Source organism: Alligator mississippiensis, chromosome 3, assembly GCF_030867095.1.
Source record: "Alligator mississippiensis isolate rAllMis1 chromosome 3, rAllMis1, whole genome shotgun sequence".
Classification (NCBI taxonomy): Eukaryota; Metazoa; Chordata; order Crocodylia; family Alligatoridae; genus Alligator; species Alligator mississippiensis.
In genome coordinates this window covers 199,678,629-199,747,770 of record NC_081826.1, presented here as the reverse complement: position 1 = coordinate 199,747,770, position 69,142 = coordinate 199,678,629, and the positions used below count along the sequence as shown (strand labels likewise).

Genomic DNA, 69,142 nt, shown 5'->3' with positions numbered 1-69,142 from the left:
GCTCTGAGCAGGATCATCTCGGACTAAACCAGGGGTCAGCAATGTTTTTTGGGCAGTGCCAAAAAGCCCCACAACTTCCACTTGTGAGATGTTGGCATTTCAGGGGTGGACGGCTGGAGTGCTGCAAGGGACCTGACCCTTGTTGCCACAGCGCAGCCCTGGTCCCTTCCCTGCCGTCCGCCCCGTGGGTGACTAGTGCCATCTTAGTGAGGGGGGGGCATATGCCCCCCCAGTGACGAGTCAGCAACAGGGGGAGGGGGTCCCCCCACAGCCAATCATGCCGACAAAGTGGCCGTGGCACTCCCGGAAGTGGCCGCAGCGCTACATCCAGTGCTCCCACTGCCTGGCTGGCGCTCGCAGGGGCTCCGCCTGCCCATCACCTAAGTAGGGATCATGACCGGTCAGGGGGTGCACCCCTGTGCACCTCCTATGCATCGCCACTGGTCCGCCCTAAAGCATGTGCGCCAAGCAAAATGCCTTTACCTGCCATGCTCTGACCCCATGCCTTTACCTGCCATGCTCTGACACCTGTGCTGGGGGTTTCCTACCTCCGGACTACACCACCCCAGCTTTCTATCACTGCTCTTGAAAACTTCCAAGAAAGAAACGTGTTCCTACTTTCAAAATCAGAAAATTCCTCCTGACACTGAACCCAAATTTCTCCTGCTGCAGTTTAAGGCCATTGCTCCTTGTCCTGTCCTCTACCGTCACAGAAAAAAATCTCATCTCCAGCCTCTTTATAATCACCCTTCAGGTATTTGAAAACTGTTACCAAGTCTCCCCTGTTTTCTCTTCTCCAGATGATACTACTTCCAAAAATCAGGGAGAGAGAACAATTTCACAGATGAAGCTAAATGTGCAGTATGGACCAAAGCAAGTCTGTCTGGCTCACAAACGCTGGCCCACGTAGGTATGTTCCACTTTCAGGAGCAGTTAGACATCCCACAGACACCCTGAGGTTTTGTGCCTAGATTTTTTGAGTATAAGGTGGTGCTCAACCTTTTTCCCCAGGGGACCAGATGGACAGTGCCCAGTCAGCCCACATGCTGGATCCAGACAGTCACCCCAGTCTGGTGCCCAAGGCAGGAGCAGCAGGTGCCATCCAGCCATGTGGAGGAGGGTGCGGGGGCAGCACAACCCTACAGGGGAAAGGGGCTTGACCCACAGAAGGGGGAAAGGCTGTGGCCTGGTCCTGCTGGAGAAGGGGTCACAACGTGACCTAGCTCTGACCAGCTGTGTGGGGCCTGGGGTTTGGGACATTCGCAGCAGGGGGAGGGTGGCTGTATAATGGCCATTGCTCCTTTGCCACCAAATTTCCCAACCCATGAGGAGCCCTGACAGCCAGATGTGAGGTCTCCGCTGGCCGCATTTGGCCCATGGGCCAGAGGTTTAGCACCCCCAGTATAAGCCATAACATGACAGGCTGGGTAACCCAATCCTATCAGTACAGAGCAGAGATGAGCTAGATCACGGGTGCCTACAGGCACCAGGACTGCACAACACCCGGTGGGCTCTTCTGTGTGATTGAACGATAGCTGTGTTGTTTGCATTGTCCATAAAGGTGTAAGGATTTCACTGAGGGTTGTTCTTGGAATGGAATTATGCTTTATATCTTGCCATTGGATATTTGGTAGTTTCCCCCCACCCTCGCCTCCCAGGTAATAAAATAAAGAATTGGCCCAAGGGGTTTAAGCAGATCTTCCAATACAGTGCAAGAGCTCTTTACAGTTGGAAAACTGGATGTCCTAACACATAGGCCCCAATAAATTAAGCACACCACAAAATGTGTCATTATCTCTGCAAAGAGGGTGTCTGTGTGAAAAGCTTTTACAGTATGGTAGAGGCAAGAATTGTATGCATTTCCTAGACCATCGTGCCTACTCCATTACTTAAGCAATACCTTCGCTACCTTTTTTTAGACCTCTCCTTTTAGCATGTCCCAAAGCAAATTACATATGCCAGGTTTCTTTTAATAATGATGAATAGCTCTGGAAGCCCAGTTCTACAAGTAACTAATTGGTTATACAGTATCTTCTTATACTACACATGAAATTCTCCCTTGCTAGGAAAAAAGGTACCTAACTAGAATAGACTGGAGAGCAGTCTGAGCTCGTTGCAGTGTTGTTACCAAATTTGCCCATTACTTTGGGGTGTGCTCATTTATTAGGGATAGTTTCTAGGGTCTTGGTGATTCTGTCAATGTGCTGCTTGTGTTACTATATGGAGCTGTATTTCTCCCTTCTGCAAGCCCTCACCCCCAGTGGAGCTATCTTGCAGGACTCAATCTCAATGGGACTGGGTTCCTCCAGTCACCAAATCAGTCATACACACACACAAATTAACGTGACACGCCTGATCTGGCCAGGCTGATCAGCATGGACAGGCTGACACCCTCATATGCCAAGAATCAGTTCATAAGAGCAACAATAAAATGCAGTCAGACACAAGCACACAGGTAAACAGAATCCCTCTGAATCCGGCTGGGTGTCCAGCTGACACCCTCATGGGCCAGCATTCAGTTCATAAGGGCACGTCTGAGTCAAACTGGGTCAATCAGCCTGTACAAGCTGATCCCCTTATGTGTTTCAAACTCAGCACGTCCCAATCTTTGGCATCTTGATGAGCAGACCCCACAATAATTTAGGCTTCACAGGGATCTTTAGCATAGGTAAAAGAAGCGTTGCTGCAGAGCATAGGAGGAAAAAGAAGCAGAGAAGGAAAAATATATCCAATTACTACCAGTTTGACTATAAAAGTTATTTATTGCTAAGCATATGAAATATATAATAGTACTAGTAGTAATAGACATGCAAAAGAAAAACAAACACAAACAATGACAATACTACCCTAGTTTCACTAAGTATTTGGGGAAACTTAGCTCAAGCTTAACTGATACAGTTCAGGTTCAGAAGTTTATGCCTAGAAAGAAGAGAGAACGCTGGGGTCTCACCTAGTCCACGGTACTCAGGCTGCAAAGCTGACAGGCACAGTCCATAGCACAGTCCTTGAAGGGAGATGATCTGTTCTTCCAGCATCCCAAGAATGACAGGGGATGGTGTCAGCACAGGAGTTTTCTTCTTCTTTCCTTTTCTCCCTCTTTCCTCCTGCTTCTTCTTTTTCTTTCTTTCTCTTTTAAGCACACACACTTACAGATTTTTATACCCTCAGTTCAGCTGCTTTGAAGCACCCTCAGTAGTGTAAATCATTGTCTTTTCTATTGACAAGGGGTTATCTGGTTTGGACCATCTCAGGAAACTGATTGATAATCAGGAAACACTTAAGATTAGGGAGTAACCCAAATACTTGGGAGCCAGTTTGAGATTCCTATGGATGGCAGATATACTGATGGGATATCTCATGGTTTCTTCAGGAACAATAGATAGCTTGCAGCATTAGGATTTTGGATTTTTACTTGTTGTGCACAAGCCTCAGTTTAGCATGACTTTTCCAGATCTAAAGCAATTATTGGGGTGCTCATAACCTTTTGTGGAGAGGACTTCCACCAGTCGTCTCGGGAAAGATACGACAACACCTGGGATTAGGGCTCCAGCAGGCTGGATGCTGTGATGAACACTTAACCATTGTTCAAATGTTGCCCACACCCCCTTGGACTCGGTCTCTTGCCTCAGCATTCCCTAACCCGGCAACCGAGTTTTAGTCAATCAAGTTTAAATAGGCCTCCCATAGTGGGACCGGGGAACGTACAGCCCAAGATGCGCATTAAACTTAGAGCTGTGTGTGTATGACGGGGGGGGAGTCCTTAGCAAATCCAGATTAGAACTGGTCTGATAAATGCTGAGCTGGGTGTGTGTGAATATAGGTTAATTAACATTGGAAGCACAGATTCCTCATCATGCAGCACTCTCCTGCTTCTCTGGTCCCAGAATTCACTGCAGTCTCTGCTTCAGGCTTTCTGTTTTCCATCTCTCATGTAAATGAATGGTCATCTGGTTCCATCTCAGATGCAAATGAGACCGAGGGCAGTTGTTCACTCTTATCACCCTTATCTGGAGAGTTTTAGGTGCATCTCTCACTGCATCTTAATCAGTTTCGTTTATGTAGAGGAGGGGAGGGAAGGGGGGGTGAGTCCTTTGTGAGTCAGACAGACTGCATCCTGTGCCAGGGTTGCCCAAGAATACAGAGCTGAGGCGTAACAGTGTTTAAGGTATTTATACACCTCTGAGAGTTGGTTCTCATTTTATAGATGGGAAATGGAGGCAAGAAGAGTGTAAGGCTCAGATCCATAAAAAAAAGACTTGGCAACTGATGTGGGAAAAGGCAGAATATAGGTGCCTAAATCCCAGAATGCAATCCTCAGAACCCCTGCATATCTTCTTCAGCAGCTTTTTCCCTAGTAAGAGTCCAAAACAAGGCAAAGCTCTGCCTAAATCCTTTCAGGAACTGTTGCCCCAGAATTCCTTTTACCAGAGACCCCCCAAGGATTGACACGGCCCCTCATCCAATTTGGTATCAAGTGAACTTTATTAGTAACCCCTAGGCTTATTACAAGATAATTGTCCTTGCAATATGACCTGACAAGCGGTTCCTTAGACATTACAACAGCAACCTTCAGTGGCACCAGCCTCAGATCCTCTGCTGAGTGTGTGGGATGCTAGTTTCTGGATTCCTTGTTACTCAAAGCAAGAATGTCAAGGCTGCTTCTGTGGCAACACAAACACACAGGGTCTCTTTGTTTGTCCACTACGTTTGTAACTTTCTCATCTCAACTGCCCAGTCCTCAAGTTTCTTACCTCCTCATTTTAGATAAGGTACTCCAATCCTATTCCATTTTTGGTTTTCTTTCCTTTTAGGAAAACTACTATACCTGGTTAGCCCACCATACCAATCACAGCACTCATTTTTCCCAGTACTTATAAGGCACTCTGTCCAATTTAATTGCTTAGTTCTGGGAAGGCCTAAAGTTATGCTGAGAGCCTGAGCATAACTCAGCTTGCCTGCTACAGGAACCAAATCCAATAGGCCAAGTGCTAAATATGCCTGCCACAGACTGACAGCACAGAGTTCAGCATAAAGCTCAAAAGACACAGCCACCTTCATTCAAAGCTGGTGCTGTCAGGCCCATCTTTAGCCTCATGGTTACAATACTCACTCGCCCATGAACTGAAATGAGTTCAAATAGTTTCAACACTCTCCTTGGCCTCAGGCAATTCACACTCACATCTCCCACTTCCCTGTAAAGTGCCTTAAGCACCAGGCTATGGTTTGAGACACTTGTGTCTCCTTTGCAGTTCCTATCAGCTAACTTGCATCTCACTCAGTATGTAGGCTTGTTACATGACATCCAGAAGTAACTCTCCACATGTCTTGTGTTGGGATCTTGGATGCCTGACTCATGGCTGCAGGCTCCCTACTGGGAGTCAGGTGCCTAAAAGTTATATGCTACAGTACTGAGCACCACAATGCTCAAATCCCTGTGTAAAAGTAGTGCTCACTGACTTGCCTAAGGCAGTCTAACAGAGCTGGAAAACAAGTAACTGAACACAGATCTTACAGGTCCTAAACTAATGCCCTAACCATAAGATCAACCCTACACCTCAAGTATTTTACTGTAAGTCTATTTAATATTTGGAGTTGCTGTAATTTACACTGGTATAATATTTACCTTAAATGATAGAAGTGATTTATTTCACACATCCTTAAATGATGGAAATTATATACCAATACACAACAGACCTCCAAAAATTTAAAGGATTTTGGCACAGTCAGTAATCAATTTTGATAAATGGGCCCGTGAACAGGATTGATAAAACATGGTCTCACTGGTCTCTTTATATGTAGTTTCACAGCGTGCAGTTACTGCACATCTAACTATGTCAACTTAACCCACTGGGGCTGACATTCTTGTAGCCCAGTGATTCCCAAAGGGTGTGCCACAAAAAATGGATGGGATTGGGTCCCAGCTGCACTGGTCCTGCGTACTGGGATGGCCTACAGACCAGATTCAGCCTGCAGAATGGTGCCATTTTTAATCCAGAAAAAAAAAAAGTGTGCTCCCCAGGTATCAAGTTTGGGAAACACTGTTTAGCCAACTGCACTATGTCTCAGTTTTTCTGCACACAAAACACTGGTAACAACAATCATTATACATATTTTGAATAAATATCATCAACATTTTTGCAAAATCAACAAATTACTGACAGTATAAAAAAGTTGGTATAAAATATTTTAGTTCAGGTAACTACTATGAAAACTATCAACCAGTTGTACTTCTAAGTTCATCCAAAGCAGAAGCTATCTATGCAGGGATCTGATGATAGGAGATGCCATACAGAATCAGACCTGTGGTTCATATAATCCAGTATCTGCCCCTCCCCCAACACTGGTCAGCCGATTGGAGGATGGAGCTCACTGTCTTGGTCCGTTATTATAGGACTGGACGTGGAGTGGTGCAATTATTCCAACTGGTCTAAGATAAGGTTGCACATGCAGCTCACAGGCATGAAGATCTAGAAAACAAAGCCAAACGCTTGACCTGGCTAATTCATATACCATATAATCACTCCAGAGGAAGGAAGTGCTAGGAATCTACTGGAACTGATCTACTGGGAGAAGGCGTCAATGCAACTACTGGGGTTAAAAATAGTAGCTCCAGTGAGACAAAGGGTAGCCCTGACTGTTTAGCTAATTCTTTTGATTTTGTGGCTTGGCAGGGAGTGGATGAAACCTTTAAATATACTTACTTATCGTAGATAAGAAAGTCACTTATTTTGTATTAGGGGGGGTGTACTCTGTCAGGTAAATAAAGACTCAGAATGAGAAGCCCGTCATCACTTGCTGATTTCCACCTAGTCCAGATCTATCCCATTTTAAAATGCTTAGTACCTGGAGCTAAAAATTTATTGTTGCATTTTATGACATTAGCACTATCAATATCTCTATGATAGTGTAAAACACTGAACTTACATACAGCTTGTGTACGCAGGACTGTTTGATCTAATGGCTCCTAAATTTTATCTAATTGACAGCTGAGCCTGAACTTCCACGTGTACTTGCATTAACACCTAACTGACAGATTTGGGTTTGTAAGGACCAGGTACCAAGTCCTGTGGAGGTTCAACCACTCTGAGAATAACTTCAGTTCTCTAAACATGACTTTTCTATTTAGGTTGTATCCTAAAATCTCTCTAATGATTTTTTGTCAGGTTAGTGTGAATTTGGAAGGAACGTTTTTTAATTGACTATTGCTGAAAAGTAATCAGCCCATGTAAGACAGCAGAATGTGTACAGAGTCTCTGGCAGGTCATGATAATGGACAAACTGACGTCACTATTGAAAGATAAATACTGCTCATGAGCTAGAAACCTGTCAGCTATTTCATAAGACCATTAGGAAAGAACTGAAATTAGGACCAACAAACCAATGGGTCTGGCAAATGTTACTGGGCGTGTCTACGAGTGCATTAACGTGCTTTTTCTAATGCACATTAAATTTAGTGCCTCCAATGTGAGGTACTAAATAAATGTGCATTAGGCTGCCCTATCATACAGTACCTAAAGCACACATTTTTTAAGTAACACTTAAGGCACAGTAACCTATTTTACTGTGCATTAGCATAATTGCAGGGGGGGGGTTACGTGATGCTTTAACGCACAGTAAAATAAGCTACTGTGCATTAAAACGCCCATGTAGACACACCCACTGAGACTTGAAGTAAGGCTTAGGGAATTCATTTCAAAAGCTTTCCTGGTCAGAGACTTTATTTTTTCCATAACTCTGTTAGTATTTACAATTATAAAATATATAAAAGAATTTCAAAGAAGCTCAAATGAAGGGGACAAAAAAGCCCAAGAGATGAATACTTATGTCAATAGTTCAGTACCCTGTAGCAAAAAGTAAGAGTATTGATTTCAGGCACTTGGTATAACAAACATGAAAAACTCAAACAAACATGTCAAACATTAGACTATTTCAAACTCTTGATGATTTGTTATACTTACATCCAAATTGTATAATGAATTCATATATTTGTTCATCGTTTTTATATAACCACAAAATAAGGGGAAAAAATCTTTGTTCACTTGAAATTAAGGTTTCTAAACATATTCCTTAAGCACAGTTACCAAAAATCCTGTAAGTCTTGATGCTTGGTCCTCCTATAAATCACATATAATACTTAGACCTCTTTATACTCATATCTTCATGAATGCCTTTTCAGTTACATCATGCTACTTCCCACAGTGCATACAGCAAGATTATATTTTTTTACTGACAGAACTTTTAAAATTTCACTAGGCATCATTAACAAATAAAGATCAAAGCATATTTGCACATGTAAGAACTGAGTATTATATGCAAAATACATGATTGTGTAGGATATCATAAGGATTTATGCCATCAGGCAATAAATGTAGAGATGTCTGTGGTGTTTCAACAAATAGCGTGGGTGACATTGGTCTGCTCTGATTTTTATAAAACTGGACACAGAGTTTTAAAATACTAGTCTGATAGATGCATCATTTATCAACTTCTGGAAGTTGATCATCATTCTACAGAGTTATAAGACACTTTATGGTACTGTTCTTTAGACACAATCAGAGCTAATTTATATTCTTTGTTTTAAATTTTAATAAAATTTTAAATTTTGAACTTGAGTGATATTTTTTTCCAATGGAATTTTCATTACCACATACACATACTTCCCATTCAGCCTACAGATAATATATGCATCCACTCAGACTGTGAAAATGATACAATACTTTTCTGTTTAATAATATCCTCTGTCTCTTCTTTCTTGATCTGGGCTTATTTCTAATTTAGAAGATGGTTTAAACATGTTAGGTTTTATACCATTTCCATTTTTAAAAAGGTATTAGACATATTTTCTAAAAGTTGGATACTACGTCTTATTTGTGTTATCTTTAGAAATTTAACTGGAATAGCAACACCACAAAGGATATAACTTACCCATTTAATTCATCAGGGCTTGTCAACCTTTTCTACAGGTTAAATAAACAGAAACACATGGTGACTGACAGTAAGCTTGATCGCCACTAAAACATGGCACTTCTGCAGGGGTCAAACTTAGCACTTTAATACAATTTTTTTAAACCTATGTTACTGCTGTAAGGGGACACAGATGGTGCTGGGAGAGGCAGGCAGCACATCAAGCAGCTGTTTTTGACACTTTACATGCCCCTGAATGCTTCTTTCCTGCACATATTATGCCATGGCCATAGTTTTGACAATAGGCAGAACTTGTATTAAACAGTGCAACAGAAATGTGAAAGAGGAAGGTTAGCAGAACCGGTAAACAATGCAATGTAAAAAAAATAATCCTATGAAGCTACACAAGTGAAACTCATCATTCCATGAATGCAAGCATGCCATAGCTGCAGCATGCACACAAAGTTTCTCCCACTGCTGGATGATTGTAAAGGTCATAGGGGCATGACTGGGGGGGTGCTTGCTCCTGCTATGGGGGACCCCGATGGGATGGTGGGGCCACTGGAAGTTCCCATTTGTGCATTAAATCGTGCAGGGACACAGCGTGTGCCAAGCATGTCCCCTCTGTCTGAAGAGTCAAGGTAGAGCTGTGCGTTTTTGAACATGGTTGTGTCAGAGTCCTTATCATTCTCCTGGGTGGTGCAGGCTGCTGTATCCACTGTATTTTCAGGCACAACTGTTGTTGACTGTGAAGATTTGGCAAAGTTCCTTGTAGTGGATGCATGAGACCCTATGTACACCCAACACAGTTGCCTCACAAACTGCTGCCTCAGTACCTTGTACTTGGACTGGCATTAGACCGAGTCAAGGTCATGTCCTTGAATCACCATGTCCTTCACAATCTATTCAGACTGCCTGTAGAGAACCTGCATGTTATTGATTCACTACCTTTGCCCTGGTCCAGTTGCTCCCAGATCCAGTACATTCTCCCTGGTCCAGTTTCTTCTACAAGTGTTCATGATGCTGACTCAGGCTGATTGGTTATAGTGGAGGAAGGATGGATGGTGTGTAGGGGTATGGAGATCCAAACTTGCCTTGGTGGGTGATGCATAGGTCCACTGACCTCCCAACAGCCAGATGGTCAGGTGGATGGAGGTCCCCAGTGGTTGGTGGTGTTTGAGGTGAATGCAGGTTCCAGTGCTGATCATGAGTGGGTGGCGAGCATGAAATGGCTGGCAAGTTGTTGTGAAGGGCAATTAATAGGCCAGGGCAGGCACATGGGGCCTGTCACCTCTGATCAGTAAAGTTCTGCCATTAGGACTACAATAGCCAGAGGTCAAGAGGGGATGAGATTGGGACTGAAGTGGTGCATTGTGGGATGCCTGGATATCACATATGATCAGACTTTCTATGAGATAGCAGAGGACAAGCTTAGCATCTCTTATTGCACAACCCTTTTGTGGGGCTTTGTCCTATGACAAGCAACAAGGATGTCTGAATAGACTTGTGATTTGTCCCAAGAGAAAACATTTTCTCTTTGGACAAGGGTGACATCTGTTAATAGCCTAAAATGCCATCCCACCCTAGACTTAATGACAGTCTATTTAACTCAAACTAAAAACTCAAATGAAAACAATAAACAAAAACTTTACATATTTTAAACTAAGTTTAAATAGAAAGAACTTACCACCCCTTTCCACAAAATATAAACCTTAAAGAGGTCAAGTTTACAACAGTTTTTATCTATTTGGTTTTCATGAGGATCTTTGATACAGACCTACAAATATTTTAAAAAGATATATTGAATTACAGGCTAGGACATTTATGCCATGAGGGTATAGATATGCAAAATAATTCTAGTATCCTGCAGTGAGATTTTAAGGTGCCTTTAAAGGAATTAAAATTTCCTACTCTCTCACATCTAAAGGACACCCTCAAAGAGCTAGTTTTTCAACACTCGGTACCTGTTAATTTTAGAATCCAGAGCCCTGTTGAAGGCACTCAATTTTACTGTGAAGCAATAGATAATGAGCAATTATTTTTTTGCTGCAACAAAACCAAACAACAGGAGAAAATGCCCTTAACAGATTTATGAGATAAAGTATAAGACAGACATGAAACTAGAACCTAGGCCAGTTTATCCCATTTACTTACGTTAATTTAGTAAAGTCTCAAATCATATGGAAGAATGCTAAAAGAAATTAAAATTTCAAACTGGATAGCAAAAATTTCAATTTTGATTAAGAATAAATATAATCACATGGATGACTTACCGAAGTTGTGTAACTGCTTAGCTACACAACGGTCCTGCAATCCAGAATTAAAATGCTCTCTGACTTTGGTATCAGTCTTGTGCTACCTTGCTCAACAGAACAAAATGTTATTCTAGAGTTTTGAAAGTATGTCTATCTCATTAAACACACAAGTATTCCATCAGTAGACACTATACCAATTTTCTCTTATTCTGGAAAACCACTAGGGATTCATTGAAGACTGAGATAAAGAGCAGAATTCACTGTAATATGACCATAAATTCTAGATTAAACCATTAAAATGCACAAAAGATTGGTAGCAATCTTAAATAGTTTGGGAAACTGAAACTAGTGATAAAGACAGCCACCAAATTTGGTAAATAGGACATCCTAGAAAGAATGAATGAACGTATCTGAACATATGCACACATCTCTCTGGCCTTCTGGGTAATTTTAAGATGCTGGGGGTTCAGTGTTCTACTGCTAGGCTGTGACCACTTCTCTTGTCTTGATACACAGCTGTACTGGAATTGCCTATTCTAAATCTCCACTCATCTAATACAGGAGCCCTCTCTAGCTCATTTTAGTTTGATTGTCAGGGCGCACAGAAGCCATATACCTGTGCTTATTTTTTTCCTTAAAGTAATAATACATCTAACCAGGAGACATCTTGGGCCAAATACAGATTATGTATTTGATTTTAGTGTGTGTTACGCACCATAAATTCCTTTGTGCACCTGAGCCCTTGTACCAAGTTTATCACCTGATGTTTTTGTCTCCAGCAGACCTGGTTAGGAATTTATCAAAGAAATACTTTTTTTTTTTTTGTTAAACCCTCCTACCAAACTGGTGCAACTCAAACTGCTTGTAGAAAAATATTGGTTTTGACCAAATTTCCTGTTTTCAAAAACTGAAAAAAAATGAATACCAGAATGTTTCATTTACTCATTTTAGACAGATTTTTTTTTTTTTTCAGATTGGAACAAAATTTTGTTTCCAAATTTAAGTTCCAGAAACATAAAAAGTTAAATATTAAAATCAAACTAAAATGTATGAATTGATCTCTTTGTTTGTTTATTTTAGTACCCAATACATTTTTGTGAACCAAATGTTTCATCTTATCCAAGTTATGGAATGGCTAGATGGCCTCTGAGAGATCCTTTCTAATATTCAGAGGCCTAAACTTAAAATCTCATGACACACAAAATACTTTAATATTTTCAAATTTTATTTAAAAAATATGTACATATTGTTTCCATTTAAAAGATTATTTTGGTTTCCTTTTCCCATGAAGCTATCAAGGATATTAGAATGAAAGGATTAAAAGACAAAACCTAAAGGGAAAGAGAAAGTAGACTCCTTTCCAGTCCATCCAGCATGTGTGGTAATTTTAAAGTCCAAACAATAAATATGTAAAGGTATTTGTTTTTTTATGTTCTGTGGGTTGAAGTGTAGGACAAGATCTTGAATTAACAGTTTTGTTTGAGCACACACAATAATAAGACAAGATGAAGCTCAACCTGAAGGGAAAGCTAGTAATGAAAGGTTAACAACAAAAAGCATACAAGTAAAAAACAAAGGGGTAAACATACTGTATGTTTATCACGAGCTGAAAAATGAGAACATTCTCACAACTAAGCATCGGGTCCTAGAATATACACAATGGGTTTCTTTTTGTGAAAAACTAAGGCTCTTTCCTTACGTTCAGAGACATTACATACTCTTTGAAACCAACTTAACACAATCTCATGACCTGTCGTGAAAGAATGGCTTCCACGATCATCCAATATTACAGGTAGAAAAGCATTTTTAATTAAATGCAGTTTCCCATATAAGAGGGGAAAACAAGTTTGCTGGAAACAAATTACAAGTTTTTGTTGTTCCTTTAAAAATCAAAGAAACTTCTGCCAGACTTTACAATTGCTAAATACTTCCCCACAAAATAGGTAGAAAGCTTCCTCCTGCTGCATAATCTATAGTGTCCCAATGATATTCTAGGAGAACCTTTAGAGCAATGATGTAATTCTATTTTTCTAAGTATTTCTATTATTCTTGGATATACTATATCTCTCAGCTCAGGCTCTATGCCCATTCTGTCACTCACCTCACTGATAAAATTTCCAACCACAGTAAAAAGTAGATGGCCATGAGGTTTTCTAGTCGACACCTGTCCACCAGGAATGGAAACAAAACCATCAATTCATTTAACAAAACCAATCTGACGATTACTTCACTAGCTGGTCTCAAATCAGCAAACCAGAACTGATCCCAATTCTATCCCCTTAAGTTCTTATTGGAAAACAACTCAAATTGGCTTTGTTCTATATAACTATCTTAGAAGTTAAAAATTCAGTGGGGAATGCTAATATTTGAAGACAGAAATCAACTTTAAACAAAAACAGAATAATTTACAATAGGCTCAGTAAAAATAGATTTGCTCTGGTGCATGGAAACCAGCAAAAACTCCTTGAAACTTTACATTTAACCAGAGAGTATATGGCTCATCTGTATTACAACAGATTAAAATAAATTACTTAATGCATTATTGTCAGAGGAAAGATATACAAAACTACTGTTGTATCTATAAACAATGTATTAAAAATATTGAATAGCAAGGGGATTCGCCTTGATTTTCATGCAATATTCCCAATAACGTTAGGAGTTCAACTATCCCTCTGAGGGAGAATATACCATACAGTATTAGGCACAAGTGTATGTGTACACTACAATAGTTTCAAATGTGATCAAATGACAAGGCAAATCATAACTATTAATCTATTTCATTTTATTTTGCAAAAAACTTCATTAACAAAATCTGTACTGATAGTATATCAACAGCCCACATATCACCTAAGCTTTGTAAGATCATACTAAATACCAAAGGGTATCCTTTTAATGATTTATCATCATTTTTTTTGGCCAACACAAAAACCTCTGTGTCAAAAACTTGTGTTCATGAAACAGGAATGCTAAACAGCATGTGGAAAAGTTCTATACAATTTCAAACCATACATTCTTGCCAAAAAATCCATGTAGTCTAGGTGTCAGGAATATAAATATCTTTTTAAATTCCTTCTCTCTCTCTCTAAGGAAAACATTTTGAGCTTTCCCTTTACACCCATTTCAAATGCTTGCCACAGAATGGATACTTTCTTGTATTTCTGAATCAGATCCTATAGTGTCATTTTTTGAATGATCTGTTTTGGGTACATGTTGATCTCCTCTGGCTTCAGCAGTTGCAATTTCTATTTCCTTTGTTCTATGAGGATATTTTTTTGAGGATCGGCTTCTACTTTTTTCACTAGAAAGAGCACTGGATTTTTTGCTACCCTTACTCTTCAGATTAAGACTAGATTCAGAGACTGAATGCTGACTAGTAATTGACTGCATCTTTGAGAAATACCCTTTTGTCTGTTTACTTTGTCTGACATCCTTGTCTGAAGATGTTAGCCTGCTGCTTTTGGATGTTTCTTCTTTCTTTTGCTGCTTATCTGTTTGAATTTCCCCTTCTTCACATGAGCCTTGCTGTTGTGGAACAGAAACCTGAAGTCCTTCCATTTCTCTGGAAACAGTAAAGGCATTATTCACAAGCCCATGGGCCTGGATGAGGCCAGAAAAAGAAACTATATCTCCATCAGCATTCTGAAAGAAAAGATGCATATTGAAATAATGAAGCAACCAACTTACTAATATAGCCAAAAAACGTAATTATGAGTATTCTAAGAACTATACATTTTGTTGTCTTGTTTTACATAGTTATGTATATAGTTAATAAATTATATAATAAACTGGGTAATGGCATATTTAGAATGTTCCTTAGTTTTTCCTAAAAGTTTAGCTTGAAAGGGTAGTGATAGTTGTGGAAACCATTATAGAGGAAGTAAGCATTCTAGCACTGTTTTACATAGCCCCTTTAATCTTCAAAGTTGCCCGTACTACAAAACTGAACTTGTTTTATTATGTAAGTTAAACACACAAAAGATTCAGCAAAACCAGGTTAGTCATGCTGAAGTATTTAAGAACCATTACAAGTCTTCTTGGTGTCCAAATAAGCATTGTTCTAAACTAGTTCAACTGCAATGCCATACTGATACCCATTTTTCAAATTTCCAACCATTATTAACGTGGCCTGCTAAGAGATTTTGCAAAACTAGAGCATTGTGGGACAGTAGCAGAACTAGATTAAACTTTTACTTAATTTGCTTTCACAACGGCAACAATATGCTTCAGAAATTCAGTGTTTAGCCTCAAAAACAGGACTGCACTATACTGAATTAAGTTTCAAGAAAAACCGAAACCAATTCTTAAGAGATGGACAACATCACAACACATTAATATTCCAACTGATTTTAAAGATAATTCCACCTAACTGATTTCATCACTGCCCCTGATACTTCTACAGGGTTTTTGCATTGATAGCATGTTTTTAAATAATCTGGAGCACTTTTAACATGGACATGGAACACACAATCTGACAGCCCTCAGATCTGTGCATCTTAGAGAGGTTTTGGATCCAGTATACACTTCCCTTTACACAAAATTTACTTTTGCAGCCTGCTGCAAAGCCTAATCTTATCAGTATTACAGGATATTTCAGTATTTCAATTTATATTAGCCAGATATTCAGGATACACAACATTCTGTCTGACCTGTATTATTTGAGAGGCTTAAATGGACAATTAATATGGACTTGGACAAAAACATATGTCCTTTCCCTGCCAGTCTATTTTAGGACAGTGACACTAACATTTTCATGGATCCATCACTAATACATCACTGTCACCTAGAACAGGATAGGAGCCAAGACACATTAACTGTATGAAGGGCAGTAATCGCAATCTTTTTTTTAAGCTCCCCCCCCCCAACACTTACTTTGTTATTCACTGTGTGTTCTTGTCTTTCTTCTTCAAATGACTTCTCCTTTGCTGCATTAGCAGGTTTACGAAGAGTAGAATTCATTTGAGGGTGACCCAACAAACCAAAATCAGATTGGTCTATCCCAGCTATTGTAGCAAATTGACCAAGTCTAGAAAGAAAAATAAATATTAGCTAAGATAAAGGTAAGAAAAACCTACTCTGAGAGCAGTATATTCATAATTCTGAATAGCTGCAAGAAGCCCCACAGTCTGGATCCAGAGGTGGGTCATTTGGCCTGTGAGATGTCCAGGATCTGACCCAGAGGAAGTCCTGCAGTCTGGATCCAGCTCAACAACTTATTTGAATTTGACAGACCTGATTTAAGTGAAACTCATGTCCCTGACAGGCATTAACTTACAATGCAACTGAGGTGATAATCATGCTATAAATAGTAACCTTGCCATTAATTCCCTGATTGTATGGCATAAGAAAATGAGAAACCAGGCACAAAAATGTTCCCCATGTTTTATGCAACATTTTTATGGCTGGTTTCCATCATGCCATAAACTGAACATGCAGCTGGGTAGCCCTGCCTTGCAGGCAGCATCAGACAGCATGGTGGGGCCTGGCTGATAGGCAAGCAGTGGAGCCCTGAATGGGGCAGCACTGCATGGTTTTCAGGTTGCTAAGAAATAGGGAGTCCAACAGCTGGGCCAGGTAGAAAGTCATGGCAAGCCACAGGACTCACTGAAATGCAGCACATTGCTTGCCTTGCTCCAGAGGTCCCTCAGGAGCTGCAGAGAAAGCTGGGTTCAGGTACTGGGTTACAGTGAGCCCCATGCAACCCAGTACCTCAACCACTTCCCCACATGGTGCTTGCCTTACCCTTCAGCACCTGAGGGAGCTGTAGTGCCAAGTAACCAACCAGCTGTGCGGATGGGGCAGCTATGGTGGGGGATGAGGGAGTGGGCAGGGGGGCCTGGCAGGGGTCCCCCCATGGTCCTCTCCCCGTTCTTCCAGTCCCCTACTTACCAGCACGCAGTCCGGCTCCGGCTCCCTGCTGTAGCGGGTGGGGACTGCCCGAATCATCAAAGCTCTCCAAATCTTGTCCGAAGATTTAGAGAGCTTCAAATCAATTTGGACCTTTTAATTGGTCCCCTGATTCAATTCAGATTTGGAGATTCAGCCAGAGAATCAGGCCAAATCTCCTCCAAACTGAATCAGCACCCGAAGCTTTGCACAGCCCTACAAGATACCCTAACTTTTGTGCCACCAACCTCCACAGGAGTCAAACTAAGCCTCCATAATTTTCCATAAGTTAATGTTTACACCACAATCTGAAGGAGGTTCTCTGACCAAAGGACATATGGGCATCAGGTATGAGAAACTCTGATAACCCTGATAGGAAAAGACAGAGCATACCTGCATGGAAGGCAATATGGGGAATATGGTCACCGAATGCATCTTGATCAAAATAAAATCTGGAATGTTTCAAACCTAACAGTAAGTAATCTAGCATTTTAGTTATCAAAGACATTTCAGGCAGTAGGACCTTGTTGGGCCATATGAAAATTTTTTTCCATTTTGAAGACCAGTTTTTTTTCCATGGTTGGCTTCCTGTTCTGTACGGAAATATGATGAGCAGTCTTCATTCAATGTATTAATCTAGCCAGTATCCATCTGTTAACTGTAATGATATTGAATCTGAATGAAGCACCAAACCCTGGTTCTGTGATAAAAGATCTAGAAGCATGACTGGACGCTGCGGAGACAGGACAGCAAGCAGAAATGTCCTACCTAATATAGAAGTATGAAAATCAATTTATTCTCATCTAGCTCTGGTAGTTACCCTGGAGCTTACAGGGAACAGTGAAAAGGTATACAGTAGCCTCTGGCTCAACTAAAGAAAGGCATTTGTAAGGAATCCTGGATTTACATCTTCTCTCAAACAGAGCCTAATATTTGTGCTTTCTAGGAACAAGCAGGTCTACAACGAGATCTCTCCAATGGTAGAGTGTAAACTTTGTGATAGCTTTCTGCAATTACCACTCATGATTGGTATTTATCTGCCTGCTCAGGAAATTCACCAAGTTTCTGCTGGTTCTCTTCAGGTGAGAAAGAAAAAAAGTAAAATCTAGGGGATTGGAGTTGGGGAAGGAACAGAAAGAAAACTGATGGAAGTTCACAGAGGGAGCTGTTTCTGTAATTTATGGACATTCCTTCCTGATTAAGAGACCATCTATCTGAAACTATATCTAACCATGATGACACTAATTTTTAGTCTTTCTCCAAGACCAATAGAGAGTTACTGTCTGGAGGAGAAACTACTTTAAGGGCCACCTCTATCACTGTTAAATGGAACGGAGCTATAAACAAAGTTTATGCAACTAAAAATCATAGGTACAACACAATTTGCTGTGGGTTGAGAGAAGACAGGGAGGCCCTGAACAGAGGAAGTTTATCTTCCCTTTGACCTTTGTCACTGGACTCATAGACACTTTGGAGAAAAGGCACATATTATCAAGAAAAAAAAAACCCAGGGAAGAGGTTGTGGTAAAAGAAATAAAATACTCAGATATAAAGGCAACTTACCCAGCATCTTTAAGAAGATCTAAAAAAGCATGAAACTTTTTAAAAGAATTCTCAATGCTTCCAAGAACACCTTCATCTTCCAAAATCATATTAGTTACTGATTGTGCATGAAGTACTTCTGACAGAGAGAAGTTCAGGTTCCTTAATCTGGCATTTTCAACTTCTAGCTATTAAAAACCGAAGGAAAATATCACTTACTGTTATCACTGGAGGACTATACGTTGTTTTTTCAAAACTTATTAGCATGTCTACACTGATCATTGCAATGCAGCATAAAGATATGCCGGATGGCTCTAAACCAAACCAATTAGTTCAGGTATCAGAAACAATCTATCTAGAACAGCTTAAAGCTCCATGTGGACTAATTTACCCTGTTGAGAATTTAGCTTGTATACAGCTCCATACTCCTGTGGCCAGACATTTTACAGTAGTGGTGCCCAACCTTTTTACCTCATGGGCCAGATAAGCAGTGCCCAGTCCAGGTGTGAACAAGATCTGGCTGGTGGGCTTGATCAAGCCGGCATGTGGAGCAGCAAGGGGGGCCCCATTTAATCGAGGGGGTGGGAGAGGAGGGTGCACAGTAAGGCTGTGCAAAGCTTCAGTCGCCAATTTGATTCGGAGGAGATTCGGCCCAATTCGGCAGCCAAATCTCTGAATCAAATCGAGAGACCCATTAAAAGGTCCAAATCGAATCGGAAGCCTGACTGTGCCTGCCTCTCCCCAGACAGGGGGAACCGTGGGAGAAGCCCCCCATGGCTGCCCTGCCCAGCCCCAGCCCCAGCCTCTCAGCACTTAAAAAAAGACTCACACTTACCAGATGTAGCAGCAGCAATCAGGACCTCTGGGGGCTTGTGGCACAGCCCCCCTGCACAGCGTGGGGCAGTGGGGAGCAACAGGGATACCCCCTGCCCCCACCTATGCAGCAGATGCCCTATGGCATGGGTGCAGCGCAGCTCGACAGGGGGCCACGCACTGTCTGGGAGCTGGGGCTGCTGGGGATGAGCGGCGCCAGGCTCCAAGTGATTGCTGGAGCCACCCCAGCTCCCACACAGCGTGCAGCACCCTGCCAAGCCCCACTGCACCCACGCTATGCGACAGCTGCCCCACGGGTGCCAAGTGAAGGGGAGCAATCCCTGCTGCCCCCCCACTGCTCCGCACTGCACAGGGGGCTCTACCACAAGCTCCCAGAGACCCTGATCACCGCTGCTACAGTCGGTAAGTGCCAGGAGGCTGGGGCTGGGCAGGGCAGCTATGACGGCTTCTCACAGCTTCCCCGCCCTGGGGAGAGGCAGGCACAGCCAGAGGAGCTGTGGGAGAACCTGCAGTCGCCTGGCTGTGCCTGCCTTTCCCTGGTCAATCCAAATCTCCGAATCAGCGCTGAAACAGATTCGACAAAATCGAAACGGAGCAGTGATCCGAAGCGCTGAAACAAATCACTGCCCCTCCAAAACGGCTGAATCCGAAACTGAAACAAAACATAGCTGTTTTGCATAGCCCTAGTGCACAGCCCCTCATCTGTCTGCCAGGGGGGCAAGGAGCAGCCTGGTCCTGATCCAGACAGGGGCAGATCGACCCTCATCCTGACTTAGGAGAAGGGGAAAACAGCCCAGCCTCAAACCAGATACACCAGGGGAGTGGTGGGAGCAGCATGACCCTGATCCAGATGCACTGGGGTAGGAGAAGGCAATGCAGAGCATTCCCAATATGAACATGCCATGGGGTAAGAAGTGGAAAGAAGGGAGGGGACGACCCAAATCCTTTAATATACATATCCTGATCCTTGATGCTGAATTTTGTTGCAGAGATTCCTACTTCTTGGTTAAACTCAACCCAAAAGAATTTTCCACTATCTTTCAATAATTAGTTAATTCTTTACCCACTGTAAATCACACTGAAAAGATTAACCACTCAACAGAAAACAAACAAAATGGCTTGGAGGTGGGATGCCGTAAGCAGACTTATACAGTAGCTATAGTTCAAGGTTCTGTCATAGCATCAACATTAGGGGAACTAAAGGGCAAACACACATTACTAAATTTAGGTTTCGTCATTGCCCAAAGGTTGGTAAATGACATGTATTACTTTGAGCCAAGAATCTGGATGCAGCTAAAATCCTAAGAAAAAAACTGAAACAGTCTCTTCACCTATTTTGATGCAACTGGTTCACAACATATTAATACATATATAACTGTTCTTAATAGTCACTCCCAGCTAAACCGTTATATACCTCTCCAAGCAAATTCTGATATAATAAAACTAATCACTACCTCCATTATCCGTTCATCTGCTTTTACTCTTGCTCTTCTTTCTTCCTTTAATCTTAGCAGGCATTCATCCAACTCCATCTGTTAGAAAGCAACACATTCATTTCTAAAACGTAAGACTGTAGCAGGGACTTGGCGGTCCCGCACTTACCAGGGCGACAATCATGGCATGCTTCGCAGGCAACTGACTCATGGTCAGCCCTGAGGAAAAGCAGCAAGCCCACAGGCTGATAGCATGCTCTACCACGCTCCGACTCCTGGCATAGGATGGGCAGCTGACGAGCAGAGCACTGTCCATGGGCCCATCCCCCAGAGCCGAGTGAGAGCCAGAAGCCAGGCTCCACATGGGCCTAGGGCCCAGCCTGAGAAGAAGGCAAGTGGCCGGCACAGCCAGCACCGCCTAAGGCCCGGAAGCTGCAAGTGCCAGAGCTCATGAGCGCTTCTGGGGCTTTCCATACCTGGTGGCAGCCACCAGACACATGGGGGCAGGCAGGGATCTGACCTCCCAATATCCTTTATAGCAGGGGCGGGCAATTATTTCGGGAAGAGGGCTGCTTACTGAGTTTTGGCAAAACATCAAGGGCCACATGACAGGCAGCTAGGGGCAAATAACTATTAATTTTCTAAATTTCTTAGGGGCCCCGTGGGCCGGATAGAATGGCTTGGCGGGCTGCATGCAGCCCATGGGCCACATTTTGCCCACCCCTGCTTTATAGTTACACCAAGTTATGGTGGAAAAGATACAAAAATAGGAGAATAAGACACACATTGAGCGTGCAGCACCCAGGCTCCACCCGTGTGGCCATTCAGCCTGGATGCTTCTACAAAGACCATAGTAAAATGCAACATTAACTGGCTAATTATTTAACATTGGCTTTTGTTCCTAAATTGATGAACACCTTTAGCACATAAAATTATACCTAATATACCTAGCCTACAAGAATCCAATATACTGGTTTACTAATGTGCAACTTTGGAATGGTGAGATTTGGCAGTAAAGGAATGAAAGGGAAGTACTTTCTAAAAAATTGATTTGTCACTTTAACCAGACTAAAATACAATAAAGTATTTTTTAATTTAAACATTATTGCCAACAATTTACAATAAAGGTTCTTTTTTGTGCCTCCAACATTAAATGGAAAAATCATTTCCATATTTTTTTATATTTGCTTTGTATAGAAGATAAAACATGCTTAGCTGATCAGGATCTCAGACTGGGGTTAGGCAAAGTAAAATATATGTATGCTTTGGTATATATTTCTTATCCATGACCATGAAGTAATAGGAATTCAATATCTTGAAGTTTCAGGGGTTCCCCTCAGATAACAGAACTCCCCCCATTCCCAATAACAATCTGCTTGAATTAGAAGGTTCTATTTTATTGAATTTTGCTCACTAAATTTTTTAGGATTACAAGCCCTTTGGAAAGGGTAATAGAATTTTACTTATTATAACACGGAAACAGAAGAAAACAATCTTAATCTAAATCACTGTGGAAAAACGAGCAGCACTACACCAGGTTAACACTGACATGCCTGTTTTATTTTATACCCTGCTACAATATTCCTGAAGTGCACAGGATCTTTCAATATTTAAAAAGACAAAGAGCTGAACTAGTTAAAAGGATGGTTGGCAACAAGCCTAGTAAAAATAAATAGTTTGAGCTCAAAAAAAAAAAAAAAAAAAAGACAGTCATTATCTCAAAAACTATTTTTTTCCAGAAAGACTGCCCACCTGCATTGACAACACAGGTTTTATATACAGCTTCTGAACTTTTCAGAGAGCAGTGTCTTTCAGGACCATGTTCTACAACAGGGGTTAGCAACCCCCAGCATGCATGAGGCCGTTTTGCTCAGCATGCCACACGTGGCCAGGAGGCTGCAAGCCCTGCTGCAAGAAGCCCAGGCTCTGTGGTAGGCTGAAGCAGAGCCTGGCCAGCTGTGGCAGGTGAGGTGCCCCTCCAAGCTATAAGTCCAAGGCAAAGGGCCACAGAGCCAGAACCACCTTGGCAGGGGGATGGGGTGGTTCCCACCTGCAAAGATCCCCGCCCAGAGGCTCTGCAGTCTGGAGGGGAAGCAGTCACCATGACAACCAGCAAACAACTGGCAGTGATTATCTAGCAGAGCCCGTGCATGGGGCCAAATTTCCCTTCTGGGCTGGGGTACACATGGGGCTGTAGGACGCAAGAGGTACCTGGGGAAGAAGGAGGTGGTAAGTGCCAGGGTGAGAGGCCAGTACAGGAGGGGGGCTCCCTCAGCTGCCTTGCGGGCAGAGGCTTCCACTCCATGCGCTCTGTCCCAATAGGATCCCCATTCCCATTCCCCTCAGGATGCATTTGCACCATCAGCAGCTAAGGAGCAGCACCTCATCCAGGGGCCATGGGCAGGCATGAGCCCCATCACCCCAGATAGGAAGTCCCCATGCCAGCTGCAGCTAGAGCACCTTGCAATGGCAGCAGCAGTAGCGTCAGCAGGGCTCTAGGAGTTCCCCCCCCCCCCCCCCAATCACTGCCCCAGGGAAGCCAAAAACCGCTTCATAATAGCATGCTTTGGGGCCAGTGAGGAGCCTCAAGCTGCAGAAGAGGGAGACCCACCAGGGCAGCCTCACCACCCCTTGCTGCCAAAGCCTCTTCCCCTCACCCCACCTGCAGTGGCAGCAGTTCCCTCCCTGCACTGAGAGCTGGACACCCATGTAGTTCAGGGCCGCTAGGCAAATGGCTCATTCCTCTGCCCCTCCTCCTGGATCTGCTAGAAGCCTGTGGTCCCTCATGAAGTTGCCTAAGAAACAAAATCAGCCAACTAGGGTTGGTTTCAACATGGGTTGGCCCACAATCACCTCACATGGAAGAAGGACTCCCTCATACAAATGGTCCTGTTTAGACATATGTACAAAAACAGGGGCACCCGGGAGGAAGGGACAGGGGCACTGCAACCCCAGCCCCTTCCCAACCATCCACCCATGGTAGGCACACACGCACCCACTGCCAGCAACAAGAATCGTGCACCTCACAACTCTCCTGCTGTCTTCCCCTGGCATGCCAAGTCAAGGCGTAGGTTGAGGACGGGGTGTTTTTGGCACTCCTCCCAAAAACACTGCTGATCCCTATATTAGAACTTCCAAGTCTATATAAGGAGAAACAGACCCAACTAGCACCAAGTTCCTCTCTCTACTATCAAAACTCTATTATTAGAGGTATAAAATTGTAGGGAAGGAGGGAGCTTAGTTCACATCTGTGCAAGCAGTGTAGTTCCTATGAGTGACAGAGGGTCTGCAATAGGAGGCATTATAAAAATAATTCTTGTCTGGAACTTGAAAAAGGCATCAATTCGTTCAGGAGTAGGAAGAAGGGATCTAGAAATAAGCAAAAGGTAATATGCAGTTCTATAATAGTTAGTCATTGGGAGGGCTATGCTTAACTGTTGCTTGGACTGTAGAAGGCTTAAGAATTAATTACCCAATAAAAACAGGACCTCTTAAATTGATAATTCAATTTGACAATGCTTAATTTGGCACTTCAGCTATTCTCCTTGCAAGAGTTTCTTTATAATCTTGAGATTAAAAGGTTATAGGTTCAAGTAAGGTGCCTCGAGATCCTTTCTAAGGTGCTGTGGGGTGCCACAAAACATGACCACTGTTAGGTCTGCAAACAGATAAATCCAGAGATTTCAAACAGAAATCCACAGTTGTGGTCTGTCTGAGTTCTCTGCAACAGCAAAAAAGTGTTCTGTTATTTTTCTGCACGCAAAAACAAAAGTGAAAACTAAGAGATGGTACTTTCTAAGAGGTACGTCAAGTCTAAAAAGGTTGAGAGCCATTGCCTTACAGAAACTTATGTTGGAGATTAATATAACTGGTTGCAGTTTTTTCCCTCCCTTCTCAAATACTGGAGGTATTTATCTATTACACTTGGGACTTGGTCTTAGCCATCCTGAATCAAGAGAAAGAGGGACTTGCAAAAGGAGTCAGAGGGGCTTAGGAAAACAAAATTCCAATGAAAACAGAACTTTGAGAAATGTTCATGTGTTTCATTCTGTGCTAAGGACACTCCAAGTCAGGAATGGCTAATATTTTTGGCAGGCATACCACAAATTTTGCCCTGCCCCCTCCGCAAGTGCCACTCTGAGTCCCATCACCCAGAAGTGTACCTGATAGATCGGCACATGTGCTGCAAGTTTGTGCTGCATGTGCTGCCCTAAGCAGTATAGTAAAAGTCTTTTTTAAAAAGGGGTATAGCAAGCAACAGATGACACTGCATTCCCAATTACTGCCTATGTAAAAAGAAAGGCACTAATAGCTGAGAACGCAATCCTCTTCTATAGTATCTACTGGTTGATAAGGACAGCAAGACAGAGGTAGGGTGAATACGTATAAAAGAAAATAGCAACCAGGAAGTTACACTTTTTCAAGTTGAAGAGCCTTTTCTACATCAAGCTGGAATCCACGCAAGCAAAATTTAAAGAACTTTCAGATCAGCCATTATCACAAACTTAAAGAATTCTTAAAGTGTTACTTTACAAAATCAATTAAGTTTTTCTCAAACGTTTCCAAGCAAATCTTCTGTTTTAGGTTTTAATTCTGCAGCGTACTTTTGCTCTGGGAACAAATCTGTTAAAGCATTCAAAGGTAACATTTTTTTCATTTTAATATTTGTTATCTGGTTGAATCACTAAATTTCTTTCCAGGGTAAAGATTTACTGATAATAGAGACTTGTAGGTAAAGAACTTATTAAGAAAAACATCCCTACAAAACTTTTTTAGGTCTGGCTAATAAACTGAGTCTGCTGCTTTTGTATATTGTAAGAAATAAGCTACTAAATCATCATTACATATTTGCTCCATTAAAAGTATATTATTCTTGTACATATACATACACGTGTGTGCACATATATGTATATATGTATGTATGTGTGCACACATATATAATACATATACACACGCACATAATACATGTATAATGTGCGCGTGCGTGTAGATTATAAATTCTTCCAATCCTCTACACTGAGGCCATAGCACCTATAGTTCAAACAAAAGAGAACTCAATGGGATTTAAACAAGATGGTAAGTGCTTTGCATGATAAATACCTGCAAGATCTAACAACTATCTGATAAATATCTGTACCAAATTCACGGTTGAGAGGAAAAATAACATTTTAAGTTGACTATTCTACTGAGTAATATTAGAAACCTAATTTTCAAATGAGAATGACTTGTGCTGACAAATTGGTGGATATTGAAGCATATTCATGTGCAAACTTTGCTATGCAGCCTTGCTACCCACTTTTGAAAATCTGGGTTCAGTCCCTAGGCTAAAATTTTATTTTAAAAAGTATGTCATGGTGAACTACACATGGACTTTAAGACTGGTCCTAATGGTGGAAACCTATTAACCTAAATAGCAGTTTCCCAGACATACAAGTAAACTTTTTGGCACCTACACAAAATTTGCAATTCTATCACCCACTCTTACCCACGTAGTTTGGACACACAAGCATATGAGTATATACTGCATGTGTTCAGTAGGCTATGTATTCCAGATAGATACATGGCCATGCATAGGGACCTACTGAAGTAAAAAATGCACTATGCAATGGCTCCTTAAATCTTGCAGTTTCCCCTGCATGCCTCCCCGCCTTCTTCCCCCCACCACTCACTCCTGATCAGCAGGGACGCAAAAAACATAGTTTTAAATATGGCACGGTTTTTGCCTTAAGCTCCTTTGCAATTATAATATTGAAGAAGACTGCTTAACACTAGGTAGTTATGAAGAAGAAACTAGCACTAAAAGCATCAAAATGCAGAAGGGTTGGGTGGGAGTATAACACAGGAACACTTGGGTAAATTGTTGAACCAATTTCCAAGTTTTCCCCTTTTACTTTTTAAATACTAATGAATAGCTAAGTTGCAGGTTAACAATCTTTAAATATATATTACCAGCTGTAATAGTAACATAAGAATGAGAGATTGCATGATCTGGAAAGTGAAGTGCAACACAGGAATTACAGTTTTATAGCCCTTGGGAATTTCCCCATGTGTTTAACAAAGCAAATACAAGTGCTTCCGATTCCCTCTAGTGGAAAGAAGGGGCATATCAGTTCCCATTTTAATTTAGACTTAAATGTAATTTCCACAGCTTTATCAAAATCTTAGAATCAATTTACCTTGTTTTTAAAATGAATATCGTTTTAATAACACTTCAAACTTAAAGAGCCTGTAGGCTCACATTTTTGTAGTAAGAACAGGAATTAAAAATGTATAACCTTCAAAGAACAAATTCTGTCATCTTTATTTATATCCAGGAATTATTTGATTCCAACAAGGTTACTCAAGTATATCTGGTACTACACTTAATGTAAATAAGAGCATCAAAATCTTGATCCCATTGAAAGGAGCATGTATTGTAAGCTGGTGTTTGGGAACACTTCAAAAAGTACTAAATTGGTCTCGGTCCTCTCACAAAGAGAAGCTCTGGTTTCATATAAACAAATATCTACTTTTTTCTCTCTCTCCTCTCCCCCTCCATCTGAAACTGTTAAAAACCAAAGTGTTTCTTTCACATTAGAATATGTACCAAAAATTGTTGGTCAAGTCAAAGTCAGTCATTCAGCTGCCCCCTGAATCTTCAACAATTCTTCTTACATGGATCAAAGAGTAATTTAGTATTTAATTTTTATTAAGTTGGCTTATGCAAAAAAATGATGTCCTTGATATCTTTGAGAAATCTTTAAAACTATAAGCAGTGCAAGGTGAGATACAATGGCTTCAAATGTAGTTACCTGAAGCAAAAAAATAAAATCACTGCAGTTGTGGTTTAAATGATGTTAATTTGATGGTAAAACATCTCCTGAAGCTTAATTTATCAACTGCCAGAATTTCAGTGTATAGTTATCTAGTTATTCTGCCTTGTGGGGTGGGGAATGGATTATAATGCCACTAACGTAACAGAGTTACTGAGCCACTAAAACAAACCCTTTAATTTTCCTTCCCTTTTCATATACCATTAGCCCACACTATATGAAGATGTTTGCAGCAGTTGTCAGATAGTCTTGCTATAACTCTTCATTTTGTCAGATACAGCTAGAAAACAATCAGAAGAAATAAAAAAAAAAGCAAGAGGCAAATAAAGAGATTACTATAAAGCTGCATTGTAAATGGAGCTTTAAAATACGTCTAATTTCATTTGACTTTTAAAAACATTTTATACAATGTACATTACTTTAACAGTAAGAAACTACTTAAAATACACTTCATTTCTTTACTCATTTAACAAAATGTCACAAATAATAACCTTATTGTTGCTTTAATGTCACATATCATGGCCTGAAAAAGAGGAAAGTGAGTTCTTATTCATTACAGCTCTGATTCAACAAGGTACTTACTTTAAAGCATGTCCTCAATGGGACTGAGGTCTATATGGTACATAGTACACCAGAAGTATAAAAATATTCAGATTGGGTTACTTAATCCTCTTAAGCATTAGGTTCTAAAATTCCTTTCCTGCAAAAACAGAACCTTTATAATATCATTTGACTTCTATAAATATCTAACACACAAAATTACTTCTTCATACCTGTAATTGCTGATATTGTTTTACATTCAATTTATCTGCAGACTTTGTTATATCAGGATCATGCATAATGTCCTCTAAAATCCCTTCCGTTTCCTCAGCCTCAGAAGTAGAAGCACTTTCCACTGTCACTTTCACAGGAATGCCTGTCTGCTTGTATAAAACAATCATATCCAGTACATTATTAAATAATACTTGATGAAGAAACAGCATTAGCAACTGCTTCATTTGGAAGCCATTTTATTCACAGAATTCCTTCTAAATTAGTTATGACATTCATTTCACAGTTATGCACAATCTAGAAGTAGGCCTAAAAAAACATGATTAATCCTTTGCAAAGAATGTCTATGCTAAAATGGAACAATTTGTATCGGTAGGAGCAAACTTTAACTTAATTTACAACCTCTTTGGTCTGTGAAGACACGACGGGGATGGCAGAGGCACAAGCAGCAGCTGGTGCACTCCACACTGCCGGCTGAGGCTGGGGCTGTGGTGCAGCGTGGAGAACCAACGCCATGCTCCACAGCAGCAGCATGAAGCGGAGCGTGGCTCTGGTCTGGGCCATGCTGCGGGTAGCAGGAAGACAGCAAGGGGCTCTAGGTGGTCACCATCCTGCCCAGAGCAAGTCTGGCCCCAAAGCAGACTGGAGGAAGGAGGAGATGACGCCTGTGGCACCCTGTGCCTCAGGCTGGGGCCCCCACACTGGGCCGGGCAGCCTGGCCCCAACCCCCTCCAGCCTCTAGGCAGCATTTCTTGGCCACCCCACCCCTGTCCCTGAGAGCATGGGCACCGGCCCCCGGCACTGCCAGCCTGGCCACACAACTCCCAGCCACTCCCAAAAGACCCTTCCCTCTACTGGAGGAGCAGGTGCAGGTGCCTCCAGGCAGGGCCTGCTGGCAACAGCATGGAGCTGGGCTCACCGGTAGCACTATGTGCTGCCTCAGCCCTCCTGCCCCAGTACAGCCCTGTTGCCTGAACTCCTTCTCCCAGCACTAGCAGACCCCCCCCCACACACACACACCATCCCCTCATCACTCACCCCCCCCCACACACACACACACATACGCAGCCCCCCACAAACAGTCCCTAAACCCTGGCCCTCCAACACCCCCACCATAGACATACCTGTATCCAGGTGACAGGGCTGCTCCCACCACCCTGCCTGGCTGCATACCAGACGTGTGTGTGCGCACGCACATACACATGGCACCCCCTGCCTCCAATTACCCTTGCCCTGCTCCTCCCAGCCCCACATAGCTGCTTGCAGGCTGGAAAGCTACCTTTCAAAGGAGAAAATTCGTGTTTTTCCACAACAAACAGAAAACCGGACCCTGTTCATTTACAAAAGAATGACACCAGTAATAAAATAAAAAAAGGTTCTCCTGAAATGCTGAGTTGTGACAATGTATTTTCTTATGCATAGCTTAATTAAGAGACTACCATAAAGCATCACAAATTAGACAGCACTCTGCTCTGCATTTCTTCAATTTTATGGCATGGGTTCTTTATAGCAAGGTTATTTGTTCAGTATTTTATTGCTGATCTTCAGCATCGTGAATATCCCCTAGCAATACACAAATAAGAAATCATAATACCTGGATCTTCAGTGGTAACTCATGGGTACCATCCACTGGAAATCCCCTAAAATGACAGGGTTAAAATATTTGTGGTTTTTAAAAAAATAAAAATAAATATTGCAATTTGTCATGACTGCAGTTACAAACAAGTTTCTAAATCATTCAAAAGTATATAATAATTGAGAATAATAAAAGTATACTATAACAAAAAGATACAAGAATACACGACTGAATCCCTTGAACGTATTGGGCACTTTTACACATGCGCTGGGGAGGCGGGGGCGGTGCTGTAATTAGAGTGGCTCCGAGATCCACTCTAATTAAAGCGCCACCATGTCCCCCGTATCAGCATCCCGGTGCTTAAAAATAGCAGAAGGGTTATTTGAACTAAAGCTCATTCAACAAGCTTTAGTTCAAGAGCCCCTGCTGCCATTTTTAAGTGTAGGGATGCTGCTGCACAAGAGACAGGAGGCTGCTGGAGTGCAGCAATTATCATGCTCCAACAGACTCAATCGAGTCTGTTCTGATACGCTGGAATTCCAACACGCTGGAGAAGCCTCCATGTTTATGGATAGGCACCCACTGTTATTATGGTATCATTCTGTACAAGGTAGCTATACTTTCTCATCAAGAAATAGGCCAAGATTGTCAAAACTGGATATCCAACCTGGATTCTAAAGCAAGCAACATGATTAGTGCTATTCCAGCTGCCTGTGAAGTCAATATGAGATGCTGGGTGCTTGCCACTTTTGAAAATTTAATTTTATTAGGATGATAAAACATGGACTACAGAGCCTAACTTTACTCATCCAATTGTGTACATCTTGGCCTCTAATTCTAAAAGTATCCTAATAACCTGTACACCGGAGGGGGGGAGGGCGCGGCAGCGGCACAATTATTTTGGTTGGAGGGCCACTCAATTAGTTTTGGTGAACTGTTGAGGGCTGCCCTTTGACAGGTGCCCCACCCTCTGGTCACCATTGTGGGACTAGAAGTCCCGTCCCACTAACCCCTGACCTTTGCCACTAGAAGCCCCTCCCCTTGCCCCTGGAAATAACTCCTTTTGGGAGGGGGTTGCCACCTTGGAACCAGATAAAAACCAAATCATATACTAAAAGTCAAACATCTACTATAACATATTTTAATTTTATTTCAAAAAATATTTTTATCCTGATTTGTGTTTGCATAGTATATATAGATGTGATTGCAAAATAGCTCAAAATAAAGTCTTACTCCTGTATATTGTTGGGGGGGGGGGTTGTGGTTGCAAGTGTGGGTGTGTGTATATGCTGGGGGGTTGTATGGGCAGGGTGTGGGTGTATGGGGTGTGATGGAGGGCGGGGGGGGTGAGGACCCCCTCCCCATACAGCACGGGCTGTGTGTTATGGGAGCTGGGGGGTGTGAGGGGGTCCCCACACCACCCTACCTCAAAAACCCCACACCCAGCTGACCCGAGCTCCATGCTCCTGCCACCCCTCTGGGTGCAGGTCCCAGGCTCCCACCAGCTCCAAGCTCCATGTTCCCGCCCAGCTGTAGCTTTCCTACCTGCTCCCTGGAGCAAGTGCCACAGGAAGGACATGAGGAGTAGCCGCTGGAAGCCAGGGAAGCTGGGAAGGCTCCCTGGCAGTTGCAGCAGTAGCCCTGCCTAGAAGCTGTATGAGCTGGCCAGGGCTGGGACCCTCCTGCACATGAGGGTGGCAATGAAGCATGCAGGCTGGGCCGAGTACAATTAATTGGTGAGCACCTGCAGACCAGATGAAATTGCCTGGCAGGCCGGATCTAGCCCGCGGGCCGTATTTTGCCTACCGCTGCTGTACACCCTATATATGTTTTGCCAAACAAATCTTTACAAGCTAAAGCACTACAATAACCTTTATTTCTGTACAACTGTTTGTTTTATATAAATATTCCACATTAATTTATCTTTATTTGTACTGGTAAGACCAAAATAACTATTTTAGGAGGGAAAGAAAATATGCATGCATACACACTTTTTCTTGCAAACTAAATGTCAGACTTGCAAATGCATTCTGGGCTCAGAAAGCTAAACTCAATCCTTGAATAGACTGGAAAGGAAATGATTACTATTGCTACTTCTATTTTTAAATTCTTTGGAGGTACTTGGATATCATGATGGTGAAAATCATGATGCCTCATGGTTTTACTGTACTGGAGGAATATGGGTAGCCTAGAGAAGACAGGTAAGGAGACATCTCACGTAGCTAGAGCCAATCCTGTCATAAGATTTAAATATCTGATGAAAGACTTGAATTGGTATGGTATATTTAATGGGAAGTTAATACATAAATCAGCATCTAGAATTGAGTTTACAGTAACAAAACTGCTATGGTACCAGGTAGAGCCTTTCTAGTTGTTTGTGGCTTTGCTCATTCTCAGGCCACGCACAGACATTCTGTTTGTACCAAAAATTATGGTTCTCCCAGAAAAAACAAAGAAGTTTGCAGATATTTAAGCTTTTTATCCTAGAGCAAAAATAGCCACTCTGGGAGAAAACCCTGGCTTTCCTGGGTTAGTTAAATAGCTTCTGGAAGAGTTTCTCCTGGGAAACTGAACATTTGCACACCCTCCCCTGGCTTAACTCCTGAGGAACAGGAGGAGCAGAGCCAGAGAGAAGGTTCCTGGGCCTTTCCCAGAGTGGAGTCATGGTCTGGAGAAGGTAAAACGGGACAACTGATCCCTCCCATCCCATAGTCCAGGAGGGAAGAGGGCAGGCTGTCAAATTAATGCTTCCCCCAAGGGCAGGAGTGGCCCAAGAAGCAGACCTCTAATCCTCCCTGACCGGAAAGCTTGCCTGTGAAGCTCTCCAGCCATGGGGCTGGAAGAACATCTATACAGTCCAGCTCCTGGGCTATTTTTATACTGGAAGAAATTTCTTCTAGTAGAAATGAATATCGGCATGTAGCCTTCAATATGAATAGCAATAATCAAACTAACTGGTCAAGTTTGAGTGCTCTGACATATGTACATACCAATTATCTTCAGTATTTTATAACACAAGTGACCAAGGCTCTTTGTAGTATAACTAAACCTAAATTATGCAAAGACATGCCCCACCCTCCTCTATGCAGCAAAATTTATTCAATTATTCTGAAGCCCTTAACTCAGAGCATCTAATTCACATCTTAATTTTAAAAGTTAATACTTCAGATCAGTATGAGTAGATACTGGAATTTCATATTTATAATTTTTTCAAAACATTTAAGATAGCTACACAAAGATTAGGAGACCAAGCAGCTTCTACAGGCTTTAAAAACAATGCATGGTAACATTCTCCATTGCCCCTTTTAATTTTTGATTTTCTCCTTCTCCATCATTCTCCCAGCCATACGCAGTCTAAGATGTCGCTTAACTTTCCTCAAGTGGAGCAGCTCAAAAAGTTTGCTTGCCTTTCCTGACTCCTCTCTCTAGGATGAAGCCAATACATTTCCCAAGACCAAAGTCTAATGATATGTCTTTCCTGAAATGCTGTGTCATTACTCATTTCCCAGGTGACAGCTGAGCAGAGATGAGAAATTCAATTAACTCCACACCGCACTGAACACATGCACAAACACAAGATACAGGTAAATAAGGCAGAAAGGTAAAACAGCAACTGGTGAAGCAAAGGGCACGACCAGTTTTGTATATCCGTATGAAGAGAGATAGGGATTCATGTATAAAATTGACAAAAAGATAACCATGTGCTTTGTATAACAACATAATTCTAACATAAATTGATTGGAATTGAAAACAATTCTGTTGATGATAAAAGAGAAGAAACAGCATCCTGATCAGTCTCTCAGCTATGATAGGCCTGCAGAGCTAGCATAAGCAACTCTGTCAACCATTCACTAAAAAGAAATAGGAGTTTAGCATTGTGTTAAAAACTTTTTTTGAAACCTAAGGATTCAAGAAACAGTTGTAAATGCTTAGGTTTCAATATCCACTTACACAGAACATGGAAAGAAAGCATTATTATGGATGCAATATAAAATCCTTTTTTGGACACCCTGTAAATTCTAATCTTTTAAACCACTGTATGCATAATTCAACTATAATCCATAATGCATGTATTATTTTCTCCCTCCCATTCCAAGAATTTTACCTGCATCTTTTTGCACGTTCTGCAGTACGCCAAGGCAGGAAACCATCTGCACCTGGCGGTAACCGTTTGGGAGAATAACCATCTTTACCCAGTGGAGTCTTTTTTCCAGGACTTACAGATTTTTTTGATGCTAATCCTATATTGGACAGCAGGAATAGAGGATAAAAAAGAGACTTTGTCAGAGCTATAACGCAGAGAAACAGCAATAGTTAAAGCTGCTTAGACATTTCATTCAAAAGATGCTTTTGTACTTATTCATCACTTTCTCAAACATTCACATATCAAATGAAGTGTTTTAGAAGGAATCTATAGATAAGAATGAATACTTTTGTTTTTAAACACTTGAATGACAATGGTTGTTCTTCTTGTGTAGAGTGCACTATTCAGGGGTGGTCAACCTTTTTTGTACCAGGACCCATTTGTAAACATCGACAGCCAGTCTAGACCCAGTACCCCTCACCCTCAAACTGCTGTCCTCTGTCCCCAGGCCCCAGCCCCCAGTGGGTGCAGCAGGGGGGTGGGTGTGTAGAGGGCATAGGGGGCCCTAAGCAGCCCCATTTGCAGGCTGGAACTCTGCCAGCCTGCAAGGGAGGAGCCATTGTTTCCCCGAGTTTTTCTCCTTTAAAGGAGAACCCACTTAAAGTCTCTTGATCCATTTTTAAAGTTTGTTCACGTCCCTTTCATATATTCTTGCGACCCACTTTCAGGTTGCAACCAATGGGTTTAGAAACACTACACTACATGATTTTATTCTTTAGTCCATACACTGGTTTAACTTGCACTACGGCCTGGAATAGATTCCAGGATGTAGACACTTTGATGCAGGATCCAAGATAGAGTGGCCAATCGAAAAACAGGGCACGTCTACACGTTCATTAATGCACTTTAGTTAATGTGCATTAAATCTAGTACCTTTAGGCTCCTATACATGTGTGTAGAGCCTGCTCCAACAAGAAGCATATTCGACTAATCGAGTTTGCTTAAGCCCAAAAACTGACATGCTCCGGCAGCCTTCCACGTCACGTGCATCAGCAACACTGAGTACCGCAATGCGCTTTGAAATAAAATATGTTCGATGAGCTTTAAATCAAAGTGCCCAGCCACCATTTTTTCAGCACAGGGACATGCAGCAGCGCTGATACATGCAACACACGGGCACTTTTAATTAGTGCAGCTCATTAATTAAGGCATCTGGGGCTGCATCCCACAGCACGTGTAAAAATGCTCTCTCCTTCATGAAGTACTAGGAAAATGCACATTAGCCTACTTTAATGTGCATTAACTAAAGAGCATGTTTTAAGTGATGCTTTCATGTTCATTAAAATAGGCTAATGTGCATTAAAGCAAACATGCAGATGCACCCAGTGTGACATCTGAAAATATATATGTAAGAAGTATAAATTTCTGGAAAATCTCATAACAGAGCTAGATTTCTAGAAGTATAAATAGGCCCATTTGAGCTGATAAGACTCAAGTTCCTCTTCAGGGTCAAAAAAGTAAACAGAACTAAGATTTTTGTTTGATTTTATTATATTAAATGCCTCAAGCAGCACAAACTTTCCTCCTTTACCTGCATATGCTCCTGAAATTCAACCTTTTTGAAACCAACCTACTGTGCACGATGTAACTTAATTATGCTTACCTCTGTGTCTCCAAATTACTGAAGCAAAAGATGAAAGACGGATTTGTCAGCTTTAGTTATTATTTATTTTGTAAAATATTTATTATGTAGTATATTATATATTTAAGTATTATTTAAATAGTAAATGCTGAAAATACCAAAGTTATGAATAATTTGTTCAAAAAGCACTTTCAAGTGAGGAGATAGATGACAACATTTTGTACAATAGGGCAGATTCACTGCATTTTGTATTATAGGTTGTGTTACCAGAAAGCAGATAATTGTTCTACCAAACCTGTAAGAACCAGAGCAGCTTAAAAAGTTAGAAGCTCTACTGAGGCTGCCCTGGGAGCCTGCCTTCAGTAGTCCCTATCCTCTTCCTTTTATAATTAATTGTGATGTTGTTTGGTACAATTTTGGAAAATATTTTCTAAAAATCATTAACAAATTGAGAGCAAGAGAAGTAGAAATTAAGGGGAAGAAATCATGAAAAATCTGTGTATTTAGTGCAACAGAAATTTTGTGGCAAGTTAGATTCTGAAACATGTTTTTGTTTTTCTAAGTTTATTCTTTACCCTGCTTTTAGTCTGTCTGAAATTCAAGTACTAAATCCTAATTTTCCAAGGCTTTAGTGAATATTGGCGAAGACTGCTTATCTGATCATATGAAAACACTGGTCACCAACTGATCAAATTATTGCAGCAATATCTGCAAAGTAAATGTACTGTCCCTGGCAGTAGTGATATTAAGCATGCCTCCCTTAACGTTATTTTCATTTACATAACAGAGTTAAACAACAGTAATGATATTACGTAATATTTAGCTTATGCTTCTTTCCCAGACCTTTAAAAGTATATTTTGTGCCTGAAAGCTTGTTAACATGTCTCCCAACTATTTAACTGTTACAATAAAAGATATTACCAAACACATCTTGGTTCTCCTCAACCAGAAGCAGTGTCGCTATCTTCAGGTACACTGCTGAGAGACAGTGCCAATTAGGTAACCCCACTTGGCCTGTACTGCCAAGTGGACGTAGCTACACATCTTCCAGTTTAGGAGCCTGTGTGAATCAGAACAGCATGTTGAAGGGTGCTGCTGTTGCAGACAGTAAGTTTATCACGTGGACACGGCCTGAATTTTATGCTTTCATACACTGGATTACTTCCCAGTACATTTAACTGGACCTGCACTTACTGAAATTGTCCTACCTTCTCAAACAGATTAAAGGAAGCAGAGCACTAAAAACATGAATACAGCATACATGTTTCACAAACTCAGGACCCCTCTAGATATGCAAGTAAAGGCACAATGGGATCTAACTCAGGGGCCCTCTATATGTACATGGCAGGAAATACAATTGTGGGATCACATATTAGATCCCATTATGTCTTATTGCTGGTGCACGGGGAGTCCGAGATCATGATCCTGGGCTCCCCTGCACTAATTCCCATGGCTGCAAGCCCTGCAGCTGACAGAGCTCAGCAGGGCTTGCAACAAGGGCAGCATTCCCCACACTGCCTCCGCTGCAGTATCTTTATCCAATGGTGTACGGCTGGCAGTGGGGCGAACACTACCGCCAATGAAGCATCGTCAGGCACAGGACTCGCAGCAGCGGTAGCATTCCCCGCACTGCTGTCACTGCGAGCCCCACAGCCCATGTTGCTGCAGGGCTTGCAGCAAGGGCAGCACAGGGGAATGCTGACACTGCTCCTGCTTCAAGCCCTGAAGCCAAGGCGGCTCAGAGAGAGGTAGCATTCTCACTGCTGCAAGGCCCACAGCTGACAGCGCTGCCACCACTGGAAACCCCGTCATCCGGCAGGGCTGGCAGTAGATGGTGCCCACCTGTGGCTGGGAGCCTCTCAGTTGATGGGCTCCTAGCCACAGGGGAACATTTGGCCACACGCTCAATCAGTGGTATGATCAGAACCTGCTACAAAGTTATTTCAAATTTTCTGTGGAATAAACTTTGTAGCTTTTTTTTTTAAATGCCATTAATTTGTTGAAAGTGTAGCTAGGTCACACCTTAAGGCATGATTACCTGGTTAATCACACCTTAAGCATAACGTGTAGAAGGGGTCTCGGTGTAATTCTACCAAGCAATAAGAACAAACAAAAGCAAAGGCCTAGTCTCCAGTTTTTGCTCTGATATAGCTCTTCCAAGTTAGGGTGTGAGAAATGGCCACAAACTCTCTTAAAAAAAATTATAAATGGTTATTTCTTAACCAAAGACTAATATATTCATTTTCTTCCCACCAACCCTCCTGCTTCTCCCTCCCACAAAACATATGATCTCAACAGGGGAGAAATGTGTACAGTTCTGTCATCTCCTTGGAGGAAAAAAAATGTGTCCGTGTCATTTGTATTTGCCATTTCTTCTATTTACCTCTGAATTAGTACTGTTTCCATTCCAGAGAACGTGGAGGTGAGGTGTGAAGCCAGGCCCAGGGCTCCACGCAGCACACGTGCAGCTCCCCACACTTGTGCACCAAAGGGAAGCCCCGTCCGATGGAGCCAAAGGCCTGGCCCTGCTCCCTGCCACATGCAGCTCCTGGGACTCTGCCAGAAGTGGAGTGGAGCCCTGCCCCTGCTTCCCGGCAGTCCCGCAATCTGCATGTGGCGTCAGGGAGAGGGGAAGGCAGCCAGTTTCACTATGCGGGGCTTCCCCTGCAACCTGGTGGTATACGAGTGCTAGGAGCTGCACGTGCACCACAAGGAGCTTGCGCGATAGAGATGGGCTGGCCTAATTATGCTCCTCACCACCACATGCAGTCCCAGAACTGGCTGGAGCCAGACAGCAGCACCTGCGTGGGTCACAAGCACCCCAAGGGCCCACTGCATGCTGCTGGCCCCAGCTGTGTGCCCTGGGGGGCAGTGTGTTGGGGGTCCCCTAGCCAGATGAAATTGCCTGGCAGGCCAGCCCCTGTATTTTGCCCACCCCTGTTCTAGACCGACACAGACATTCACAACAGTGAAAACGTGTGTGTGTGTGTCTGTGTGCGCGCGTGCTGGGGGGGGAAGAACTCAAAAGCTTAGTTCTATGCAAAAAGGAGAACTATATTACCAATACGAATAGTAGCTTTTCCTTTCCGACCACTTCCTAGGACAATAGTTCTTTTCTTTGGTTTAGTTTTCAGAACATCCTTTGAAGAAGGAGATGTTAGCCACTTGTACTAGAATATTAAAAAAAAAAAACAAACAACCAAATATTTCATTTTAGTAGCCAATATTTCTAAAGGTACTAGTTTAGTTTTATAATTAATATTAAGATTATACATTTTATTAATAAAAAGTAAATTTCACTTATGCAGTTTTAATAACAACAAGGTAAGGTCTCAGTATTCAGGAATACAAAGAACTGAATCCTCAAGAGTTTGGAGAGATTTTGATTTAAATAAAACTCAGTACGTTTTGACTGTAAACATAATGCGACACAACATTTAGGGAAATTTTCTGGAATTATCACTACAGCACACTCCCCTCCTCCATTTTTATTTCTTCTGGAAAAATAGGTCAGATATTACAGTAATAAAAATAGCACCTGCTCTGAACATGGAAACTCTGGCACCTGACTTTCATGCTCTACATCAAGCTGACTTCATAGGAATCAGGGTATAGGCTCTGGGTACATTACTCTAGACAAATAATGACTTCCAAACATAAAGGTTTTTTCAAACCAGCAAACATTACAAGAATTTGAACTACATCTGAAGTCAAAGTGAAAACTGTGTTTTGGAATTACTACTTTCCTTTAAGGTTACATTGCATGACTCCATAAGCTCTCAAAAAGAATTAAATCTTATGAACAGCCCTCTAAGTTTATAGCCAAAGCATTTATTCCAACATTTTGTCAGTCTTTTTGAGTGCATTCCTCAAAAAGCAGGTATGTTAGAGTTTGAGAGTCCGCTCTAAAAAACTTACATAGGTTTGAAATTAATACAAAAATATTTGCATCATACCAGAAAGTTCTTTCCCCAGGCATTATTAAGGACAGTGAGGCTCAGAGGAGTGTCATGTAATAATACTATATTCTTCAGATTTTACTGCAGAACCAACACAATTAGGGAAAGTTAACTGGATATTAATCTAAATCTGCCTCATTAGTCAACAGAACGTTTAAGCTTTGGTCACAGAATTTTTTTCAATTAGTGAGACTGCTAAACAGAAATAAACTTAAATTGTAGAATTTACAGTGGAGATTTTTTTTATTTCTACTTCTAAAGAATCCAGCATGCTGGAGATCCTAGTAAACGACAAAGGCTCCAAGGGCAGCTATACACAAGCCGCGACGATGTTCTGATGCACTGCGCTGGAGCATGGTAATCACTGCACCCCAGCAAGCTCCAGTGTCTTTTATATCAGCATCTCTGCATTTAAAAATGGTGATAGGGGCACTATCTAAACCTTATTCAACAAGCTTTAGGTACAGTGCCCCCGCCACCATTTTTAAGTGCAGGCACACTGATACACAAGATGCTCTGGCACTTTAACTAGAGTGGCTCCGAGAGCCACTCTAATTTAAATGTCCCCCCCTGCCCCATAACCCCCAGCACATGTATAAATGACCCAAGGTATTACAATAATACTATAACAACTTGACTTTCAAAGTACAGGTTGAATTTCCAGGTCTGACAAAAAAAAAAAAAAAAAAAGATGTTACTTATTGTTAACTATTGCTCTTGAAGTTTCCTCTGTGTATACATACTCACTTGTCATATGCCATATATAAGAATACATCACTGGTATCAAACTTCCTTGAAGAACTATATTAAGATGTATAAAAATATATATATAAAAGGAAGTCCACCCTCAACAAACCAAGTTCCCTCTCCCTATCTACAGAATACTAATATTATATAGAACTTCACAGTAGAAGAGGAGACAAGCTGGTTGTGTGAAATCACAGAGGTAACTCTTGAAAAAGTTAACGACATGTAACTTCTCTTTTCTTCTTCAGAATCCTATCAGCATTTCCACTTGTGGAAGTCTAGCAAACAACAATCTCCTGGAAGACGCAGATCTAGACATGCTTACGTCACTCACAAGAACTGGGCAATGGAGTGTGAGGGGCCAGATCCCATTCCATCTATTAAGCACCTAAGCACAATCCTATTCCACCTCATCCAAGTCCCCAAAAGTTATTAAAATAAAAATTCTGGTGGGTACCCTTCTCCTCACTACTTTTTGTATCTTAGTTTTAAGGCTCAGATAATTGCATACTATAAAAATAGATTTCCAATGTTTTTCAGGGATATGAGGAGAGAGAATTGGATCACATGTAAGTACTTAAATTGGTGAAAGATTAGGATGTAGTTCTAAACTTTGCTTACCTCCCCCCAGGGATTCAGCTTAAGATAGGGGTATTGTGGTAGTTCTCGTGGAATGGGTCTCCCTAACATCTCTCCACATGCAACTAATAATCTAATGGACTTTCTGAAGGCATTTCTTGATATTTTCCAAGTAAAGACAAAACCCTTTTTTATACTGAGGGCATAGGATTAATACCTCCTGCATTGAAATGTGGACTGATGAAGAAAGCAGAGGAAAATTGCAAGGAAGGTAGAAATTCGAGACTTCCATAGAAGTGAAAAAGATAGTTCCTCGTGGTGACTGTTCTTCTGAACCACAGTATGTAGCTGAAGTAGCCAATGAAATTGCAAAAAGGTAATTGATATTAGGAATATATTTTGATTATTCAGATACTAGCAGTGATGAATATTCCCTGCTGTTTGAAGAGAACAACAATCACTGCAAAGTTGTGCTGAAGCTTCTTTCTTCAGTGGGCAAGATGAAAGAGTTCTGAAGTGGTAATTTTCTTTTTTTTTTGTCTAGACACAGGATCTCAGGTGGTTGATACAAGTCTGCTTAAGCCATGAGTGGGCATCCTTTTAGTTGGTATTCAGTTTGCAAACTTCCTGCAATAAAAAAGGATAATATATCCTAAGGCTGACTTAAATTTGAACAGCCTTATGTTCTCATTGATATTTCTAAGTTATGCCTCAATCACTTCTTGAGGGATCAAGTAATAATCAGAATCAACCCTTTCCTTCCACATTGGTGTGGAACCTCCTCTCTGGTTCCTTTCTAAGAAAATTCACTTCTTCAGTAGATCACTTTTATAACAGGTCTTGCAAAAGAAGTATAGATTGGTAGGTATGTAAGGGAGGATCTATATCAAAAGCAGGCAATTATTTGGGGCAGAAGGCCGCTAACCGAGTTGTGGCAAACTATCGAGGGCCACATTGGTAGCCCCACCCCTTGAAAGGTGCCCTGCCCCCTGGTCACCATCTTGTTACCGGAAGTCCCGCCCCATAACCCCTGACCTTTGCCACCAGAAGTCCCTCCTGTTGTCCCCCCACAAATACTCCTTGCAGGAAGGGATTTTGCCATCTCAGAACCAGAAAAACACCAAATTATATTCTAAAAATCAAACATCTATGACACTCATGAATTTGATTTCAAAAAAAATTTTTGTCCTGGTTTACACATTTGTGTAGTATACATAGAGGTGATTGCACAATAGCTTAAAATGAAGTCTTACTCTTGTATAGTGGTGGGGGGGGGCATGGGTATAGGCTTGTGGGCACAGGTGACTGGTAGGGTGGGTACAGGGCGGGGCCCATTCAGGACAGGGCAGGTTTTTTTGCCATGCAGGCCAGTGGCGTTGGGGGGGGGGGGGGCGGGGGGGAGGCGGGGGAGCGGCAGCACTAAGCCACGACACAGAACTATAGGTGGAGATATATATATATATATGGAGCTTCTGGCCTGCCCCCAGGCCTGCCTACAAATTATGCCACCCCAGACTCAGGAGGCACGAGTCACCCCTGCCTGTAGGGGCTGTTAGTGTGTGTGGATATGTGGGGGAGGATGTGGATGTGGGGATGTGAGGGTTAGGTGATAGAGCATGTGTGTGTGTGTATGCAGATATGTCAGGTGTGGGTGGATAGGCTGGGCTGTGTGAGGGGGTGTGGGTGTATGGCAGTGTGAGGTGGGAGTGGGTGCACATGTATGGTGGGGTGTGTGTGTGTGGGAGTTGCCGGGACACACAAACATACACACTCCTGGCCCTGGGGTACCCGCACAGGCTGTGCTCCTGTGGCCCGGTGATGCAGCTGGGGCCACATGGTGCTGGAGGCGGTCATGTGCAGGGGAGCAGCACAAGCCATGGCAGGCAGATACTTCCAGGTGGGGGGTAGGGGTAGGAGAGGGCTAGGGATGGTGTGGAGCCAGGCTGGCTTTGTTTGTGAGTGCCGCTGGCTTCCCCTGGGTTCTCCTGTCATCTTTGACAGGAGCCAGGATAAATACACATTTTCTAAATGTTTTAGGTGCCCCACGGGCTGGATAGAATGGCCTGGTGGGCCAGATGCAGCCCATGGGCTGTATTTTGCCTGCCCCTGAGCTATATACTGTGTCCTGTATTGATCAGATATAATCAGGTACCAGACACTACAAAAGGAGGAGATACAATTGGTGTGTAGTTCTCAACTTGTCAAAAATTGCTGTTTGAAGGCTGATACTGAGAGCTATGAGAACATGTGATAAAAAAATCCTGCTCTAGTATTTCCCCAAATCATTTGCCAATAAGTAGTTTAGAATATGGCATATACTGCCTCGGGAACTCCAGCTCTTGGTATTTCAGAGAACTTGTCTGGAAGTAGAAGCCTGTGTTGGAAGATCACTTGGGTTGAAGAACAGGCTGTGTTAATTCCAAGGACTGTGCTGTAGCCTTTGTGGCTTGGATCCTCTCTACAGCCCCAACAGTTTTGTCACTGAAGGGACATCCCTTGCAAAATAGGAGTTCTAGGTTTTTCCTACAATTCAGAAACAGAGCTCCTTATCACCACTCCAGAAACCATCACTCTCATATTATAGTATTGACAATACCATACATTTCTCTTAGGAGAATAGGATTCTTGGTGACCAGGGTTCTGGCTGTTTCATTCCATTCCTTAGGCATCGTATCTAGAATAGGACTTAAGACATCCCACAAAGGGCACAACTGGAAATGAAACATCATAGCTTGGTATTTGATCACTTGAAAGCCTAGAATGCTTCTCTTTCAAAAGAGAGTGACTTCTTGCTACTGCTAGTTCATTCTGGAGTGAAAAATACTTTGGAATTTGTAAATGGGTGATGTAGGAAAAACGGATATCCTTGAACTCATGGAGAATTCATCCTGTCAGTTTCTTGGAACACATGTGGGGATGAGCATGGAGAGCTAGATATGCCTGCCCAGGTTGAAAGGACTGTAAGTAAAGCCAGCTTCATTCTGTCTATACATATCTTGTACTCAAGAGCAGATGAGATATCCATAGGGCAGTAGCCTCCATATGCAATATGCATATTTACCATCCTCCTCAATAGTTCTTGAAATGATCTCTGATCATCAGGACGGGAAACAGAAGAACCATCAATCTGTGGCTGTTATGGTTCTTTCAATAAAAATGTCAGTCTGAGGGGACCAATACCTGTCAGTAGCAGTACTGGAAATGAAGACAACTTTAGAACTAAATGCCACCTTGCAAATATGGAAGCAAAGAATAGACCTAAAGTCAGAAGGAGTATTGGTGTCATCATTAAGGTTTGTGTAGGAACTGGTCTTGCAGCCTTCAAGGGGGATTTCAGGAACTCCTCTGTATAGGGCTACCTGAGGAGCAAGAACCCTGCAGGAAACGTTCACATTATCTGTATCTGAGGGGGAAGGTAAAGTAAGGGCAGCATAAGAAAAGGGATTCAGGAGACTGATTTAGACTCACACTGGGTAGTGATGCTGCAGCTGGAACAGCAAAATGCATCTTGGGTCCTGTGTCAGAAAAACTTATTATAGAGGTGAGGTTTAGTAGCATCAGCTCTAGGGATTAAGAAACCAGATCAGTCTAGAGCTACAATTAGCTTCTTCTAGTGTGGGGACCACAGTACAAGTTTCCCAGACCACGATATTCATATCTGGTGATTTCTATTTCTGGCATAACCAATGAGAAGCGCATTATTTTAAGTCCTTACAAGTCTGAGGCCTGACGTGGCCCCAGTGAGAGAATAAAATGTTCTCAGGACAAGAGCAAGCTATATACACTACACTAACCTACATCATCCTACCCAAACTTAACTAGAGAAAACAATTTTGAAATTCCTTAGGTTGATGCTAAGAATGTTCATAGTCCATAAATGATAATGCAAGTGGGAATACAGTAATGTCCTTGGAGAATAAAAACAGTTTAATTTGCATACCTAGCCCATAGGAAACTCTCAGATTCAAGTACAGAACTGCACAATTTATTTCTTTAGTTGCTTCTCAAGTTATACCTACGCTTACTGTTACAAAACAAAGTTAACTGCTTTTTGAAGTATCTGGAGATCCTGTACACATAAATGGCTTGTTATAGCTGTAGTATGCATAGCTTTTCCAACACTGCAGCATCCAAGAACCATGCAGACATTTAAAATTTACACAGCAGTGCCTTTATTAGTCGGCTTTTTGCCTCTATTTGCAGCTTTTCCCTACCACTCAATTTCTCTTTTGGTTTTTGATATTGACGGAGTGAAGTGGTCTCATATTATTGCAGAAAAGACTTTCAAAGATGCAAATCTTATGAGTCTTTTCTCTGACATAGTACCAGATTCTCTTTCATTAGGATCTCCTCTAAAGATAAATACCACAGCTCTGTGCCTTTGACAAAGAAACCTTAAAACAGAGGTGCTCAACTTTCTTTCCCAGCAGGCAGCATGGGCAGTGCCTGGTCCATCTGCAAGCCAGATCCAGCTTGTGGTCCTAATCTAGTGACCCGGGCAGGTGCCACAGGCACCATCTGGCTGCGCAGAGGAGGTTGGGAGCCAGTTAGCCACAATACGGCCCTGCAAGGGAAAGGAACTTGACCTGGCCCCACAGAAGGGGGCACGGCCTGGCTCCAACCCAGCCCCACTGTGGGGGAAGGGGGTGTGGCCAGGCCTCAATCCAGAAGAGGGGGAAGAGAGCATGGCCAGGTTCTCACTAGCCGTGCAGGTCTTAGATTTTGGTAATTTGGCAAAGGGGAGGGTGGCTGTAATAATGGCCACCACTCCCCTGCTGCCAAATTTCTGGACCCATGGGGAATTCTGCGGGCCAGATAAGATTGCTCCAGGAGCTGCAATTGGCCAACAGATTGCTGCATTCTCATCTTAGAAGAGACAGAGTTTGCAAACAAGATGATAGTAAGTAGCAAGATTCCTTCTGTCACAAGTAACACTTCAGTTTAATCTATATTGGAGTTATCTGCTCTGCACCAGGTGCTAATTTCTTGAAATCATCAATGCATTTTGTTAATGTTTCACCTGCCAAGGTGAAATATATAGAGTCCTGCATCATCAGCATAACACTGGCATGGAATACCTAGTAATTTCTTCAAAAGGTCTTAGAGAAAGACGTTGACCAAGGGGGCTATATTACTGGTGATTACAGAATTCTCCATGAGCAATTTCTCGGGTTTATATTTTGCTGTTCTGTAAAAGTTACAATCCTCTCCGATAGCCAAAACATTTCCAAAACCACCAGGTGTCAAAGAGGCTTGTGACTTCAGGGTAAATAAGCAGAAACACCCTCAGCTTTAATGCTAAGTCCTTGTCTTCTACAAACAAAGAGCCAATGCTTAACAGAAAAAAAAACAACCCCTAATATTAACAAACCAAAACTACAGCTGGACTGTCACTACAGCTGCATTCTGGCCTAATACAGTCATATGAATGTAGTCAAGGTATTTAAATCACACAAGTAATGTTCTTTCCAATACTAGTTTAAGAGCCAATTTAACATAACATTAAGGTTGCTTATTTGGTATTCTAAATTACTGATTTAAAGATGCAAATAAATTAAATGAAGTGTTGTCATTTTAATCTAGGAATTAAAACACAAACACAAACCAGAGACGTATACATGCGCCCACGCACGCACGCACGCGCGCACACACCCCCCCCCCATTTAATGACACATTAATGAGGACCAGTTGGTAGACAACGAAATATCAAAAAGTACAAAACTTCCAGGAAAAGTTTACTACTTTGCTATGTTTTACATATACATTATTTTCTGTGTCACTGTTTCCTCTTAAATGAGTATCTAACTTTTGTTTTATTACAATTTTATTGGAAAACAGATTTATAAAAATGGGTGCTTCAGTGTGCTGCTTAGATTTCATATTTTGCATATCCTAGGTTTGTATGTATGTGCACGTAACTGCAACTTCAACAGTTTACTGATAAATATAAAGCAGTTATTCCAAACTGTACAGGATCATTTGGCATTATTTTATAATTTGTTTCAAATTCAACTACAGAAAAACAAAAGTAATTCTAGAATGCCTAAAACATACCTCAGAATAACTATTCTCCAACCATTTGGGTTGATCTAATAAAAGATATCAAATTCACCCAAGGAACCTTGTCTGCCTGTGTCCTTAGACCAACACGGCTACAACCCAAACCCCTAAAACATACCTCTGAATTAGTATTGTTTCCATTCATGAGAACTCTTTCAATAACTGCTTTCATCAAAGTGTCATCTACAGTGAAACAAAATTCACTTCATGAGCACATTCTGTATTAGATTGGTCAAATATCCAAACAGACCAAACATTCAAACAGATCAGAAAAAAAAAATAAGCACTGGCCTTTATTTTAAACTTACTATTCAAATATTTGAGAAAATCTTGTTTAGTTTTTAAAAATACAGCATTTTCAGAAAAGGCATAGATGAAAGTTATTTTTTAATCAGAGTAAATTAAAATACATACCAATTAATGGATTTTTCCTTATATCCAGTACTACTAATGTTGTGTTGGTCTCAAGAGCATCTAACAACGATTTTGCCCCCTCACTGGAAATTCCGCACTGCTGCAAGTCGAGTGCTAAAATTTTTAGGGTTAAAAATTAGTTGCATAGTTTACAGTCCATAATTAATCCACCCACATGCCTACATTTCAAAGATAGAGCTTTGTATGCCGCCAAACAAATCAATAAATTAAAAATAGTATTCTGCCAAGGAATGATGATTAACATTTTGAGTCAGAATCAAATATCAGAGTTACAATATGAAGTTGTTAGAGAATCATAAAATACTACTTAATCATTTCTGAACAGATTGTTCTTGAAACGTTTTTAAAGCTGTAATGCCTAAAATACATTTGTTTTGGTTCTTTTTTCCATCCTGTTGCAGGGCATTACAAAATACCGCCATGATCACATATATCAAGCCTGGATGGTCCAGAAAGCAAACCATGCATGAGCTTTATACAACTCCACTATGGCTTACCTGAAGAATCACAGCTAATGCACTACCTCTATTTTGAGTTCAACTTTATTTCTCCAAGCAGATGTGAACCAGGTTCAGCAGGATATCAATGATTTCCAGTACGGCTGTCTCTGCTGAGGCCTCCCCCAATGGGTAGTAGTGGGAGAGGCATCTATAGGGCCTGCAGCCACAAGCTAATTGTGGGTCACGGGCATATGCTTGCCCCTTGCAGGTTGCCAGCTGGAAAGTCCTGCTTTATAGCATTCAGAAAGCAAGCTGACTTTTGTTTGGCTTTAAGTGGAATGCAGGAGAGATGGGGAAGGAGGTTGCATTTGTACTAGTCTATATCCCCTTATTTGTGAAGCTGGCTGTGAAATAGAAGAACATTCTTTCTTGTCACTTGAACTACACTCACAAGCACACAGGGTCTCTCTTACAATAAAGGGACATGCAAGTTCTTTTCAGTTTTTGACACACACCTATAAAGTAGAGAGGACTCTGTGCAGGCCTCTAGAAGGTAGCAAGAGGGAAACGGAAAGGCTGTGGCTAGGTTGACACTGGCTGAGTGTTTCCATCCTCAGTGATCCCTTTAGAAAAAAGTGAAAGGCTCCTGCTTTCCCTTGCTGCGTGCCACACACAGAGGCTGCCTGTATCACTTGTGGCTGGCCACTAGGGCTGTGCAAAACGGCTACATCTCATTTCAATTTTGGATTCAGACGTTTCAGAGGACAGCGATTCATTTCAGTGTTTCACATCACTGCTCCACTTCGATTCAGCCGAATCTGTTTCAAAGTTTTGACGCTGTTTTGAAGACTCAGATTGGCTGGGGAAGAGGCAGGCAAGCCGAGCAGCTGCAGGTTCTCCCATGGCTCCTCCGGCTGTGCCTACCTCTCCCCAGCCTAAACTTACCGGCTCTGGCAGCGGCGACCAGGGCCTCTGAGGGCTTGTGGAAGAGCGCCCCTGTGAAGCATGGAGCTGTGGGGGGCAGCGAGGATTGCGCCCTCCCCCTGCCTGGCATCTGTGCAGCAGCTGTCACATCGCGCAGGTGCAGCATGGCTCAGCAGGGTGCTGTGCACTGTCTGGGAGCAGAAGCAGCTCCACACGTCAGCCAGAGCCCAGAACAGCTCAGCCCCAGACAGTGCATGGCGCCCTGCCACGCCACACTGCACCCACGCAATGCAACAGCTGCCATGCGGGTGCCAGGAAGTGGGGGTGTGCAATCGCCGCTGCCCCCTACTGCCCCGCACGGCTCTGCCACAAGCCCTCAGAGGTCCTGATCGCCACTGCAAGAGCTGCTAAGTGCAAACCTTTTTTAAGTGCCTGGAGGCAAGGCCAGGCAAGGAATGGGGCTGGGCAGGGCAGCCATGGGGGCTTCTCCCACAGATCCTCCGGCTGTGCTCAGCACAGGCTGCACCAAGCAGACTTGAGTGCTGGCATTGGCCCCAGCCAGCAGCGGCAGCATAATGTGATCCTGCATGCAGATCCGGGGGCCTGCAGGGCTGTGCCAGACTCCTCCCAGGGTACGCAGGCCCCTGGATCTGTGCTCGGGATGATAGCGTTGCTGTCCCTCCCCCAGAGCACTGGGATTGGAAGGGACCTCAGGGACAGATTGCGGACACTGGCCTGCTAGATGTCAATAGCAGAGCAACCCTTCTGCGTCTTCCCCCTCCCTCTTCTTAGTTTCTGTTTCCCTGAAAACCCAGCTCCAAAACATCCGAAACATTTCTGAAATGAAACGGCGGCTGAAATTTCGTACAGCCCTACTGGCCATCCCTGTGCTAGACCATGCCATCACAAGCTATATATTGAAACAGGCCAGGCAATATTAGATGTGAAGTGGTTGAATATTAATCTAAAGCACACTTGCCTGAAGAAAGTACACATAAATAAATAAATTGAACAGTCTAGATCTGAATAATGGCTATATAAGTTAGAGGAAAAACACATATGCATATGACTTTATTATCTAATAGTGCAACATGAAAAAGCAGAATATTTTAGCTTTGCCTTCTTGCTGTACAACCAGACTTCTGATCCCCAAGTGCAGTCAAAAGTACTAAAATGTAAAGTAAGTTCTGTAAGAAGTATATCCTTACAGGTTATAGGGTATGCATATAACCACAATACCTGTAAGTCTATTGCCACCTAGAGTATAAGTACTGTAGTGAAAAATCTGTTGCGATTTACTGCTACAAAATTTGTCCCAGAATGAGACAGAATTACCACTTCTTAAAATACCAAATACCAAGTGTCCGACTGAATCATGAAAAAAAAAAAAATGTTCTAGAAAGTCACTATATATTGACAAATTTATATTGTGAACATAGTGTTAGAGTGATATAGATAAGATGGTACAGAAACTGAGAGACAAGGATTTATTAAGGTAATTCATAACTTTTGCTTAATCTATATAGTTGGGATAGAGTTAGATAAGCCTTCAAGCCTCAAGCTTGCCATGCGGTCAAAAGCTTGTCCAACTACGTCCAACTATCCCAACTATGCAGTTGGCTCAATAAAAATATCACCCTAAGAAATCCTTGTCTCTTGCATATTATAAAAGGATCCTTTATTTGTTAAATACTTTATCTGTTCCAGACAAATAACAACTGTCCTGACTAGTACTCCCCATACCTTTCAGCCACAGGTCCTCTCCAATACATTCTGCAAAAGCACTAGCCCCTCGATCACCAACAAGTGTATTGCAATTGAGAGTGATGCGTCTCAAGCCTGCCATGCAGTCAAGGTCAGGCCTCCTATAGCGCAAGCTTTCAGCCCATGCTTCACCATGTCTTTTCATTGCCTGGTGCTTTGCAAATAAAAAAAAGTTAACATTAGTTTCAGATCAAACTATGAATATTAGTGCAAAGAATGGCTAGAAAGTACTTGAAAGAAAGTAGTCATTCAATTACCAAATCTATGACCTGATTTAATATAAAATAGTTTTTTTCCATGAATGAATTTAAGACAGTGGTTTTCAAACTTTTCAGACTAAAGGCACCTCTGGATAGACTCAAGACAACCTCAGTCAGATTTGAGGCACTCCTCAGAAAATCTCAGGTTTTCCTTTTTTTTGCTTTTACTATAGAAAAATAGAGAAGCTTTTTTTGTTGCAAAGAACTCAGAAAGACTGCAGCTATGGATTTCTATTTGAAATCTCTGGCTTTATCTTGTAAATCATGCTTGTAAACCTAAACGTGCTAATAAAACATTGTGTGACACTCCATGGCACCCTTTAAGCATTTCTAGGCCCCCCAAGGTGCCATGCCACCCTGTTTTTAAATCACCGATTTAAGAAACGTATACAGTCATCTTTTTATGCATTATGCTTGTGGTCACCGTCTTATTCCCGATTATATTTTGAATCATGAAATAATCAAATTTTAGAATTCCTTAAGAATCTCTACCTGCCAACTTTCCATTAGTAAGATGCACACTGATCCTCTTTTGACCCTTCTACACTCACCAACAGACACTGACTATAAAGTTGTCATGTCTTAATGTTTATTTATACAAACCAGTAACTATTATTTTAGTATTACAAATGTAAGCTGTTACAATTATGAGCTTGTTATCAGTAAAAAGTTCAGAGTCTGGAACTGCACGTTGAAATAACCCACTAATGATGGCCAGTATTACATTTAAAAAAATAAAATGCATCATACTTCAGAAAGTGTTTTATGTAGCATCCATGAGAAATGTTCTCTCAAATAAAGACATAACAGCAATGATAACAACATAATTCTCTCTCTAGGAAGACATAACTGACACCATGAAATATCATAACAAGTTTGATTAAGGAAGGCTCTATTTAGAACCGAGACCAGGAAAGCACTTAAGCATGAACTTAACTTCAGGCATATAAACAGTCCCCCTGATTTCAAGACAACTCATGCATTTAACTTTGCTATTCACATTTGCTTTTTACATTTTTAAATGCTTTACTGGATTACAGCCTGAAAGCAGAGGAAAAGGAATGAAATGTTAGATTATAAACTCTGATTTAGCTGTATCAAGACATAAAACAATACAATAAAAATCAATCTCCCTGCTGATAGCACCAAACAGACAGCTTGTACAAATAATCCAAGTGTTAAAACAATATTAAACAAAAAAATTCAAGCCAGAAAACATTTGTTAATTGTGTGCTTAGTTTAAAAACAAAGATTTTGGGCTTTGATCCACAGCACTGGCAATGATACAAAGTTATGTTTTATTTTGTACTTGGTATTCCTTCCCAACCCTGTTGTTTCATTTCCATATTCAGTATTATTTTTAATTAATGTAAGTTATTATAAAGTGAACATTTACATGTTCCGTTTAGAAGCTCAGACCAAAGATCATATCAGGATGGACTGAATTAAATCAAAATTATTTTAAATCATGATTTATATTAGCATGTATGAAACCTTCATATAAATAATCATTTTTAACCCGTTTTGTATTTTTTACTTTTTATTTATTGGCCTAAAGAAAAGTTAATTTTTTTCGTTGGTTGGTAATCATCAAAACATGTTCATTTACATTTTTTGTTGATAAACCAGAAGAATACAGTAAATCTTTAGAGATAGCAATAAGTCAATCCTTTTGTAGATCTAGTCTTAAATTCCTAAACAAATCTGGATTTGTACAATTAGGGTTACATGAAAAATACTATTATCATATTTCACAGTGTGTAAGTCGAGTTTTGAAGCCTGCTTTTTAACTCTTAAAATTAAACTTTGACTTACACACCAGATCACCATCCCCTGAAACCAGCACCAGGATTGAGCCTAGGCCCATCCCCTGCAAGCAGCGCCGGGTACCCAGGAGGATGCCACAGTGCCACTCACAGGGAATGGGCACAGCTGTCACAGCCCCATCCACCGAGAGCAACATTGCCTGGGCTGTGCCAGCCAAATGCCGAGCCCGGCACTACTGCTTGCAAGGGATAGGGCCACACCAGCTACACACCGAGCCTAGCCCCATCTGCTGCAAGCAGTGCTGCCAAGCCCAGCCCTGCCCACTGCGAGCGGCGCTGGGCACAGCTCAGGCAATGTTGCTCTCAGGGGATGGGGCCGTGCCAGCTGTGCCCATCCTCATCCCCTGCGAGCAGCAGCGTGGCATCCTCCTGGGTACCTGGCACCGCTTGCAGGGGACGGGTCTAGGCTCAAGCCTGGTGCTGCTTTCGGGGGATGGTGATCTGGTGGGTCAAAGTTTAATTTTAAGAGTTAAAAAGTAGGCTTCAAAACTCAACTTACACACTGTGAAATATGGTGATGGTATTTTTACCAGTGCTGCTTGCAGCACACCGGGCTGGGCTCGGCACTCAGCTGGCATGGCCCAGGCAGTGCCACACACAGGATGGGGGCATGCCAGCCAAGCACTAAACCTAGCACCGCTTGCAGGGGATGAGGGCAGGGACAGGGCCAGGCTCAGCTGGTGCAGCCCCAACCTCTGAGAGCGGCACTGCCTGGGCCACATCAGCCAAGTGCCAAGCCCAACCCCATCTGCTGCCGAGCACTGAGCCCTGCACCACTTGCAGGGAACAGGGTTGGGCTCAGAGCTTTGCAGCACCACTCACAGCAGACAGGGCAAGACTCAGTGCTCCGCTGGTGCAGCCCAGGCAGCACAAGGGATGGGGCCACACCAGCTGAGCACCGAGCCTGGTTCCGTCCCCTCTAAGTGGCATTGCGGCATGTGTCCACCTCAGGTGCCCAGCCCCACATCAAGGGCACTCAGGGGCCAGTATAAGTCAACTTCATATATCTGATCCAAAAAGTTAAGTTGACTTATACACCAGATCTATGGAATTCCTAACTTTTTAAATAAAAAAAATGGGGTCAAGTTATCTACCATGTCGACATACACACCATGAAATACAGTACTTTACTCAGCAATAAATATTCATTAGAAAACACTATTTCACATCATAAAACTATCATTAGCCATTTTTGCACCTGCTATTAGAGGCAAGTGAAATGAGTTAAATTACCTTTAAAACATTGGCCAGGTGTTCTGCTCCCCGCCAAGTCAAATTACATGCTGTAAAATTTATAGACCTGATGGTGGTGGAGTTCTTCACACTCTGACAGATTGCTCAAATTAAAGAGATAAAGGAATTAAAGCCAAATCATTAAAAGAAATAACTTGCCTATTTCAATGTTGTATTATGTTCTTTCCTAATGCTAATTATGCCTCAAATTCTTAGATAAAGAATTTTGTGACTATGCAAAGCATATTTTTTAATTGGTTAATAAAATTATTTATCTTTCTCCAGTATACATTGTTTGCATGCAGACATCATTATGAAAAGGTATCTCAGTAATGCTTAAGTTGCATAAACATTTTACTTATTACAAGTAAAGAAATAGCTGAGACTGCAATTGCTTTTAAGTTTCTAAGTTTAATTACTTGCTTAGTACTAGTAGACTATCGTGTAACTTCAGGGTTCAGAATACTTAAAAAAAGAAAAAAAATCTACAAGTATTGACAGAAAGGAAGAAAAGATCATAACAACACATCCTAGCTGGTATGTAGTTTCACAAAATACAAAATAAAGATAACTGCTTTATAGTTAGTATAGATTAAAACAGGGGTGGAAATATTGATTAAAACTTTGTTTTAATAAGTTCATACACACAAGCACAGATCACCTTACAGTAGTGATCCTCAACCTTCACATACTTAAAGCACCTTTTGCTAGACTCAAAGCACCTCTTGAAACGTGCCACGCTGTTGATTTTCACTATTTTTGACTACAGAAAAATAATTAATCAATACTTCTGCTGTAAAGAACTCAGAAAGACCGCAACTAGTCAGAATGCATTTAGGACCATGAATTCCTGTTTGAAATCTTTGGGTTTATCTTGTGAATCATGCCACATCACCCTGGTTGAGAATCACTACCTTCAAATATTTCTTTTTAAATGACTTACTTTCTAGTCCTCCATCTCCAATTGGACAATGAGCTAAAGACAGACTCTCTAAAGATGTTGTCTTTGCTAACCCCTTTGGAAAAAAAAAACCATTTAATTAACAGTATTATGTTAGCATATGTCTAAAGAATGGGCTGAGATACGTGTTCCCACTATGGACCCTTTGTCTACAAAAGAGGAAGAAATGGACTCTAGAAACACTGCTTACAGCTGCTTCCCCTAAAAACCGTCTAACTGAAAAGGCATAACAGAAACATTAGGGTATGCCAGGTTCCCTGGGGAGGCTGCCATTACAAGCAACCCGCACTTAACGCTGTTTCGCTTAGCACTATTTCACTATAATGCTCATTGTACAGTCATACCCAATTCCACTTAGCACTCAGCGAGTTTCACTATAACGCTCATGGTCGCCATCCTGGTTCGTCAAAAACTTTCCGTTTCGCTTAACACTATTTCTGCTTAATGCTCGGTTTTTCGGGAACCAATTAAGAGTGCTAAGCAGGGGTTGCCTGTACTTTGATTGGCCCCCAGGACTAAATTAAGCTGGCATCTCTCCAACACCCTAGAATCAGTCAAGAACAGAAGTATAAAAAGCCATCCTAAAATCACCATAGCCCTCTCTCTCTGTGGCCTGTGTGCTTAGCACTGTATCTTTAAAATGTGAGTAGAAAAATCACACCCAAGATCTTTATTGTTAAGGGTGCAATTCTTTTATGGGCGTGGTTAAAACGGTCTTACCTTTGTTAAAAGTATTAGATCTCTCTCTCTCAGAAGCAGACCCTGAAGTTCCACATTTTTTAGAACGCTTGATATACTCAGACACCCTCTGATGGCTTTACATAATTGACTCGTCAAATCTTTTGATCGGATTGCTGGAATACGCCTTCTGTAGCAGGTTTTATGTCTTTCAGCACCTGGTAAACAACAGAAATGAATTTGGGGGTGAAATGACATCCAGGCCACACTGAAGTCCCTGGGGCCAGAATCTCACCTTGGACCTTTGGTTTTTACAAGACCCATTAAAAAACCCCACAATATTTCTACCCCTCATACACATGTGCAGAAGCGTTCTGTATTGAATTCTCATGTAAACAGGTGTAAGGAGCATCTCAAGCAGTCACTACCAACCTGATTCTCCTAGACCCTGCTGATGAAAACTCCTGATTCCAACAGAAGTCAAAGTCTTATTATGCCTGACTGCATCCAGAAGCGGAGCCCAGTCAGCTGCCTTGATGCGATCTGCATTTAGGTCAAGAGTGCCCCGACTCAGGTAAGGCTTCACTGATTTTACTGGGACAGAGCCTTGGAGGGCACAGAGATGTTCATAGTGAGAGTAAAAATCCATGGTGCTCTGCTTCCTTAGTCGATTGTTTCTTTCAGGCGCAGAGTTTCTCTCTGAGCAGAGGGAGGAGGGGAAAAAAAAAAAAAAAAAAAAAGACTACAATTGATCCAGCTGAACAAACTACATACTGGCAGAGGCTCTCAATACAAGCACCCGCACCATGACAACGGAGTAAAGCTCAGGTCCAAACAAGTCACTGCATTCAGCACATTACGCGACAGCACTGCCACCTGGAAACGAATGGGAGGGAACCCCGCATCGACAGTCTCTCACAAACAGCTCCTACCTAACTGCCATAAAGATCATCTCCTAGGGCACGGGTCCGCTACCCCCAGCACGCCGAGGGCAGGTGGAAGCCAGGCTGGCGCCGCCCCAGGCCGCTCCGTGCCGCGGGCCGGCGGCACTGCAGAGCAGGAGGCGGGGAAGGGGCCCCAGGCGGCGCGAGTGGGAGCGCAGCCCCGCCCCCACTCCGCCGCCGCCGCCACCGCCTCCTCCGAACCGCGTGCGCCTGCTCGCGGGCACTCACCTCCTGCCTGCCACGGCACGCGCACACGACAACACCCTCCCTCTCCCTCCCCCGCCGCCGCTGCCAGCCCCGCGCAGCTCAGCCCGCCAAGGCGTGCGGCACCGCCTCTTCCGGGGGCGGGGACATGCCGGGGACAGCTTTTCCCCGCCTGCGGCTGGGCTCGGGGCTGGGGCAAGCGGTCCGCGTTCGGGCAGGGCCGGAGTGCGCGCAGAGCGGGTGTCAGTGGGGACGGGCAATGTTATTATTATTGCCATTATTATTATTATATAGAAATATCTATAATATATATTTCTTGTGTGCGTGTGTGGTTATGTATACATATATAAACAAATGTCAGCCCGTTAGAAAAACCCAATTCAGAAGCCAAAATCACTCTTCTGTTCTATCCCATATACAATAAGTGCAACCAAACACACTATTTACATATCCTTTAATACAAAATTTACCCAGCTACCACCATTTAAATATATAGATATAGATATCTAAATGAGATAAAGGGGGTGGGTGTGCGTATACATATATCGGACTATGTACACACATGCGCACACACGTACACAAATTTTATAAAAGCCTTAATCAGTCTGTCCGTCTGTCCATAACACTTTATTCATCCTCTAATTGACTCAGCCCCATTCATGACAAACAATTTGCTATTGTGTGTGTATCTATATAGTGTCTGATACATTGTGTCTGATACCTGGGCAGACAAGAATTGTTCTGTAATTATTCTAGGAGCTTTAACCTATTTCATCTTTCCAGCATACACTTTAGAGTTTGATCTTCCTGTCTCTAAGAAAGACCAAAAGCAGAGCCTGTAAAATAACAGTCACACCCAGCCATGCATAACGCTAATAATTTTTACAGGATGCAAGCTCCTCTGTGCATACATGAATTGTAAAACCAAGACGTAGTCCTGTGTTTACGGCGTTTCACATGGAAGTTTTGGTGCATTTGTTCAACAGAACATGGGAGTTACACCTAGCCTGTAGGAATGTTAGGCCCCAGCTCAAGTCTGGGTTCATGCCCGGTATGCAAAGACCAATAAAGATACCAGAGGTGAAAGTATAAAAAAGATTTATTGCTAGCAATAAAAGGTGCAAGCGGAATAATTTCACCCTACAAGCACAGCACATATGCAATACTGAGCCCCTTATATACAAGAGTTTGAATCTTCATAAGCATCCTTGTTTGCTATTGGTTATAAAGGAGTGACGCAAGGAGTTCTTTACTGAGCATGTCTCTATACCTGTATTTTAGCTATGTATCTCATTAACATACATATATGTTTCATTAGCATATATCTTCCCTGCCTAGGGGTGTGATTTTTAGTATTTTAATGAGCTCTTTGTTCCAGTAACTCTGATTCTGTTTTTGTTTTCAAGCTTCCTCTATCTAAGACTGTCTGCTCCTTATCATTGCAGATGGGCATTCGTCACATAACATTCACTTTTGCTTAGGCTTTGCATAGTAGTTTCTAGGTCGAACCTTACATTTCCCTCCTCTGGAGCATTCATAATTATTAATTATGATTGCTCCATTCAATTTGACTTAACACAAATCTAGTATTCTCAGCTTTCTTTGTTTGCAAAATCATTTGATTTACCTTAGGTCTGAAGATAGATGCGATACAAACCGGTATACATTGGATACAGAAACAAACCATAATCCCTATAAAACAAAATAGAACAACCATACAAAATAACTGTTTCAACCATCCAAAATTGGGAAGCCAGGAAGTTAACCAGAAAAAGTCTAAGCCAGATGATTCTTTCAACGTCTGTGTCAATCGTTGTAAGGCACCAATTTTGTCTTCAATTACAGAATTATCAGTGAGGTTGAAGCAGCACATTCCTTTTAAGGTTTCACACTCCAGATTGTGTCACAACAAGAGATAATCAATAGCGGCTCTATTCTCTAAGACAGCATCCCTTAGTTGTTTTTGTTCAGCATTCAAGGCTGAGAGCGCTCGAGATGTAGCATTTAGTCCTTTTGCTAAAACACAGGCCACTGCATTAAGATTTCTGCTATTACAGACAGCAAGACCCGGAACCCCCACCATAGATGCAGCTAATGCTATGTATTCTGCCTTAGATAATAGTCCAGGGGAATCATTCTCGTCACAATCAGCAGTGAGAGTAGTGTATGCTCATTTAAACCTCCCACCAAGAGGGGTTTGTTCAGTGTGCATTAGGTCAGACTTCCTTGGAAGAGCTGCAGTTACCCGGGCAATGGTGCATGGTCCCCCAGTAGCATTCGCTGGAAGGTATAAATATATCATTCTCCCGCAGGCCAGAAACCATCCTCGAGGAAGGATGGTATGTGTGTATACATACGATATTTGACTGGTCTTATTACAGAAGATTTTTCTACCTTGGTTCAATTCAAAGCAATTATTGGTACAATTCACTATTAAGAAACATTCAGAAGCATTAGCTGTTGCCTGAACCCGTACAGAAAACATGTCTCTGCTTTTCTCTTTTACAATAGTCCCCCACTTATATATATCCTGATATGTATTTTCCTTCTCTACATCTTTCAGCATAGTATAATTCTGTAAAATTTTCAAAGGGGTAGGTACTGCAATTAAGCATGAGGTAAAAACCAGATGAGCATTGATCCCTCCCGCTAAGCAGAAGTCTGTTCTATTTAATATTTCCCGGGCCAGATAAATCCAGACATTTTCCTGAGGGTCAAATTCTTGTGGTAAAAGATTTTCCCCTCCTATAAGTAGGAGTGGACAGATCAGGGTGCCCCACACTAAAACCTTGAACAATTTCATAATAAGGCTTGTAAAACTTGATCAAAGATTGACAAATTATTCAAAGTTCCTTTCTTTTGAATAGGAATTTTAAGTCCCTTATTGGCTCCACCTTTCACTGTTCTCTGCCTCCGGTCCCGGAGTTTGCAGGAGTTTCTTCTTGTTCTGGTTCAGCCACCGGCTTTAGGCGACTGGAATGTATCCAAGTCTTGATTCCTTCTAGCTTTGCTGCCATCGGGGTCGTTAAAAGTACTCTATACAGGCCCTTCCATCTGGCTCGAAGTGGTTCCTCGTTCCAATCTTTCACAAGAGCGTAACTTCCAAGTAATAATCGATTTTCCGGGGCAGGAGACTGGTTCTGTGTCTGCAGCACGTCCCGTACCTGCTGATGGATGGAAGACAAAACAGAAACCAAAGACCATACATATTCTCTAATCATTCCCTCTCCTAAAACATGTAACTGTTGTTCAGTACCCATGGGCAGACTCAGAGGGTAAGGCTTACCATACATTATCTCAAATGGGCTTAATCCCAATTTAGAATGTGGTGCGACCCTTACTTGCAACAGGGCCAAGGGTAGGGCCTCTGGCCATTTGAGTCGAGCTTCTTGGCAAATCTTTGCAAGGTGTCTTTTTAAGGTCTGATTCATACGTTCCACCTTTCCACTGGACTGGGGTCTCCAAGGGGTGTGTAAATGCCAGCTGATTCCCAGGAACTCAGAAACTTTCTGAGTAATTTATGCAATGAAATGTGGGCCATTGTCTGACCCTATTCCTTTTGGAAGTCCGAAGCGAGGTATGATTTCTCGTAGGAGTGCCTTGACCACCTCTCGGGCTTGGGCAGTCCGACATGGGAAGCACTCAACCCAATTAGAGAAAGTGTCCACAAAGACAAGGATCTCATCCCCTGTTGCTGGGGTAACTCAGTAAAATCCACCTGCCATTTTTCTCCTGGCCCATTGCCTATTCTCTGATGTCCTGAAGTTTCTTTTCTCCCTCCTTTTGGGTTATTTCTCTGGCAGACCTCACATGTCTCTGTTACCTTCTTGGCAGCCTCTCTTAATCCCACTCCAGTTACATAGTGACTGATCCACCTTATCAGGGCCCTGGGTCCATAGTGGGTGCCATGATAAGCTCTCTTCACTACCATATGAACCCAGGCAGCTGGGATGATAATGCGGCCATCCTTTGCTACTAGCCACCCGTGCTCCCCCTTCTTTGCTTGAAACTCTCTTATCAATTGTTTGTCTCTTTCCCCGTACTGTGGTGTCACAGGCTGGTATAAGTCTGGGAGGAGAGGTAACAGATTACTTACTTTGGGCAGCAAGTCTTTCTGAGGTTTTTTAGCTGCTTTCTTTGCTGTAGCGTCAGCAAATCGATTACCTTTTGTGGAGGGATCATCATTTTTCTTTTGATGTGCTTTGCAATGCATTACTGCTACCTCTTTTGGTTCCCAGACTGCCTTGAGGAGGGCTTTTATCTGCTTGCTATGCTTAATGCCTGTTCCTTTTGAATCAAGTAGACCTCGCTCTCTCCATAGCGCTCCGTGAGCATGTAAAACAAGAAAAACATATTTAGAGTTAGTATAAATATTGACAGTTTTGTTGGCCGCCAATTGCAAAGCCCGAGTCATAGCAATGAGTTCAGCCTTTTGAGCTGAAACAGATGGGTTTAAAGGTCCTGCTTCTATCACATTCTGTGTAGTCACGATAGCGTATCCGGATTTTCGAATTCCATTCTCTATACTCGAGCTGCCATCAGTGTAGAACTCCAGGTCAGCTTTTTCAAGAGGTCTGTCTCTCAAATTTGGTCTTGAAGAATAAACAGTTTCCAATGTTTGCAAACAGTCATGCACAAGATCTGGTGTGTCACCCATAGATGGCAACAGTGTTGCTGGATTTACATGGCGAGAAATGGCCAATTTTATTTCAGGCTTATCTAGGAGGATGGCCTGATATCGAGCCATTCGTCCCGGAGTTAACCAGTTCCCTCCTTTCTGTTCCAAGACTGTAAGTACTGCGTGAGGAACATATACAATCATTTCATGGCCTAGGGTTAATTTTTCAGCTTCTTGTATTAGCAGACAGGTAGCAGCAACAGCCCGGAGACAAGCAGGCCATCCACATGACACAAAGTCTAATTTTTTTGAAAAATATGCCACTGGTCGTTGCCAGCTACCCAATTTCTGTGTTAAGACTCCCACGGCTACCCCACCTCGGTCATGCACAAAAAGGGAAAAAGGCTTACTCATGTCCGGTAGTCCTAAGGCGGATGCTTCAATGAGAGCCTGCTTTAACTGGCAGAATGCTTGCTCACACTCTTCAGTCCATTCGAGTACCTTTTCATCTCCGTGTGTTGCCTCATATAGAGGTTTTGCAATAACCCCAAAATTTGGAATCCAAATCCTGCAAAAACCTAAAAATCCTTGTAGTTGTTTCTTTGTTATTGGGGGTGCCAGCTGGCATATAGCTTCTTTTCTTTCAGGCAACAGGGCTTTGTGGCCAGGCTGTAATTCAAATCCTAAGTATGTTACTTTCTGGGATATGGGCTGCATTTTATTTCTGGAAACCCAATATCCTTGTTGACCCAGAAAACTAAGGAGGCATATTGTTCCTTCCAGGCAGCTTGCTTCAGTTGTGGCTGTTAAAAGCAAGTCATCCACATATTGCAAAAGAGCACAGGACAGTGGCAATTTTAGCCTGTGTAAATCCTTGCTTAATGCATTACCGAATAGGGTTGGGCTGTTTTTAAATCCTTGGGGTAAAACAGTCCAGCACAACTGAGTCTTAATGCTAGTATCTGGGTCTTCCATTCAAATGCAAATATTTCCTGAGATCCCCTCTCTACCGGTATACAGAAGAAAGCATCTTTTAAATCAATAACCGTAAACCAGTTATGATCTGGGTTCAAAGCAGATAGCAAGGTGTACGGATTAGGCACGGCCGGGTATATACTCACAACCACTTTATTTACAGCTCTCAAGTCTTGGACGAAACAATATTCATTACTCTTAGGCTTCTTCACAGGCAAGATGGGTGTGTTAAAAGCTGATGTACATTCACAGAGAAGGCCATACTCCAGGAACCGTTCAACTAACGGCTTCAGTCCTTTCCTGGCTTCCATCCGCATTGGATATTGTTTCACACATGGAGGCTGGGCCCCTGGCAAAAGTTGAATCTTCACAGGGTCAGCATTTTTAGCCTTCCCGGGTCGGGGACCTGCCCATACCCATGGAACAACAGCATCGAGCAGGGGTTGAGGAATATCCGGTGTACTCTCCTCTTGGAGAAGGCCGAGAAGGCAAGCCTGTAAATGCCACCCCTTTTCAGAAGGCACTGTTAAAAACATTTGCCCGTCCTGGAACGACAACGTAGCTTGCAGTTTACAGAGGAGGTCTCTCCCTAAAAGGGGAATGGGGCAGTTTGGCATGTACAAGAATTGATGGGTAACTTCGGCCTGCCCAAGATTACAGGTCATTGGCTGTAGGAAGGGTCGTGTTACTGCCTTCCCTGTAACCCCTACCACCGGCACAGTCTTTTTACTTAAAGGTTTCAGTTTTTGAGTTAAGACAGAATGGGTAGCACCTGTATTGACGAGAAAATCTACCAATTCATCTCTGTCCCCTAGTTGCATTTTAACCAGAGGCTCGTCAGGGGACACTGGGATCTGGGTTATCTTTCCCTCCCGGGCCTCCGGTCCCCTTCAATCTGAATCCCTTCCAAAAGCGAACAATCCACTGCTCTCTCTTTTTTCTTTTCACCTTCCCCAACTTTTCGATAAGGGCATTCCCACTTCCAATGTCCTTCTTGTTTGCAAAAGGCACATTGATCTTTCTCTAATGGACCCCGTCTCAGCGGCTGTCTCCAGGATCCCTCATCTCTAGGTTTTCTCATGATTGCAGCTGCCACTAGGGCTGCCCGCATTTTCATCTTTCTCTCCTCTTTGTTGTCCTGTTTCTTTTCCTGAACACTTTCTCGGTTAGTAAATACTTGGTAAGCAATGTCTACTAGTTGGGAAATAGGCATACCTGTTGCTCCGTCTGCCTTCTGCAATTTCTTTCTAATGTCTGGTGCACTCTGACCCATAAAGATCATATTTACCATGCGAGCGTTCGATGCATCCTCCGGATCCTCACGAGTGTATTGCCTGAAAGTAGTGTAAATTCTTTCCAAAAAAGCACTCGGGGTCTCATTAGTCTCCTGTCAAATCTCATACACCTTACTGAGATTTTGAGGTTTTTTCACAGCATCTCTCAATCCTTGGAGGATATATTCTCAATAGGCACGGATGGAGGTCATATCTTGGTCTGGTTTCCAATCTGGCTCCTGGATGGGGACATGATCGTCTCTATTTCCTTGCAGGTTCCCTGCAGTAATTTCCTTTTCCACGTACTCACGAGCTTTGTTCACTACCATTCTCCTTTCCTCTGGTGTCAACAGGATATCTAAAACAGACTGAACATCTGCCCAAGTTGGATTATGGGTTTTGAAAATCGTTTTAAACTGGTTTTGTACCTTTTCAGGATTCTCTCTCAAGCTGGGGTTATTGTTCTTCCAATTATACAAATCTGAGGTATTGAAAGGAATGTGCACAAAGGTTCGATGGTAGGTTGGCTCACCGTCATCTTCGAGAGGCCCGGGTACCACTTGTTCTCTTAGGGGAAATACCCCATTTCCCTTCCCACGGCCAGGATCAGATTTCCTGTGATGTTTTCCCTTAACCCCGGAGTCTGCTTCTAACTGTACTCTCCACCCTCCTCCTGGGCTTATATCAGGAGAAGTCGGGGAGTCTGGAGATTGCCAAGCACCTGACGGCCATGGTTGGCGCTGTTCCAGATCCCTGGGTCGGGGAATATTCACAACTTCTGCCTCAGGGGGGGAAGAAGCAGGAAGAGCAGATGCCAACGAGGAATCAGATGAATCAGGAGGAGGAGGGGGAAGAGGAAGAGAATAAGGTAAAGGCAGCAGAGGGGGGGGAGCCTCCGGCTCCGGACAGTCCAGGACAGGATTTGCAGTTGGTCGAGCCACAGCCATCTCACAGATCCCAACTCCCTCCCCCAATCCACATTCCTCCAAAACTTTTTATCTCTACAAAGAGACATAAACGCTTGCGCATACAACAATTCCTCCCATTTACCATTCTGCCGGCAGAACAAAATCAATTGTAAGATGGTATTATAATTAACACTTCCCTCCCGAGGCCAATATTCTTTATCATCTAGCTGATAGTGTGGCCACGCAGTTTCACAGAAGAATTTAGCTTTCTTCTTAGTCATAGGATCCTCACCAAACTCTGCCCAATGTCCCAATACACAAGAGAGGGGGGTACATTTCCTAACCTTACTGTTAATAGTACCCATCTCAGGGCTGCCTTCCCGGTTCTGACCGTCCGACTTACCTGGGATCCAGGGATCTGTTCTTAGTCCTTGTCCTCACAGGGGAAAAAAATCACTGGTCTTGGACTCGGGCCAGACAGAATACTTACAGAAATAATCCCAGGCAGACGTACTGACGGTAGGCCTTATGCCCTTTCTACCCTCTCACCCAGGTGCCTGTTACTGATACTTTCACTCTATGGCGTTGCACCGTTAGGCTACTGCCGCCTCAGCGATCCAGCTCCTCCTGAAACAAAAGTCTCACCGGGAAAAGAAATCCCGGGGCGCGCCCGACATTTGATAAGGAAAAGCAGATCAGCTGGTCGTCAGTTAGTCCGGGCAAAGCTTATCTACGGCAGTCCCATCTGGGGTGCCAAAAACTGTTAGGCCCCAGCTCAAGTCTGGGTTCGTGCCCGGTATGCAAAGGCCAATAAAGATACCAGGGGTGAAAGTATAAAAAAGATTTATTGCTAGCAATAAAAGGTGCAAGCTGAATAATTTCACCCTACAAGCACAGCACATATGCAATACTGAGCCCCTTATATACAAGAGTTTGAATCTTCATAAGCATCCTTGTTTGCTAATTGGTTATAAAGGAGTGACGCAAGGAGTTCTTTACTGAGCATGTCTCTATACCTGTGTTTTAGCTATGTATTCATTAACATACATATATGTTTCATTAGCATATATCTTCCCTGCCTAGGGGTGTGATTTTTAGTATTTTAATGAGCTCTTTGTTCCAGTAACTCTGATTCTGTTTTTGTTTTCAAGCTTCCTCTATCTAAGACTGTCTGCTCCTTATCATTGCAGATGGGCATTCGTCACATAACATTCACTTTTGCTTAGGCTTTGCATAGTAGTTTCTAGGTCGAACCTTACAGGAAGACATGCCAGTATGGTAAAGATCATCTCTGTGTATGTCTATATATATATATTAAGATCATTGTGTGTGTGTGAGTGAGTGTGTGTGTGTGTGTGTGTGTCTATATATGTATATGAGAGAGAGACACACACACACACTATAGATATTTCTATATAATAATAATGGCAATAATAATAACATAGAGAGAGAGACACACACACACATATACAGACACACACAGACCCTTTATATACAGAAGGACTGGAAATAGTTATTTGTGTAATGCATCTGTGGAGTAGAGGATCTGTGTGTATACACAGACCTTTATTCCACTGTCTGTGTCTGTATATATAAATATACATATATATATATATATATATATACACACACACACACACACAGAGATCCTTTATACTACAGACACATTACACAAATAACTGTTTCCAGTCCTTCTTTCTCCAGACAATTTCGATTTTCTTTTCTCCCATCTTCTCACTATCACATTTTAAATAATATGGCAGTTCATAAAGAGCTAATTGCAAACATTCTCATGGGGAAAACATCTAATCCCTTAAACACTAACAGGGATCTTACTTCCCAAATAACAAACTTAAAGCAAGCCCATCCATATTTTCAGTCTTTGCTCCTCTGGATCTTCTGGCATCAGACCATACATCCGTTTCATAAGAAATTTTGGAGCATACTTTTGTTGCTACAAAGAACTTCTGCACTAGGGCTGTGGGAAATTTCACCAAGTCTTTCATTTTGCAGCTGTTTCGAGGCATTTCAAACTTGAAACATCAACACTGAAACAAAACAAAAAGCATCGAAACAGCTTCAAAATGAAGTGAGGGCACTCAAAATGTTTAGAAAGTTTCTAAATGTTTCGAGTTTCAAAGCAGCCCAGTGGTGGGAGGCAGGGGACAGCCCGCAACCCAATGTAACTCAGCCCGGTGGGGAGCGCAGCCCTGGTGCTCCCCACCTCCCGTCATAGGATTGCATTCCGTGGGGCTGGCAGAGCCAATCAGAGTGCAGCGCTGGCTCTGCCCACCTTTCGCTGCCGGGCTGCGCTCCCATCGGCTCTGCCAGCCCCATGAAGCTCAGCCCAGCGGCAGGAGGCAGAGCACAGCCCTGAAACTGTCCATCTCCTGCCGTCAGGCTGCACTACAATCGGCTCCGCCAGCCTCCATGGAGCTCAGCCCAGTGGCAGGAAGTGGGCTGTTGCTTCTGTGAATACCTTCCTGACATAATTTGTCAGGAAGGTATAAAGGCCTCCAGATCTGGAAGCTCCCACCCACCCATGTCTCTGGCTTTCTACAGCTCTTTCCAAGCTACTCTTTCCATTTGGCTTTTTCAAAACAAAACACATACTTGTCTTTGAACTTTCCAGATTTGCGTCTGTACCCATCTGGCTTTGTGTAGCTGTTCCCAAGTGGTTCAGGTTCGGTTGCTCTTATCCCATCTCTAGTTTCTCTCAAGCACCCTTGCTGATTGTACATCACCTCCCCAGGGAAGCCCCTGATACTTGCCCGCTACATCTAGATGTTCTACCCAGGAGTAGGAGGTTCCCTCAAAGCTAGGACTTACTAGGAGGTGTCGTCAGCAGATGTTCCTGGAGCTCCACCCTCCCTACACTACTTTCATGCACCAACCAGCTGAATTCAGCTGGGTGTTAGTCAGCCTGAACACTTCAGGTGCTGGGCCTAGTGGCATGACCCCAGTCTGGGCCTTGAGTGTGACGGCCTGAGTGCAGCATCTGGTTTGCAAGCCGCTTATCCAACAACGGTCCTTTGTTTCTGGACCCATTAACAAGGGCCTGGGTTAAGCCCGTCAGTCTTGTCCCTGCCTCAGCACAATGTGCCTACTAATCAGCTTTCAGAGTCCATGCCTGGAGTCCCTGAGGGCCCCTGGTTCCTTGGCCCCCAGAAATGAAGTGTGTGACCATTCTCCAGACTTAGGGGCAACAAAAATGTAGAAGAAAGGAATAAATCAAAGTGTCAGGGAGGCATGGTATCACCTCCCTACTCATGCATCCAGTGTTCACTGCCGTGGTCTGTCCCTCAGTACCTTTCCCAGTCCTGGTGCTGAGTACCATTCTGTTGTGGGGCTGACCCCTTTTCAGGCTGACCATGGAGACGACTCCAGTCATGCTGGAGGGAGCACATAGCCACTTCTCAGCTGCTGCTCCCCAGCATTCTACTTCCTGCCGGCTTTTATCAGATCCAGCCAGCATTTTTGGATGAGATCACCGTCTCACACACAGAAAAGTGGCTGATGAACCACGCGGGCAGTTTGTTCAGCTGCGGCTGGTTCCCTGTCCCTGCACCTGCTGTGGGGAGGTATTTCCCCATTATGGGGCTTCTGTGGGTGTTCCCCCAGGGCCACAGGGTTTCCCCGATGTGGTTCTGGCCCCAGAGAAGGGGTTTCCACCCCTTTTCTTTTGTTGCCCTGGGACACAGTCCTTGAAGATATACCACTGCTGTAAACAAAATTATTGGTAATAGTACTTTTCTAATTACTGTTACCTTCCCTCGAAAGGATAGTGTTCTTGCGCTCCATAATCCCAAAATTCTACCCACTCTGGCACTGGCTTCTTCCCACGCCACCTTCCCTTTCCCTCAGGATTCATAGGCATACTTAGGATTCTCATTTCATTCCTGAGCACTTGTAGGCTGTTTTTGTCTAGGACCGATCAGTTCCATACCCCCATCAGCATACTTTTTTCTTTATTCAATCTCACGCCTGACACTACTCCATAGTCTTCTGTATGGCTGGTAAGTCTGTTGTGGGGGAAGGGGCAGGGAGAGGGAAGGGACATGGGGAAGCAGATCGAGGCCCCTGCGGTGAGGGAGGGAGGGAGTGGGGCTGGGGCTGGGACAGGTGTTGTACAGCCGGGGTGGGCCATGTGATGGAACCACAGCTTGTCTGGGAGGTGCAGGGAGAGGGGGTAGCTCCTGCCACTATGTGCACCCCAGGAGGGCATGGAGGGTGTATGCCCCCTCATCCACAGAGACATCCTATGTCATCCATGAAGGTCACAAGTTCAATCCCCAGTTGGACAAGAAGTTCTCTTGAGGTCCCTTCCAGCCTATCTGCTCTATAACATGGAGATAAAGAGCTGCCAGCTATGAAGTATAGTGCTTGAAAATAGGTGACAACTCTAGGGCTGGCTTCTTTCCAGCTTTCACGGGCACCTGCTGCAGAGCCCTTAGATTGTGTGTGCATACACACACACCCACACACACAAGTATAAATTACTCAAAAATTAACACCAGGGTTGTTAAAGAGAAGCCTGGGTGTTTCCTGAGGGGTTCCCCCCACCCCTATGTCTCCGGGCCACGGACTGCTTTGTCCACAAGGAAGATTCCACCACGC

General features: G+C 42.7%; 1 protein-coding gene across 1 annotated transcript; it reads right to left on the bottom strand.

Moving 5' to 3' along the window:
• Positions 1-12,363: 12,363 nt before the first annotated feature.
• CEP78 (centrosomal protein 78) lies at positions 12,364-57,234 on the bottom strand. Its single transcript, XM_014608770.3, has 17 exons — positions 57,221-57,234; positions 56,775-56,881; positions 56,035-56,301; positions 55,645-55,820; positions 54,907-54,979; positions 53,964-54,067; positions 50,624-50,798; positions 47,496-47,609; positions 47,200-47,264; positions 38,798-38,906; positions 34,116-34,251; positions 30,029-30,074; positions 28,437-28,586; positions 20,873-20,950; positions 18,606-18,772; positions 16,029-16,182; positions 12,364-14,798 (listed from the first exon to the last, which is right to left on the bottom strand). The coding sequence occupies exons 1-17, from the start codon at positions 57,232-57,234 to the stop codon at positions 14,280-14,282; spliced, it is 2,454 nt and encodes an 817-aa protein (XP_014464256.2). The 3' UTR covers positions 12,364-14,279.
• Between the last annotated feature and the right edge of the window lie 11,908 nt (positions 57,235-69,142).

Bases quoted from the DNA above. Each gene is read 5' to 3' on its own strand.
- CEP78 (XM_014608770.3), bottom strand. The intron at 55,821-56,034 runs GTTGGTAGTGAC...GTTGTTTACCAG, and splicing joins GCAGGGTCTAGGAGAATCAG to GTGCTGAAAGACATAAAACC. The intron at 18,773-20,872 runs GTAGTGATTAGT...GGTTTTTAATAG, and splicing joins CAGATGAACGGATAATGGAG to CTAGAAGTTGAAAATGCCAG.